At 39.7% G+C, this 60,948-nt stretch overlaps 4 protein-coding genes and 2 long non-coding RNA genes across 15 annotated transcripts; 4 read left to right on the forward strand and 2 right to left on the reverse strand.

Moving 5' to 3' along the window:
* The first annotated feature begins 11,974 nt into the window (after window positions 1-11,974).
* On the forward strand, window positions 11,975-12,947 carry LOC115751622. Its single transcript, XR_004016654.2, has 2 exons — window positions 11,975-12,317; window positions 12,878-12,947. It is a non-coding gene; the product is annotated as an uncharacterized LOC115751622 (long non-coding RNA).
* A 1,760-nt stretch (window positions 12,948-14,707) lies between these two features.
* On the forward strand, window positions 14,708-22,995 carry LOC115751615 (probable methyltransferase PMT28). Its single transcript, XM_030689547.2, has 8 exons — window positions 14,708-16,043; window positions 16,125-16,274; window positions 17,370-17,640; window positions 17,748-17,840; window positions 18,265-18,439; window positions 19,839-20,081; window positions 20,253-20,447; window positions 22,466-22,995. The coding sequence occupies exons 1-8, from the start codon at window positions 15,138-15,140 to the stop codon at window positions 22,662-22,664; spliced, it is 2,232 nt and encodes a 743-aa protein (XP_030545407.1). The 5' UTR covers window positions 14,708-15,137; the 3' UTR covers window positions 22,665-22,995.
* LOC125313863 lies at window positions 21,205-22,845 on the reverse strand. Its single transcript, XR_007197542.1, has 2 exons — window positions 22,725-22,845; window positions 21,205-22,633 (listed from the first exon to the last, which is right to left on the reverse strand). It is a non-coding gene; the product is annotated as an uncharacterized LOC125313863 (long non-coding RNA).
* A 1,330-nt stretch (window positions 22,996-24,325) lies between the features above and the next one.
* Window positions 24,326-28,859, forward strand: LOC115751617 (uncharacterized protein At1g01500). 5 transcript variants are annotated; one of them, XM_048274669.1, is made up of 3 exons: window positions 24,326-24,503; window positions 25,316-26,125; window positions 28,467-28,859. In XM_048274669.1, exons 2-3 carry the CDS (start codon window positions 25,418-25,420, stop codon window positions 28,695-28,697), a joined length of 939 nt encoding a protein of 312 aa, XP_048130626.1. In that variant the 5' UTR covers window positions 24,326-24,503; window positions 25,316-25,417; the 3' UTR covers window positions 28,698-28,859. The 5 variants fall into 5 exon arrangements, with proteins under 5 accessions (XP_048130626.1, XP_048130628.1, XP_030545414.1 ...); XM_048274671.1 differs by lacking the exons at window positions 24,326-24,503; window positions 28,467-28,859 and adding exons at window positions 24,581-24,751; window positions 26,288-26,359 and having other exon boundaries at window positions 25,316-26,173; XM_030689554.2 differs by lacking the exon at window positions 24,326-24,503 and adding an exon at window positions 24,584-24,751.
* A 665-nt stretch (window positions 28,860-29,524) lies between these two features.
* LOC115751618 (CRAL-TRIO domain-containing protein C23B6.04c) lies at window positions 29,525-54,083 on the reverse strand. Of its 6 annotated transcripts, none has more exons than XM_048274673.1 (6): window positions 54,069-54,083; window positions 32,102-32,175; window positions 31,606-31,782; window positions 31,021-31,119; window positions 30,695-30,940; window positions 29,525-30,135 (listed from the first exon to the last, which is right to left on the reverse strand). In XM_048274673.1, exons 2-6 carry the CDS (start codon window positions 32,165-32,167, stop codon window positions 29,827-29,829), a joined length of 897 nt encoding a protein of 298 aa, XP_048130630.1. In that variant the 5' UTR covers window positions 32,168-32,175; window positions 54,069-54,083; the 3' UTR covers window positions 29,525-29,826. The 6 variants fall into 6 exon arrangements, with proteins under 6 accessions (XP_048130630.1, XP_030545420.1, XP_048130631.1 ...); XM_030689560.2 differs by lacking the exon at window positions 54,069-54,083 and adding an exon at window positions 43,637-43,642 and having other exon boundaries at window positions 32,102-32,172; XM_048274674.1 differs by lacking the exon at window positions 54,069-54,083 and adding an exon at window positions 33,718-33,732.
* On the forward strand, window positions 53,805-58,944 carry LOC115751614. Its single transcript, XM_030689546.2, has 5 exons — window positions 53,805-54,544; window positions 55,217-55,269; window positions 55,345-57,579; window positions 57,820-57,928; window positions 58,041-58,944. Exons 1-5 carry the CDS (start codon window positions 54,436-54,438, stop codon window positions 58,649-58,651), a joined length of 3,117 nt encoding a protein of 1,038 aa, XP_030545406.1. The 5' UTR covers window positions 53,805-54,435; the 3' UTR covers window positions 58,652-58,944.
* The last annotated feature ends 2,004 nt before the right edge of the window (window positions 58,945-60,948 follow it).

A 60,948-nucleotide genomic window follows, 5' to 3' on the forward strand; every position in this document is an offset into this window, starting at 1 on the left:
CTTATTCGAGTTGGTAAATTAAACATGGAATGTCATGCAAACTATGCAATGTATAAGTGTTTTTGAGCATGTAAATGCTTTTTTTGTATACATAAGAAATTCTTGGGCGTGGTGTGAGGTGCCCTGCTCATGCAAATAAGTTGCAAACTTCATTATCGGTTCGAGACATGAGATTGTCAAGGGCTCGGGAATTTCTCATTTCATTAATTTTAGGGAGAAGGGATTTCCTATCGGAAAGGTGACCACCCGTAAAAATCAAAGGAAAGCATCAATGTACGTTCTCATGTTCTAAACGAGTTGAAGCGTTACCCTTGTGCGTATTCCTTGTGAACTTTGAATTGAAAGGATCAACTCATCTTGATCGGATTGTATGTCCGGGATGTTATCTCTCGGTTTTGTAATCATGTGAGCTTCAGCCGATCTTGGTCGAAGCAAAAAATTTGGAGTCAACGTAAACCTCAATTCGAGACCGAACGGCATCAGAATTCTCCATGCCTTGTTTTTGCTATCATGTCATCAACGTAAACCTCAATCTCATTATGCATCATGTCGTGGAAAGGGCAACCATGGCTCGTTGGTAGTAGCTCCGGATTTCGAGACCGAGCGGCATACGGTAATGAAACTTCCATGGTGTGGTGAAAGTGGTTTTACTTGTATTGACATTCTGGATCGATTGTGGAGAAACCATCAATCACAACGAGATGTCAATATGTGGGGGGGGAAAATCATCTTTAGGTGGCCTTATTCAAATCTTATCGAATACGTCCATCCTTCTTCATGTTGGGACTATATTGGCAACCAATCGGAATTTCTCTGGTTCAAGCGCTTCTGACTTCCTCTTTGATCTTGGACCAATTCGGTCGGCCCTCCTTGACTTTTGACGTGGCTTAGCCGAGGATCGATCGGCAAACAATATTCGACAATAGAACGGTCAAGGCCGGGCATATTTGATAGGCGAAAATGTCTGTAATCTTGAGTTAATCAAGCGCGTCATCTCTTTGGCAGGTTTGCCGATCTTAACTTCTTTGGGGTTTTCATCGCCTGGGTTGGCCGAGATAGTTTGTTCATTGAGGGCTTGATCTCTCATGTCGTCGAAATCCCGACGAATTTCCTCATAATTGGACTCATCTGGGTCGTATACTTCTAAATCCACTAGGTTTCCCTCCTCATGTTTCCCTAAAACATAAAGTAACAAAATCGGAAAAACAAACAAGGTTTAATTGCGGTGTGATTTTTTTTTTTTGGAACTTTATTTATTTATTTTGTTATTTTTTTTTCAAAACCGTGGGACATGAATTCTTGAAGAAGCTCAACCTCGGTTCTTACCATGTGACAAACTTGTTGGTCGTTGGTTATCGTCATCGGGTTGGTTTGGGATACTTCAACAAAATTCGAAAAATGGTGCAATTTTATTGATATGAAATTACATCTTCTAGGAAAGAAAATCCAAGAGTGCAAGACATAATAGAAATCCAAATGCAATCCAAAATCTAAAGGAAACGGAAAATGTCCCACGTAGGGGATTGCATAAACATAATGATGTTACTCGAATCTAAACCCTCCGGTGGATCATCACATATGGCATTAATGAATGATTTGGAAGGTTTAGGCGTCGGGTAGGTTCCTCCTTATGCGCTCGTCTTGATATAGGGCAATGGTTACATCATCAAAACAAGGCGATATCGAAGACTCTTTCATCCTTACTAGACCAACTGTCGATTCCCAGCCCATACAGATTAATTTTACGGATGATCGGCAAGGATTGTTGCATATTTGGTTGTTTGTTGTCTTGGAACGAGAATGCCTTAGAATCGAGAAGATCTTGAATCCGATGCTTGGTATGAAACGGCCGTCGAGTGTCATGTCGAGCTCCCGATGGTAATCACATTTTTTGATGGATCATATCTCGGCGAGCTCGTGTCTGGGTGTAGAGGCTCGGAATTTGAGAACCGCAAGTACTGCGACGGGGTTCTGGTAGGGGAGATCGTTGATTCCCTCTTTGTCGTTGCATGCCGAAATTAGCATTTGCTGATTAGGAATTGTACGTGGCGTGCGGGTCGTGGGTTTTTGGTGTAGGTCATGTTGATGTGGGGGCCGGCTCCTTGTCTTTCCTTACCACAAACCTCTTAGTTGTCGTAGCGACATCACCGTACCATCCTTTCTTCATGCGTTTTAATTTTTAGCCATTGCGATGGAGATGGTTGAATGACGTGGCGGCAGATCCCAAAATTGAGTTCTCATAGGCGGGGTGGAAACAAACAATTTCATGAGTTCCCTTTCGGGAGGGCTGGTTTCAGGTGAGATGCCGTTCTCCACTGGTGGCATATTGCTTGTTGTTTCTTCCTTTTCATCTCAGCTGCTCAGGTCCTCTCGGTGTTGAGCACGTCCAAGTTAAAGTGAAATGTTTGATGAAAGCATTAGCTGCCTTCTCCCAATCATCCATCGGTAGATCTGTGGGTGTATACCATCTCATGGCGGCTTCTTTTAAACTAGCTGGAGGTGAACCATTAAGGGGCCGTTGGTCGCATGTTATTCATTCTTGCTGGTACATCGGCGTGCTGGATCGGGTTGGAAGTTCCATCATACTTCTCAAAGTCGGGCATCTTGAACTTCTCTGGCACCGTGACCTTTGAAAACAGACGGTCAATCGGGGTATGTTGTGAGTCCTTCACCTCTCGGATCCTTGTTCCATTTGGGCCAATAGTTTGGCCGTATCACATTCAATCCGAGGGCCACGGGGCTGGCTTGAGGGATTGGGACTACGGGCGGCGTGCTCGAGCTCATGCGTGATGATCACATCCTCTAGCGGCATTGTCGGATAGGGAGTAGCTTCAGGCTTTACCGAAGTTGTCGTAGGAGGAACTAGAGCAGGCGGGGGCGACGGCGGATGATTGAGTTTGGCGGTGAGGTGGCCATTTTCTTCCATCTTTCGGGACATCATCCCTTCAAGCGCTCGGTCAGAAGCCAAGTTTTCGTCAGGGCAGCACTAACGGCGGCGTTAATGTCGGCCATCCTCTTTGCGGCGATCGAGTAATATGTGGAGGATCCGTGATAAATTACCGTGCGCGGTAACAAACCCAAAATGAGTAGGGAGCAAGAATAGCGAGCCGGCCCATGACATCCTCTAGACTCAAATGAACAAAGTGATTATGACCAAAGGATTGAAACATGTAATTTTCAGTTTGTCCGCTTTACGAAAAAATTCGTATTAATTCGTGCGTTGATTAAAACATGTCCAAATTTTACGAGCTTGTAGTTGAGAAGGTGATGAACAACTTTTATGTTGGCCAATCAGACTAGAAATACACGGATCAAATCAGTTTAATGTGTCTTTCCAAAAAATCACGTTCAGAAACTGTTATAACCGCATGTTGTTGAAAAACGAAGGGCCATCTTAAATTATGAATTTAATTCTGAAATTTTGCAAGATATTAGTTGAAACATAGGTCTACAACTTTCGTGTTTGGCACTTACTCAAAGCTCGATCGTAGAATTTAGTAAAAATCGCACAACAGGAATAAGCCAAATCGATGAGGACAACGATGAAATTGTAAAAGCTACGGAAGCAAAGTGCGAAATTGGAAATAAGACAATGAAACTTCTAAACAATCAACCTAAACCATGGACCGGCCCAAAATAAAAATGAGATAACGGGGTACAGAGACAAGAAATTACCTCTCATACGAAGAAATGCCAATCACAAAGACATGCGCATGATTGTGAGTTTAAATCTTATTCTATCTATCAAAGGCTTTTGCAAGTGAAATGATGAACGAAATGACATGTCGCGCCTCGCGCAATCATCATGACTAGTCGCACCTCGCGTACAATAGTCATGACTAGTGGGTCAATCACTTGGCGTTGGTGCAAGGGCATTCTCATGCATCGTGGCCTCACGTGTATGGAACGACCTTGGCCATTTTTTGAAAAATTTTCGGGATCAAATGGGATAACCTTTAGCGAAACCTTACCGCAAGGTTAAAGAACCATCTAAATACCATCTTAAAACTATTAGTGTGACCGGGTCCGGTACGGGTTGTGTGCGGTGTAGTGCAAATACGATAAATCATGCACAACAATTAGAGGCAAAACCGCTTCATGATTCAAAGTTAAATCACAATTCCAATTCCCAAGCCGCAAACAAAGGGTTGGTCACTCCTCCTTATAACTCCCAATTGCAAAACATTTAACACCTAAGAATGAGATTCACCAAAGTTTCCAAATCAGTGATTTCTTTTCATGAATTATCGGCCTAGTCCTCTTTGGGTCCCCGATGAGTGCTGTCGCGACCTAAAAAATAGACAGTTAATTTTCGGGCTAATGGATTATCGGGTTAATTAATTAACTAACCTAACTCGGACTCTCCCAAGTCCATACCAAATCGCAACATAAGGTTCAAATAATTAACATGCAATGTGATTTGAATTTGGGTCGCCACTAATCATTTTGGTGGGTTGATTAGAAACCTAAATAAAATAGCGGGAGAAAACTATCTTATTTCGAGATTTTATTGGGGATTTGGTTGCGGTTTTCTACGCCCTTTGGTACCATTTTATGAAAATATTTGATTTGGCAATTTTGATGGATTTTACTTGAAATTCAAGATGATTTTTTGTTTTTTTTTTTTATGGGGATGTAAAACATTGAACTTTGTCGATATACACCATGGGTGATTTAGAAAGAAAGAAATGCAGAGTATTTATAAAAATAAATTAACATGTAATAATGCTAAATTTGAAACACGTGGCATGTCTAAAATAAACAAACAAATATTCAAACCAACGATTACTTTTGTAGATCGAGATGGAAAGATTACCTTCTATTACCAAATCTTACTCTCCGTTTAGTTCCTTCAAGATTGTCGTCGAAAATGGCAGCAATGGCCTGTTGGGTTGGGGGCGAAATATGTGTCGGGACTCGTCGAAGATGATGCTCGACTAAAACACTTTCTTCACTCTCGAATTTTCTCTTGATTTTTTCAAGAACTCTCTTTTTCTAAAATTCCTCTCAAAACTCTCTCAAACTCTCTCAATTCTCTTCCATCTTCTAAAATCATTCTCTTTACTCTTCTTATTCTTTCCTTCCCTTTTATAGCCAAATTTCTCCATCATCTTCCTCTTTTTTTTCTCATCTTTCTTCATACCTTCCTTCATCATATTCTTTTTTATTTCTTCATCTTCTTTATTATCTTCTCTTTTTTTTTTTCCTTCCCTTCATCATCTTCATATCTCCTTCTTATTTTTGGTTTTGATGTCAGTTTCAGTATTTGCTCTCGTTTAGTATTTGATCGTTGTTTCAAATCTTCTCGGTTTTTTTCATCCGTGCCTAGTCTAGCGCATGCTAAATTAAGTGTTCGCTTGCCATTATATGCATGCAATGTCGCTAAAAATAAATATATGAGATGATTTTTATAATTTTTATGAAAAATGTTATAAATTGCGGATCATAGTTGTGCTAATTATGTAAATTAGTTTCATGAATTTTTTGTAATATTATAATGTCATTATTGGATTGATATTTATAAAGTTCATTTTTCCCGGGTTTTCACATTACATATATGAATTTTTTTTAATGTTATAATATCACAATTGCATGATATTTATTCGGTTCATCCGTTCCATGTAGTCCATACATATGAGAATTTGTTGTATTGTTATAATATCACAATTGTGTAGATATGGCACAGAGTACTTACATTCAGCCGGGCCTAGAGGACGGTTCACTACTTACTGGGCAAGCCCGACATAGATCTCAAGCTATAAAGTAATCGAAGAATTTTTAGTTGATCTGTCTTTTGTAACTGCATTATCAAAATTGCAACTAACTATTCATGTTACATTTTACTTATACATCTAACGTAAGCCCTTAGATGTCGATGAGCGATGCTACACATAGGTGAACTTGATCCGCGCATAGTCTCATATCTACAAGCTTCGGGATTTTATGGCTTTTATTTGATGGGATTCGTGCAACTTGATTAGTATTTAATTACTGGATTGGTTTAGCGGGGGGGGCCTGAGACCCACATCTTCCATATGCTGGAAGGTGAATGCACTATCACTGGAGATTATTCGGAGCTTCTTACAGATGGATGTGCGATTCTTGGCCCTACTATTGTGAATTTGGTCACTCTCTGTGATGATCTACTTGGTGCTCACCCGACCTAGTTGTGTGACACATAGATAAGTATGAGCTGGTTGAGACAACGCTTTAAAAATCTTCCGGCAAAAGCCGATGACGTCATCATAGTGCAGTATGCTAGGGCTTTCATTCTCCATCTGCTAGAAGGATCTATTTTCGCGGACAAATCGGATGTCCGAGTTAGTTTATTGTTTCTTCCACTACTGGCGAACCTCAATGTTCTTACGCAGTATAGTTGGAGTTCAAAAAAGACTTACATGGTTGTATCGGCGGTTCGCGTAGACAGTAAATGGGTGATGCCTTACATGTACTGCAGATTTGGGCGTGGGAGCGCTTCAAATGTGTCTTCCTATATCCGACGGTTGATGTTCCTTTAGTACATGTACCTTTCGATAGTCGGTATGTGATCTATTGCATTTTCGGTTCGTGCATTATTAATTCTTTCCCGTGCGTATAATATTTGAAAATTGAATATTTTTTGTTTATGCAGTTGGAGTTAAGGTCGAAACACAACAGAGGTCTCCACGCATATTTGGTATATCTACTCTACCAACTTGATAGATTGGCATCCAAAGATGTAAATAATGATAGCAACGAATGAGTTTAATATAATATTAGCTTTTAAATTAATTTTTCATTTAATTTGATATGTTTTAGTACGATAAAAGATTACTTAAGAGCTCTACGGCGGCGATATTCCGGAGCCTCTTCCGTATTATTGCCTGCGGGGACAAGATGTTTGGAGGGGTCGTGTCCCACTCATCCTTTTTCGGATAGTTGAGTGGCATTATCCAAATCGAGTATTTCGCCGGTTTGGTATGCAGCAGCCAATACCTACTCCTCCCGGCAATTACAAAGTCTTGCATGATATTGGCAATATGCCACTTGGGAAGGATTGGGCAGCTAAGCACATACGATGGATCACAATGTGGGCTGGGAGTACCGAATATATAGTCCATGCCGATCCCGCAATGGAGGAACTTCACTTTCATTCAGAATATATGGAGTGGTTCCGTAGACATACACGGAAGTGGATTTCTATTACGGGAGCTACAATGAGTTCAACGGTTCGTGCAAATACTTTCAATTTAATTCATTAATTATATTTTAGTAACATAAGTTATTGGCATTTGATAACATTTATTACTTGTAATATCATTACCAAGCTGATGGCGTCGAACAAATCTTACATATAACAAATTCACGTCCATCTCGTCAAGCTTAGGCGGATGTGGGGAGGATAGCTAGAGCAATGCTATACGCCCGTAATGAGAAGAGGCGGCTAACAATGATGCCAGTACCCCAACCAGCAACTACTGAAGCACATGTTGGCCCTCACGATGACGACCAACCCGAGCTTGTTCAACCGACCCGGAGGACTCCTCGAGCTCATGTAGTTGGCGATGTCGTTCCTTACCCATTAGAGTATCATACAACAGATTTTGCTTCGGGTTTTGCTCCGGGGTTAGGCTAGACGGGTTTCGATGCGGGATTCGCCCATTTTGCCACCCCATTTCTCGAGGGATCTACTTTTGCATTTCTTAACAATCCATTGCCGCAGACTCCAACTCATTCTCCCGCTTCTTATGGATCCAATTTCCCTCCTTTTTATCCACGCTTTTCTATAGTAGAATATGTACCGTTTGGGCATGACATATTTTCACAAGATATGCCTTTATTATCTACATATCCTCCTCGGCCGGATCCTCCTCCTCGGCCTCGTCCTCGTCGGTACAATGCTAGACCTGCTAAACACCGAAGAGAACCCGATTACGAAACAGAAGGTCATGTAGGAAGACGACATTGTTAGTAGATGTAATTACGATTAACGATTGTTATCTATTATGAAAATTACATGTTTTTTATATATCTCAGCACTTTCATTTTAAAAATATTCTTAATTAATTACATTAATAAAATAAGCTTCAAAATAAAAAAAATTATAAATAAAATAATTATTACTAAAAACGTAAAAAAAATTACGGTTTTTGTTTTTCAAAAAAGGCCGAGCGGAACAAAAAGGCTGGGCTTTGGTCAGCTGGGTGGCTCGGTAAATATGTTTTTTTTTTATACCTATTTTGGTATTTTTTGTGTAATTTGGAAAAAAGCCCTCAATATCATCGTTTAGTCAGGGGGTGGGGTTGGTGATGCCAAGGTTTGCCTCGCCCTTCAACTATACTGCCAAGGTCGAGGGGACACACTACTTCACATGACCTTGGTTTTACCAAGTTCAATGAGTTGCTAGTCACTTCTACTCCTTTCGGACAGCCGATGCCACCGGATGCGGAAACATCACCCAACTTCTTTGTCACCGTGAAAATGGGTTCTTGCGTACGAGAATTTGCGGACAAGCAAACCGATCCGTGAGAAGAAGAGTATGGGGGAAGACGGGAGAGAATGAGAAACTTTACGTAGCTAAAGTTATACAGCTCATACAAAGAAATTAACTCAATACTAGAAATTTGCGAATTTCAAAAATATGATTAGAGGCCGTGTGTTTATGAGAATGGAGCTGATCATAACCATATTCAACGGTAGAGAAATTCGTATTATCCCTATTAAAAAATCCATTAGTTGTGGTCTTTTTCCGCTCCCTTGGGGCGGGCGGTGTGACTAACCTAACGGGGTGGGTAAATTGCTATTATTCTACTTTTAACCTCAAATTATCACTAAAATAGAAAATATTTTCTAAATAGAAAATATATCCTAAATAATAATAATAATAATAATAATTATTATTATTATTATTATTATTATTATTATTATAAATAACTCCTAAGAGCACCAAATAAAATCCCGAACTTCAAAAAATATAATTAACAATATAACCTCCAAACGGTAGAAGATAATTAGCCTATAAAAATCCCTACTTCTAAAATAACCTATTCCTTTAGAAAAAAAAACTCTAAACAGGAAACAAACCCTAAATAATTTCAAAATGATCTCAAATAATCTCGATCATTATGATCCCTATACCGTTAATAACTCTTGAACATCATATGGCCCTCGTCGGAACCCTTACATAATCTCAATATCATAGGAAGTACACCTTGATTAATCTCTTAACCTCTAATTGACCCCAAAATCCAAATATTTTGAAGAAATCCTACACTGGAAATAATCCTTATATCCAAAACAGTACTTCAATGCTTCGTTTGATCGTCCGGATAGGACTAGAAAGAATAGGAAAAGAAATCCAATGATTTTGTCATATCCTATCTACTATTGAGACATCCTGAATTTTTCCCAATTAATTTAATGAACGGAATAGTCAATTTCGGGTGTGGATAAGTAAAGGGAAATCTAATGATTATTTATTGTCCATCTGTGATATTTCTTATCCAGAGTCGGCAAGGCATATATACATACATACAATTAAATTCAGGCACGGTGTATATACATACAGATTTGTCGTCAATTAAATCGAACAACGACTTTTCAGTGAATGATATTTCTTTGCGGAGTCCAGTTTGCGCGGGATAAAATCGTCCTGTCTTACGATAGATATACTCTTTGTGGTTGTTGTATTGTGAGTGATTCAGCCTATTACACGCATTAACGGTGACTAAAGGGCATGTAACTGAATAAATATTTAAAAGAAGCCACTGGCCACAAATTCAACGCTTTCCAGCTGTGCCAATGACAAAACCAAACCTTTTTTTTTTCTACTATACTTTCTCCCACTCCACTCCTCTAAGCTTTTTTTTTGTTAATGTCCAGGATTGCTACTTGTGCTAACATCAAGATCACGTCCTCTTTCAAAGCAAGTACTTTTGCTATGGATTAAAAAGAAACCTATTGATAAGATTAAGTTTGACAAACACTCGCATTTTAGAAGAAAATCTCACAAAAGATGGCAACTTATTTTCACTTTTTATTGGACCACGAAATTTGGCAAGAAATAGAAATTCCCATCAACAGCTAAATTTCCATATAGTTCGACTAGATGATAAGTGAAGCACGACATCCTTTGATGATAAGGATAATCTCTCTCCTCTTCTTACCTGTATAGTCATCAACTCATTCAGCGAATATTTGAGTACATAGAGGTGTCACAAAGCTGGCATAACTCATAGAGAGAGAGAGAGAGAGAAGAAAATCTCACAAAAGATGGCAACTTATTGTTACCTTTTATTGGACCATGAAACTTGGTAAGAAAAAGAAATTCTCATCAATATCTAAATTTCCATATAGTTCGACTATATGATCGGTGGAGCATATTATCCTTTGACGATAAGGAGAATCTTTCTCCTCTTCTTATCTGTCTAGTCATCAACTCGCTCAGCAACTTCAAATGAATATCTGATTATATAAAGGCTTCACAAAGATGTCCAAACTCATCGAGAGAGAGAGAGAGAGAACGAGGGGCTAAGAACAGATTAGGTGTGAATTGCCATGGAGGTAACATCATCCAAGACAATGGGGTCGTTGATGTTTGTGGCGGCTCTGATCCTGTGGTCGTCCATTGGTGCCAATGCTATAAGCAAAGCTACGAAGTGTGGGTTAGAGTGCGGAGCACTTTGTCTCTTCGACCCATTCCAATTTACATGCGTTGCGGAATGCATCAATCGTTGCCTTGGAAATTCCTTTTCGACCCCGGAATTGGGGCACTGCAATGTAGGATGTATCTTGTCTACTTGCCTAGACCACAATCCAGGTAATAATCTTCGCATCGATATTGAAGATAGAACATAGCTTCCTCTCAAATTCATAAAATCAAGAAAGTCGACGCATAATTTTGTCTCTTTATCGATATTTCATTGTTATATATTAATTATGAGAGGATAATTGCCTACTAAACCACTTTATTTCGTTGGGCTTCCATGTATGCTCTTGTGAAAAAAAAAAAATCAAAGTCAATCTTTACATAGTTGACTTTTTTAATTTGTTGCTTCATGTTTCAAAGACACCAAGATAGTTCAAGCGGACGTGAAGAAGGTTGGAGCTTGTGCTGATTCATGCTCTCAAGGCTGCGAGAAGAACTTATTATTGCACTAAAGTTTGGAAATTTTCCTTTTTGTTAATTAAACAAAGGTAATTGGGCTATGTAATACCTTTGTGGTTTCTCCATGAATAATAAATGATGCCTTTTTAATTATCCGTTTGACCTCGAGTGAAGTACATTTCTATGAAATTTCCATTGTGATGAAATGAGTGTGCTCTTTACTATCCGAATTTAGATTATGAGGTATAAGTACAAAAGCGAAGCGGACTCTGACTCCGATTCAAAAAATCGAACACAATGGAAATCATGGCTCTAGAAATTCAGGCTTCGCCTTGCTTATAGACGAGCTTCCGGCAGATTCGCAGCCCCAACTTGCCGCAAATTGGTGATGCCCAGCACAAGGCAGATGGAGTCTAGACAAGAATGTTGGATTGGATTTGCCGAAGTTGTTCAGCCCGGTATGACCTTGAACTTGAAATAAGGGTCGAAACACGGGACGATGGTCCGAGCCGCATAGGATTTGAAACCCTCCACACAGATTTCCTTGATTGTGCAGGATAAAAATAGAGAGAGAAAATAAGAACACATTTTTCCTTTTTCTTTTTGACTTTGGAAAATTACTCGCAATTATAAAAGGGTGCTAACATACGTGTTTATAAATGGAACATGTATCAAAGATCTACGGTAAAACTTGTCAAATCGGTTAAATACTTCCATTAGCTACGTTTGATTCTACCTATGATAAAGACCCGAAGTCAAATACGGCCTGTCCTTTCGCGGATCCAAGCATGTATACCGGTATCACTTGTGCACACCTGAGCCATTTAGACTAGTTTCGTCTTATTTGAGTTACAAAAAATGTTGATATCACATTTTTAAATAATTCCAATGATCTTCTTGTTCCCTCTTGTTGTGCTGATCCGGTGCATTGAACTTTTACGCGCAAAATATGACAAGAAGAGCAAAATGGAGGAGCCAGGCGACATGGAAACGGAACAAAATAAATTTTTAGGCTAGATGAAGCAGTTATTGGTTTTGAATTTGTAACTCGATATTGCCTCCATATTATTATTCCTTATGCCATTCTATGCCTTTTGGATGGACATGGATGTTCGTGCGGTGCATGCTTGGAGATTAACTATCTGACTTGGCAAAACTAGCTACTTACATCTTGCAGCGATTTCAGGTGGAGAGTCCGGGGACAATTCTTGCCTGTCGAGGCGATTCCTAGGTTTGCACTTCCAATAACTCGTTCTCACAGTGTTGAGTACCGTGTGTGAGACGTGTGTGAGACTTGTTAAATGGAAAGCGACTTGTCAATGTTAGAAATATATAGGTTATTGTTGCTATAAAGCTTTGTGCATGCTTGTAGATACTTTTCTTCAATCCGAACCGTAGTTCCATATCAAAGAATCTCAAGGGTAGCTCAAGCTGTGCAATGTAGCTGTCTCATGTCAACCGATTCCCCATCACACTTGAGTTCTTTATCATTAAACTCATCATGTATTGGGGCACAACAGATTCATGGATAGATTTTCACTCGTAATACGATCCTACCATTGGCAACATGAAATTCATCAATAGCCCACAGAGTGTTGCAACATGAAAGTTGATGGTTGAGACTAGTTTAGTAAGGACATCCGTGTAAGATTGTATCGTGGAAATCGTTGCTAACAGATGATGGAAAAATATGAGCCTCACATGAACGATCATCAATTATCCAGTGTATTGCTTTGTAAACTTCACGAGCTAACAGATGACGTAACTTATGATTATTTCGGCTGAATGCAGGCTCAAGTCGGAAACTTGGCTGGGGTAGTGGTATGCAAACCTTTTGATCGGCATCAGGCAATACGCAGGTCAATAAACGCACGGAACTGATTTTGCTTTTTGCTCTTCTACTGCTGCTGCTGCTTGATGGTGTTGAAATTGTGAATGGGGAATTCGGATCTGACCTGATCAGCAGGTGGGAGTTTCAGCAACCATTCTTTTCTACATCCTATTGTTGATCAATGATCATGCAATATCTTTGACGCCATGAACAAAGCTACAGGAGCTAAAAGTCGGTGTTTGTTGGGCTTTTTCTACGTATCCATGATGCAGAAGAAGCTGGCTGACTCTGAAAATTCATACTGTAGAACAAAATGACCTGCAAATCAGCTGCACGTCATTGATACGGTCATAGGCATGGAAATCGAGACTGAAGATTTTGCTAACATGGTGCGCGAACGACGGGGTAAAACATAAGTAACTCGAAGGATATCCGACTTGAGAACGAGGGAGTGAAGTGGCAATGCTTTGTGTTCGGGATCAACCTACTCTGAAGGCGAGTGAATGCCTGCGGCGATTATCGACCCAAAGAGTATATACATAACTTGACGGAATTCCAAAATGGTTGCGACTCCCACTTTTCGATGCGGACTTGCCTCAAAACTCCCGGTTTAGGAATCATGTAGTATCCAGAAAGATGCTTTGCAAACCGGAAGCAGAAGCAAGACTCCGGGGAGGAAAAAATAAAAAACTGGGAGGCCAAACCAAGCACAGATCAAACTAATATTTGAGGGCTCATATGTGAAAGCACGAGCTGGGAATTGCTTGATGTATCTATGTAAGAACTAGAAATCACAAAGAGAACGAGAAACATGAAGAGGAAGCTGATTCGAGTATTGTCAGATTCGATTTCTCATCCACTAAGTGCAAATAAGTCTTCACACACTCAAATTATCAATCGTCTTGAGGTCCCTCGCATAAAGATCATTCGATCAAATTTTGGTAGTAATCTAGTCGATAAGGTGTTTTATTCATGACCCAATATCGACACTTATTTCGTGCAAAGTAAATGATCTGAAAATTTTCAAAGAATAATCGCATGTATCGCTAGAAATACTTAGCCGATGAAAATGTTCTCATTTTTTTTATTAATGTCTACACATTTTCAGGGAGGATGAAAATATTGTTTGTTTATTTATTTTATTATTTTTAAGAAATTATTTTACAAATAATTTATTTTAGGGACTCTGTCAGAGTATGGAGAAAGAAAGACAAACAAGTTTCTGGCCCACTTTCATCGTCGCGCCCTCGAGCAGGCCTGAGACGCGATTTGCTTGCGCCTCCCCTTTTCTCTCTCTTGTTGCAATCATCTGAGCCGCCGTGCCTCACCCCCTTGGAGGCCCAACTTTTCAATTTCCTCAATCCTTAACTTACCTAATTAACATCTTAAGACCAAAAAAAAAAAATCTAACATCCACTTTTTCAAAACCGCGAATTAACCAATTAAATCCAACAATCTATCATTTTATGTTTTTTCGTTTTCTTTTTTTGCGTTTTAATTTACGACTTATTTCGATATACGAGACCAAATTGAATATATAAGAAGAGAACTAGAGAGATTATAATAGGAAAAAAAAATTACATATATTAAATTTATGAGAAAATTCTTGAGATCTAAAAAAATTAAGAAAAAGTTAGAATTTTTGTAAAAACGAACGGGATAATTTACATAAAATTTAATCAAGCGACGGTTACTGAAATTAATCCCAGGCACATAAGATAACACTAAACTTGATTTTCGTAAAAGACGGCGCAAAGAATTAGGAAGGCTCTTCCTTTCCTCGGAGTCTCGGACAACGCTGTTTCAACGTTCTCTCTCTAGAGTCCACACACCAATGTTTTTGGTCCGGCGAGCTCGTTCTTCATTCTTTCTGCATCAGATCGATAATGGCGGATCACTAGAGCTCCACCTCCAAGCTCGATTTCAGCTCGCTTTCGCTTCTCGCTTCCTCGTGATCCCCTCATTCCCGCCACCTGTTTTGTGTTTGACGTTTTGATGCTCGTCTCATTCGTATGGTCGATTGTCTGTTCTCTGCTTCGTGATCTCGGTGCCTGTACTTTCTGTTTTACTTCAGTAGACGATATGGATGGATCTCACTTCGTGGGTTCTAGATTGAGTTCTCCCTCTTTTAGCAGCTCCCATTCTTCTGTATAATGCACTCTCTGTAGTTGTCTTCTTTTTTTTCTCGAACAGCATCATTGATCGGGGTTTTAAGTAGAAATGGCTTTAGCTCGGTTCGGTCGCCAAGCCAAAAAGCCTTACGGTCTATGTGTAAAGATGACGGCAGTGGCCGTTCTAGGGCTGTGTTTCATATTCATATGGTCCATGTTCTCGTCGTCTTCCTCTTCCGTGACCACTCGGAGAGAGAGCTTCGACGACATAAACGAGCCCATGCCTGATGCGGGGGCTGGTAGCAAGTCCGGGACTCAATCGGAGAAGATAGAGCCGAAAAGGGAGGAAAGTAAAGAGGACGATAACGTGAAAACCACGTCTAATTTGGAAAATAGGGACCATAAGGTAGTGGACGACAAGCATCCTTCGTCTAATGATGTTCACGGATCACAAGAGAGAAATGGAAAGCAGGTGGTTAACAAAAGGAAGGAGAAGGCTGATTCGAAGTCACCCAAGGGAAAGAGGAAAGAGGAACAGGCGGTTGATGTATCTGAGGATGGAGAGTTACAGGATGAGAAGGATGATGAGAATGGAGAAGAAGAAGAAGAAGAAGAAGAAGAACTAGTGATGGATGGCAAGGAAGATCAAGAAGGTGTAAATCAAGAAGGTGAGTCCAGTGAAGAAACAGAAGCAGGTGCAGATGTTGTTGAATCAGCGGATCAGGATGCTATGGAGAAAGTGGAAGAAGAGAATGGTGGGTCAAAAAGTATGGGGAAGAAGAGGAAGATTAAGGGTCCTGTATTTGATCCGAAAGCACACTATAGTTGGAAATTATGTAGCACGAGAAGCAAGCATAATTACCTTCCTTGTATCGATAATGAGGGTGGTTTGGGAAGGCTCCAGAGTTATCGGCATACGGAGAGAAGCTGCCCAAGAGTGCCTCCAGTGTGTTTAGTTCCTCTTCCTCGTGGGGGTTACGAGACTCCAGTCAGGTGGTCTGAGAGCAAATTGAAGGTGAGAACCATGATCTGATGGAGCTTTTTAGTCCTTCTGAGCCAAAATCTCTCTTCAGTGCTAATGTGCAATCTCTTGCAGATATTCCACAAGAACGTGGCACATCCAAAACTTGCTGAATTCATAAAGAAACACAATTGGGTGAAAGAATCAGGAGAATATCTTATCTTTCATTCAAACCAGTCTGAATTCAGAGGGGGTGTTCTTCACTACCTTGAATTTATTGAAGAGGTATAAATTGAGGACTTTAATTCTACTTATATTAGTGTACTGCTTTATTTGTTTTTCTGCCTTTAGCTTAGTTTGTAAATATAGCCAATGCGATAACTTGTGCAAACCAATTTTCCTTTCTTACGTATGATTCTTTCCTACCATCCTGAAGAACGTATTTTTGCTTTTATTGCCTTTATTCTGGGTGCACGTGATCAGGCATCTCATTTTCTACTTATATAAAGCAGCTATGCGTTCTGTGTTCTTCTTTTTATTTTTATTTTTCCATGGCACAAACACATTCTTCAAAAGGCCTAGTCGAATTGGGAGTGTTGAAACTAGGGTGGATTGCATAATTTTGCTCGGAAGCATCTCTGGGGCACACATGCTAACTACAGGCTTCCCTGCCTTTCAAATAACCTATTGGGGTCAGAATATCACTTGTAGTCCCAATTTTCTCCACCTTAAGTAAAATCCTGTGGTTTGAAATCATCTTTAGGTTGGACTAAGTCTAGTTTTCAAATGTGAATGAGGGCACTCACAAGTAAATTTCACAAAAGGCCACAAAATTTTCTATGGTGATGCTGTTATTCATTTGTTCCATTGTTGATGTTAACCTTTTTCTGTCCTAATAATCAGCAGCAGTAGCATCTAAATGAGGTTTTACTAGTACCCTTGCAAGGGGTCTCTACCTCATCGCCACTGCATATCTGCATCTCCAGTACTTTATGGTTATGGGTCTTACACCTTTGCCACTTATTAAATAATCGATATCCTACCTTGACACTTTACATCTGGTGTGATGGATTTCCTCAGGAGTGTATTCTGTGATCCTATCTAGCAGCTAATCAAATGTCAACCATTAAAAGTTCTTCATAATGCTGTTATCCTTCCGCATAAACACAATATGGAAAACCCTGATGTTTAGGCAAGACAAAATCTATCCTGCAGCAGTCATACTGCTTTGCATGCAAGTTTAATTCCTAATGCTGGCAATAATTACAAGTGTCAATATGCATAAATCTATCTGATTTGCAATCATGATGCTTTATACACTATATGTTTGCAAGCTATTGGTGCTATTAATCGCCTTTCGAATTTGATCGGCATTTATAGATGGTACCGGATATTGAATGGGGAAAGAACATACGTGTTGTATTGGACACTGGATGCACCGATTCAAGCTTTGTTGCTTCTCTACTTGACAAGGACGTGATGGTTTTATCCCTAGGCTTGAAAGATGACCTTGTAGATTTAGCTCAAGTTGCTCTGGAACGTGGTTTTCCTGCAGTAGTTAGCCCTTTTGGAACTAGAAGGCTTCCTTTTCCTAGTATGGTTTTTGATGCTATACACTGTGGAAGCTGCAGTATACCATGGCATCATAATGGTTTGTTATGCTTCTCTCTGTCTCTCTTTCTATTTTGCTTCTTTTTATGTTTCATGTAGTTTGTTGCTATTGTCATCAAAGTAAATTTTCTCTTGTTATGACTGCAGGGGGCAAGCTTCTACTGGAGATGAACAGGATTTTGAGGCCCAATGGGTATTTTATTTTGTCGAGTCAGCATGAGAGTGTCGAAGAAGAAGAAGGTTGGTCATTGTTTGTTTAGTGATTTATGAGCAGGGCAACTTTAGGTTTTCGTGGTCCTATTTGCTGATTCAACCTCTGTCCACTGTCTAAATTGTATAAGGAACTGTGTGGATAATTATATTCATTCTTTGATGCTTAAATAGTTGAAGTGATAAGCTAGGTCCATCATACTCTGCCTCTTCCATTTATTTAGATACTTGAAGGGGGTGTTATGATATTTATTGACATATAATGAAAACGACTGACTTCCCCCCAACCCCACCCCATGTAAATGCTCAACTCACTATTTGAATCCCTATTTCTTCTGTCTGAAATGTTTGTCGAGCCTTTAGAAATGAGGCTAGCTATTCCAGTTTTTGTCGTGCTGCGTCACAGATTGCAAGAATTCTCATTTTGATTCATTGATATATAAACTTCTTTCAGCCATGTCCTCATTGACCGCATCTATCTGTTGGAATATACTGGCTCATAAAACTGATGAAGACAGTGAAGTGGGTGTCAAGATATATCAGAAGCCTGAGTCAAATGATATATATGATTTGAGAAGGAAGAAAAATCCTCCTCTGTGCAAAGAAAATGAAAATCCAGATGCTGTCTGGTAAGCTGGGATGATTCATTGATGTATACATAGCTTCCAGTACTTATATATTTATTTTCCCTCCTATCGTTTGCTGTTGAGTAATTATGCACTCAAAAGATATGAGGGGTGAATATAACTCAGAAGCAGCTGAAAACACCACTGTTTTTCCTTTAAATGTGTAGTTGAAATTAAGCACTTTTTTGTCAGGGACTCTATCCACTGGTATCTTGAAGAATTTGAGCTTCTATAACGTAGGAATGTTCTTGTCCTTTAAGCTTGCAAGTCACGACCAGAACAAACACAATTGATATTGGGTCGAACTATATAATTTGTTGGGAGGTTCGTATTTAAAGTAGTGCATATTTTTAAGTTTACAACTTTAGTAAATATGCATGAGGCCTGCAACAAGCAATTTTAGTAACAGCAGGCCCATGTCAAAACAAAGGACCAGATGGAAACTATACTGTTGCTTAGAATCCAGTGGGAAAAGGTTAAGGAAGAGGTAATAGATGAAATAATATGCTCAATATGGTCCTGCACCTACAGTGATGATGGAATTTGTACAATCAAATTTTCATCAAGCAACGGGTCGTTTCAACTTCTGTCCTTACTATGGTGTGTGATTATTATAAGGGCAGAAGTTCAAACAACCCCTTGGTGAAATTTGAGATAAGGAAGTTCAAGGAGTGAACATCTTTCATATCTCGGATCCATTCTACAAAAAGATAAGAAAATAAATGGAGATTTCACCGATAGAGTAAGGTGGGATCAATGAAGTGGAGAAGTGCGTTTGGTGCCGCCTAGGCTCAAGGAGAAATTCTAGAAGATGGCAGTAAAGCCAGGAATGCTTATGGCACGGAGTGCTGGGCGGTTAGGCGACAGCATATGCACACACTGAGTATAGCGGAGATGAGGATGCTTCGTGATGCGTGAGCCATGAGAATAGATAAGATTGAAAGTGAATATGTTAGGGAATAAGTAAGTGTTGTTCCAATTAAGGATAAGATGAGAAAAGGCAGTCCGAGATGAATTGGCCATGTTGAATGAAGGCGTCCAAATGTCTCAGCAGGAAAAGAAGTGGGTACATAGGTTAAAAGGCGTAGACGAAGGTCTATAAGGACGCGGAAGGAGGCAATAAAAATATATATGGAACATCTACAGCTCACAGAATATTTAACAAATGATTGAGTGGGCGTAATAAGATTTATATAGCCAACCCAGCTTAGTGGGATGAGGCTTGGTTGTTGTTGTTGTTGTTGTTGTTGTTGTTGTTTTGTGTTATAAGAGATCCCAACGCCAATTGCCATTGGAAAGAGAAGACAATTATTTTGAGAGCAATTTAGTAGCTCATCAGCCTATTATTATGTTGCAATTGTTTTTCAGCTGCTGAAAGGTAAATTGCTACATTAATTGACAGGTATGTTCCTATTAAAACTTGCTTGCACACCATTCCAGCTGCAATTGAACAACGTGGAACAGAATGGCCTGAAGAGTGGCCCAAGAGGCTTGAAACTTTTCCTGACTGGATGACTAATAAGGATGGACTGGTTGCTGACACTAACCACTGGAAAGCTATTGTTGAGAAGTCTTATCTCACAGGAATGGGCATAGACTGGTCCAATGTCCGGAATGTAATGGACATGAAAGCGATTTATGGAGGGTACGCAAGTCCTATTATTCATTGTATCTGTGCATAGGAGATTAAAGATGATGCAGAATTTTTTTATGCACCTCAACGTCCACTTCTTTTTTCGGAACAAAAATGCACGTGCTCGTATGTGTTCCCAATGTGTGACTTGCAATTTTGACGTTAAGAATATGCCATCTACAGATTTGCAGCAGCTCTCTCCCAGCAAAAGGTGTGGGTGATGAATGTGGTCCCTGTGCACGCTCCAGATACACTACCTTTTATATATGAACGGGGTCTTGTTGGTACTTATCATGATTGGTGTGAGTCATTCGGTACTTATCCAAGATCATATGATCTTTTGCATGTTGATCATCTCTTCTCAAGGCTTAAAAACAGGTTAGAATGAACCTTTCTCTCATATGGCTTTTAGCATCCTTTCTGGAATACTATAGCGATAGTTTGAGCCATGATTGGTGTGAGGCATTCGGTACTTATCCAAGATCATATGATCTTTTGCATGTGGATCATCTCCTCTCTAGGTTCAAAAACAGGTTATAATAAACTTTTCTCGAATGGCTAAATCTTTTCTGGAATACTCATGTGCGATGGTGTTGCGCTTCATGTAGAGACTTTTTTTTTTTTTTTGGCTGAAATCATGTAGAGACTTCAGTTTCTACCTTGGCACCTTAAAATAATTTTCCAATAGTGCACACTGAATCCTGCTTTGGTCCTTGGTCAAATGGAATGGTCAAGAAAGTGGTTAACTATAATAGTACTCAGGTTCTGAAATTCCAGACTGTTATTTTACCAGACTCTGGCCCTTGCTTTGCGCTGGATTTCTTGGTGTTATGGATTTATAAACATAAGATGCATATTTTCGTACAAACAATACAAAACTTACAACAAACATTGCGTTTATACGTATGAAAATACTTCATGCAAAGATTATGACATAGGATTTTTGTACTTTTATAGAGTTGAATGCTTCTTTACTGGCCATCTTTTCCAAACATTGATTGGCCTTGATTTGACAATACAATTAGTTGAATTAATCCATTCGTATGGCAGACCTTCCTTTTAGACAGAAACTGTAATGGTAGTACTGGAAAAATCATATCTTGCCTAAGTTTGTTGAACAGTCCATGGTATTTTAAGGTCAAAACAACAAGGCGCATGACTAAAAAATAACCAACAGATAGAGAAAGAAACGTGATCTGAAAGAAAAAAATATCATCGGTTTATATTGTAGCTTGTTTTGGATGTAAAGGAGTAAATGGCGAAAGCAAATACCTAGTAATGAAAATCTCCAATACTAAACTATGTAACTCTTTTTTTCATGTTAGCATTGTACCACCACTCTCTTCTAAGTGGTGTTTCGGCACACAATGAGTCAATTTGGTTGATTTATATTCTCAATGAATAGAAACTCACAAGAGGGCGCCAGTCAAAATGAAGTTCGTAAAATCTAAGCATGAGAATAACATTGTGTTAATGTATCATTTGCTGATAAGAATTATACACGTGATTAGACAATTAATCTTTGGGGCAACTAAAAAGTAAAAATAATTCAAATGAATTATCATATTTCATACCTATATGTCATAAGTTTAATAAGAAAATTTTGTATTCGAGATATCCTTTAAGTTATGTTTTTATGTTAGAAGCAAATAAGAGGAGCTGCAAAAGAAAGATGATACTTATGCAATTTACTCTAATAAAAGGTAAGTCACCAAGGTGAAAAGATGATAACAAATGCTGCATAATGAGTGGTATCCATGGCGCTTAGGTGGAGTATTTTTTTGTGGAAAATGCAGCATATAGAATGTCTGTAACAAGGACGAGGCCTTTCAGCTAGCTAAAATCCTACGTGGTCATCGTTAGAGATGATTCTTCGGAAGCACTCTGTTATAGTATATTCATATGTACAAATATAGATAGATGCTCAATTAAGAAGTGAATCCCATGCAAATTTTATGCAAGACCAAATGATTTTGGTTTTTTTCCCTTGCTGCTTTGAAGCATGGATGCCCCCTTTTGTGATGTGAACCATTTCTCAGCAAAGAGGGCCCGATGAATGTTATGCACATGATAGGTCGCAATTCTATCTATCCTGTACTTGTCGTCTCATATTTTTATAGCGTGGACTACCATCATGCCATTACGCAAAACCAATTTGAGATGTTAATTTATGTAGCAGATTCTGTCCTGCTGAATAACACGCTAATGTTTCTCATCTCCTGTTTCATGTTATTTTGAGGTGGCAATAGCTCTTCTGCAATTATGAATCCATTTTGCTGAACCCTGATGTGTGGACAATCGGCTTTTCTCTGTATTACCTTTTATAGGTCGAACCCATTGAATCCAATACCTCTGTGTGGTTATTTAGCTTCCTTTTTGGTTCTCGTTCTATACAGGTGTAAGCAGCCGGTGGCTATTGTTGTTGAGATGGATCGAGTCTTGAGGCCTGGAGGTTGGGCGATTATACGTGACAAGGTTGAGATACTTGATCCGCTGGAAGGTATATTGAAAAGCCTGCACTGGGAGATTCGGATGACTTTCGCTCAGGATAAGGAGGGTATCATCTGTGCGCAGAAAACCACATGGCGACCATGAGGGCACGATTGAACACTCAACATTCACTTTAGGACAGTAGAAACACAGATTGCACCATACCATAAATCCCTGACCATACTCTTCATGACAAAGATCGCTATCGAAAGCGAATTTTGCTCCCACTGTATAGAAGAGAAAAGCCATGCTCCTGCGATTTGTCACGGCGTGGCATCACTTCTTCTTGTTAACACGATCTCATGCATATGTTTCCATATTTGGTTTTGTTTTCCTTTTGGGTCTCGCATCTTCTTCTGGATTTTCATGGTAATGATAATTGAGTTCACTGCCATTGACCGTATATTAGAAAAACTCCAGGAGATCCTTACCTGGATAGCTGGACACATTTTGCTTCTAAACGACGTTCCTCGGCGACTCTTGAAGCAAAGTCACTGCTTCATAACATTGCGCCTCTCTCTCTCTCTCTCTCTCTCTCTCTCTCTCTCTCTTATATATAATTTTCAAGCAGAACGCAAATTCTGGATCGTTAGACCGACGCATTAAATAAGGGCGGTTTCAACTGTCAGCCTCCAAAACTACTTAAAGTTGTCTTAATCTGACAGTTTATTATTATAATTAGTGTAAACAGTAATTTGATACTAAACAACATAATGGTTTTTCAATTGGATGCACTAAAATTACATGAAGGTCCAATCTGCAACTCATCTTATTTTGTCCTTTTTCATTTATTTCTTTTTTGGGTCGAAGTCCTTTTTCATGTTGAGTATCAGAACATTACGACCACTTCCTCGTTTGCAGGCAGATACGTCCTCCTGACAAAGCACTTCAACTTCTTCTTTATGTAATCTCCCCAGTTTTTGTCCAGAATGGAATACAAAGAAGACCTTCATCACTTTGTAATAATTTTTTCCTTTTTTTTTCCTTTTCTAATCCGTTCGGGAATCACTCAATCGTGTGAAAATTAATAAAAGTCGAGGACTTCCTCGTCTTTCAAAGCAATTCATCATCAAACATGTTGCGAATTCGACCAGGAGTGAAGAGACGTTGTTTGGTAGCCAAGCACCCGACGGCCTCTTTCAAGAACTTGGCAAGACTAAAGGCACCGTCCAACCTCGTGAACACAAAATGTCGTCTCCGGATAAGATCAAGACGACGACGACAACGCACGTGATGGTCAAATCCAAAGCCCAAATTACATTACATCCTCTCAACATTAAAAATAATGTTAAAAAACTATCAAATGTCACTGTCTCGACACAAGTTGAGGGGTTTGTAAGATTTTGCAAACCCTACGATAAAAAGAAAAAAAAGAAAAGAGAGAGAGAAACTTTCTTGGACACTCGTTAAACACTCGAATCAGTATAAAGAAATCAGAAGAGGCCACGTTCGTGACAATATCTATTTTTCTTTTTGCTTTTTTTTTTTATGTTAAAAATTGAAATTTGTGGCGCTTATAATTCGGGAAAGTTGGCTATGTACAGTGTAGATACTTAACGGGTGTTCGAGTCAACAAGGAAAAGATGGATTTTTTATTGTGTTGGTAATCAGAGGAATCTTGGGGGCACAAATTCATGGCTGAGGAATCAAAGGGTCCCAATCTGGTGATTGAAAGCGAGTGGTAGTCGCTCGAACTGCCGGGTTTAAAGATTTAAACTGGAGAGAGAAGGTTTATAGGGTAAGTTGATTGACATTGCAAAAAATACGTGATTTTGAGGAACACCCAGAAAAGAAAAGAAGAAAGATTTATGTGATTGACGAGCGTCTCCGACTCAGCATCAAGCGAAAGCGAGAGAGAGACAGAGACAGAGACAGAGACAGCAGAGTCTGAGCGTCCTGGCATGGTGAATACGTGGGTGTCTCTTGTGAAGAGCCGGCAGTTTTGTAAGCATATATGTGGCATTTCAATTTTTCTCTTTTCAATTTGATTTCTCCCAATATTTTACCCCCAGAGAGGAAGAGAGAGAGAGAGAGAGAAAGAGAGAGGATAGTTTGAAGTGACATGAATATTGCTTCTCCATGAGACTCTTGTCTGATTGAGTTTGAGATGGACAAGTGAATTCTTCTCCGCTTCGCTGTAGATTTCGCTGTCTTCTGCTGCTTTCTTGTTTGCTCTTGATTCATTCGCCATCGTAAGCCTCTAATTTTCTCTGTTCTTGCATTTTCTTTGCATTTCAAGTGCAGAATAGTTCCTTCATAAGCTCAATTCCCGGTAAAATTGAATGAGGGAACTAATTCTCTCTCTCTCTCTCTCTCTCTCTCATCTTGTTTCCGAGCTCGGTTGTGAATGGTTTCTTGTTAGTTTCTTCTCTCTTCTTGTTCTGTTTCGTATGCATGAGAAAAAGATGAAAAAGATGCATATCTTTTTGGTCCTCTGGCTTATCTGGTTTATGTTCCTACAAATGAGGCTGCATACTAGGATGCTCATAGCATGTGATCTGTTCTTTGCTGTCCCTTGTTATCAGGGCTTTTAATTGCTAATTACAGGGTTCTTTTTCGTCTTTTTTTTTTTAACCCTTCTTCTCACACATCTATACCTGGCAAAACCTCTTTCTGTCTCTCCTCTGATTTTTCTAGCTGTGCCTCTGACCATTCGAGATAATTTCGCTTTTCTGTTTAGTTATCGACTCGGTTTTTTCGCGTCACGCTGGTTTCAATGTTTCTCAAGTTTCATTGGAGTGTTGCTTCTGGAACAGGCTTTATCATCCAGGTGATTCCAGCTTGTGTGATCCATTCCATCCCCATGTCACTCTCTTGATCCACATCGCAGGTTTTCGGTGAGATTTGACTCCTGAAGCATGGAGGTCTGCTATGGAACTCCGAACGGAGAAGCAGTAGATAATAATGGCCTCCATCTGATCAGATACTCTGCTTACCAACCCTGCACCAAGTTGTCGTTGGTTTGGTTCGACTTGAGAGTGTTCTATGTTCGGATCAGTAATTTTCAGGTTAATGACTTGACCCCCGAATTGCTCACTCTCAATCACACGCCTTTAGATCCTGAGACTTTACTCGAAGTGAATGGCACTAGAAGTAGCATATATTCGGATGGAGTCTCGTGCCTTCTCAGGAGGGACAGGATCGATAAGAAATCAGAAGAGGCCACGTTCGTGAGCACTGATGCTATAAGGTTGACAGGGAGTGTGAAAATCGAGGTTTTTGATAGAGATGATCGAATTCTCTCAGGGGTTTTGGAGATGTGTTCTAGTAATGGCTCCACAGGTGAATCAAAAGTTAATAGGAAGAGATGGAGCATGAAATGTCAATCCGAGATGGCAGTCGGCAATGGCTTCTTGAAGGGTGAACACAACATGGGACTGGAGTCAAGGCCTCCAACTATTGAGGTTTATGTCACGGGATGCTTTGCAGGAAATCCAATAATTTTGATGAATACATTGCAGATTAGCTTGCGGAAGAAGCACACAAGGAAAGGCATGCTGGATGCGATTCCTGAGGACGAAACTAGTGTATTCCATAAAGATGAGTCGCCAGGACTGGACTTACAGGTAAGATGTGATAACCATAATGCACTGTGCTCCCAAATGCTGTTAATCTCTTCTTCTTCTGCTTCTTCTTCTTCTTCTTCCTCTTCCTCTTCCTCTTCGTCTTCTTCCTCTTCCTCTTCCTCTTCCTCTTCTTCGTCCTCTTCTTCCTCTTCCTCTTCCTCTTCCTCTTCTTCTTCTTCTTCTTTTTTGCCTTTAGATTTTCCTTAACATCAAAAAAATGAATGCAGTCCATCGTCTTTTCGTAAAATCTTTGGAGCACGCTTCATTCCACAACTTTAGAGTAATATGGGTCCTATGTTCAGTTCGTCATGTTTCCATTTGTATTCTTCATTTGTTTTTGAGGGCCTTTTGTCATTCTCATTGCCCTCGCTTATTTTGTGCTTTATGTGTCAGGCTTTCTTTGCCCAATCAGCTTGCACCTGAACAGGAAAGTTAATAAGGCGCAACTGTTGACTCTCAAAATTTTAGTGGTTAGAAATTAGCAGAACACTTCACTTCCTTGCTAATTCTTGTTTGTTTTTTTCAACCATCTATTCATTTACATTATTCTGGTGGGGTGGCGTGGGGTGGCGTGGGGGATAGCGGGAGGGAATGGATGCTATCCTTTTCACAGTTTCTATCCTTAATCATAGAGGTACAGGAACAATATCTCTAGGTCTCATGCTGTTACAGCTGCCAACATGCTTCCAATCCTTAGACATTTCTTTTAACAGAAGCCCCATGTCTGTTAGATCACTGACGCTTGACAGAGTACTGGATCTTATCCTATATGTATCATGGGGTATGGGAAGACACGAGATACTATATGTTTTAAGGAAATTATATCCTTTCTGGTTTGTCACGTTATTTTAATATCCTTCTCTCCAGGAAGTATGTCATATGGGGGCCCCAATTGACCCACAACATGGCCAACTTTATCCACATCTGGGACTATGTCTATGTAATATAAGAATTGACAACAATACCCAATGTATGACACTTACTGCCATGATGTTATGGGTTTCAAATCCTGTGTCGCTGCCCATCCCGTTCCTCTGATTTCTCGGCATGTGTTGTTGTTGTCCTTGATAATCTACAAGCTTTCAGGAGACGTACTTACATAAAAACATTAAACAGTTTCATACCCAAATGTTCAAAGGAATCATATAACTGTGTGGAGTGAGTTTGTAAAGAATTTGTAACATTTGTAATTGGATTGATGAGCAGTCTGAAGTTCACGACTAGGCTAGGGTGTCATGAAAACTACGCTCCAGTGTCGCACAGTATGGCATCGGACTTTCAAACCCCTGTGGTGTTCGGTTACCTAATAGATGTGAAGTTATATGTCATTAGGTAGGTGCCTTCACCTTCTGAGAATACTAAGGAATGTCTCTACACCCAAGTGCAGGGCAGTTCTCTCTCCTCTCACTTAGATTATCTGGCCCCTACTTGCGGATAATAGACTTTCTCTGGTGTTTGCAATTTTGTACTTTGTCTCCTCAAAGGATGATATGCTGGTTGAAAAAACCTTTTTTGCATCTTTGTTTCTCTTTCTTAGTAGTACCGTGTTCTTACTTTGGTCGACGCATGCTTATTTTGTAAAGGCTTGTTCCTTCTTGGTTTCGTCATTCAAGAACAATGTGCTGTTTGTAAGTCTATCAGGTATATCTATACCTTTCTCGAGCTGCTTCATACTTTGTTTCCCTTGTTGTGAAATATTTTCCCCTACAATCTGAACGAACTTGCTCAATGACCTGTCCTTTTCGAGTTGTGTTTGCTTCTAATGAGTCTCAGCAGGTGCAGATGACACTTAAGTTAATTTCTATACGTTCGTGGTTCTGTGAAATTAGTTTGATCATGTAAATGTGTGTGTATGATAAAGTTCCTCCATGGTCTTCTTTGTAGAGAGTACTAAATATATTTCTTGGCTATGCACGCGAAGGTGTCCAATGAGCATTACCAAATCAAAGAAATGACGGAACATATGGGCAGTTCTTAGACAGGCAATCTTACACCTTTTGGGTGGTGTATCAAGTGATTAGTGTGTTCACTTGTCAAAGCTGGACCCTGAACTTCGGACCTCTTTCGTTATCTGTTACGTCACAATACATTGGATATATAAGGGAAACTATGCAAGGTTATGTTTGTGCATTTGCATGGTCTATCGGTGCACAGTAGATTCTGATGCATCAACCAATCAGCCGCTCATGTGTTAACCTTTCAGTTCAATTTTTGCAAAAGAACGAGCTTTATGAAGCTCCTAGCGCGTCTGGGAGTAGCAAAGCATTTGTGGCAACATGATCCCTCATCTGGACGTAGCAAAGTATTCGCAGTCGAAATGACCCCTGATTCATTATTGCAGGTTGCAGAATACAGAAACTACAAGCCAGAAATTGACGAGGACTACAGCATGTACTGGAGGAGGTCAGAACTCATGGAATATGAAGATGGCGAGCTCTCATGGTTCAATGCCGGAGTGAGAGTTGGAGTTGGAATTGGGCTCGGCATTTGTGTCGGGGTCGGCATAGGGGTAGGGTTGCTGGTTCGTACTTACCAAGCAACTACTGGGAACTTTAAAAGGCGGCTCATGTAGGTCATCGCGGCTTTAAGTTCTATACTACAATCTGCGATCTGCAGAGACCTCCTAGATTGTGCCCTACTGGCTTTCCAGTCCAATGTTCTTCATCTGACTGAACATTTTGGCTTCGAATGTTTCATTTCCGTGGCCGTGGCCAAGCGCGAGCGATTCTCCGTGTGCTTTATGGTGGTATCTTCTCTGTTTAGAGGGAAGGAAATGGCTGTGTAGATCCAGTGAATCGAGGGAGGGCAAGTCTAACTTGAGTTGATCACTGGGGTGGTGCATGTATGTTCATGTACTTTCTTTTTTGGTCCAATATGTTCATGTACTTTTTTTTTTTTTTTTTTTTGGTCCAATGTTCATGTACTTGAGTGGCTAGTTGACGTGTAAAAAAGGTTTCTTTCCTGGAAGTTGGTAATGTTCGGCGATAAAAATCGCTTTTTTGTGCATTGCCAAGAGTATATAGAGTTTGCTGTTGTCACGATCGAACTTGGCCGGGAATAACGGAAACTGTACCCATAACAGTAAATCAAAGGAATGGTGAAATATATCCTTAAAATTTGGTGCAATCTTCAGTTTAATCAAAGGAATTTCAGCGTCCGTATCTCATTTGCTTTCAATGTGATCCGCTAGAGATGGCAAACAGCCGCTGCACTTGACAAACGGCGTCTAGTCAACTCCAACTTGGCAAAGCCTGTCAATCACAGACATAAAGCCCATACCGAACATGGTAAAGAAGCTTGGGGTGACATTGAACTCTGACCTGTTGACCCCGGCTGAGCGATTCTGACAGAAAGCCAAGATTGAACAGCAAAAGAGAGATTGGGAGAAGACAAACCCAATGAAAATATAGGGTCGAATTTAGATGTCGCATTGAAGTTTTAACTACAGAAGTTTATGCGTGCAAATCCTTTTTCCAATATGGAAACCGAGACAGTAGTCCCCCAGACAGAGGTAAGTTATACCAACAGAATGCTAGTTATATCAGTTGTAGGTACTCTGTGTGCATATATAAGTTCGCGTATAGCCGGAGATAGTTAGCAGCTAACCCATAATGACTAGCCAGGTTCACGACCATCACATTCCTTCATTCGGGTGCGCACGTTAGCCCTGCTTATTTACCTACCGAATGCAGTGTAGATGCTCAGCTTGCTGAAGGTGCAACCCCGACGGGCTCAGGAACCACCTCAGCTCCATAATGCTTGCTGCCGAGGTGAAAGACCTTCTCCGGTTGCCGATCAAATCCCCAAGAATTGGCTGCCTTAATATCATCCTGAGCCATTAGCCTAGAGAACTCTTCATGGTCGTACTTCAGCTTTGCCCTTCCTCCGAACTCAGTAGGAAGGTTCTCCTCATCGAAGAATGACCTCATGAGCTCAACACTGTCTTTGTTCTTCGGGTACACAAACTTAACCTTTTGGAAAGTCTTAGCATCCAAGAAGTACTTCACAACCTGCGCCAATAAATGCGAAGCATGTCAGTTAAGAGAGATCTCAGGATATTAGCCTTCAAAATGAGGGATGCAAAGCATTTCTATAATTGCAACAGCATCCAGGATCTCATGCACAGATGGATGATGTACCTACCCAAAGATGAAACAAGAGCCAAGAGCAATGGAAAAAGAGACAGGCATGGCATGAGACAGCAGGCAAACTAAAGGATGGGACTAATATATATTGTTCCTTTTTCTGTTGGCCCCCGGACTAACATATAAGTTGAGTAGGGCCTCCTGGTGGTGCACTAAAACAGTAATGGCTGCTGTTGTATATCCATCAGGAATTGGAGCAACTAACGACTGACTCAGCAGCGTTTGATAAAATCTCGAATTCATATCAACACGGTTGTTGACTCTTGGCGCTAGAGAATCTAGCAGCACCTTTCAAAGGTGTATGCAGAAGCTCTCCAGAGTTTGATGTAAATTTGACAGAACTTGAATGTGATGCTTTTATGACACTACACTAATCATCTGGAAATAAAAAGCGGAGAAGAAATGGTAGTCTTGGATGTTAAACCTTCCAGAATGCTTCAAAAATGCGAGGAGGGTTGTATAGGAATGCTACAGCAAGCCTCTCAGGGTAATGGTTTTGCAGAATATTAATAGTCTCTCTTGCAGATTTGATGGGCACATTGGTACTCAAGGACCACCCTGTGAAGTCTATCAACCATGCCATCTGTTCCTGACCCTCCGGGAGATTAAAGATGGCATTTTCTATCAAATAGACTAGATGTCGCATCTGGTTGTCAAGCGATTGTGTATTCTGCGAGATTCATTGTCGAGTTAATAGGTATGAGCAAATAAAAGCTACAGAAATTAGTAAACAACGGGTTGGATAAGTACCTGCATTCCAGGTCTCAATATAAGAACACTCCTTCCATGACGATCGTGAAAACTTGCTCTGTATACTTTTCCAGTTTCACCTTCAATAGCAACTTCTTCCTGTTTTAGTAAGCATCACATTTTCAAATGGAAGCGTTATTCAGTGTCCCAATAGGTACTATTGCATGCGTAACACAACCTGCTCACTAGCCATATTGTCAACTAGAAGAGTCTAAATGATGATTTTGGAAACAGCATGAGTGCAAATATATATTGGGACACTTAGTGTCCATTGAACACAAATTCTCCCACACCTAATACATTATATTACTGTGTCACGGCAGTCTGAAAGAAGACATAAAAGAGTAAGTGCCACTCAACTATTCTCCAGTAAAACCAATCCTGCAGTCGCATTCGTTCACAAAATCAGCTCTCGTACTAGGAACTAAATCTACGAAATATATTTAATTACCAGGTCAACGCAATAGTTGGGGTAACCAGCATCAGGCTTATACTGAAGTTTAACAGGCAACAGCCATTGGCATAAATTATCTATCACAATACTTGTGCGGGCATTCATTCCCCGGGACATTTCAGCCATCTTACCCAGCTAATTTCCTCAGGCTTAAAAGCTGATCTCCATTTGAGCGTCTCGTCTAACATTTTCTTTGCTTTGTCTATGTTCCAGTTTCGAGCTTCCAAGTATCTCCTCAAGCATGCATCATCACAATACTTCAAACTTCGCCCAGAGAGCGGTCCCATAGCAGTCTTAAGCTCGCTCACCTGCATGCAAATGGAGTTAAAATGTAACTGTATTTATCCTATATTCTGGGCAGGTAACATTAATTATTATTCTACGACTTCAGAAAATCTATGCATCGTGAGACATCAAATAAATAGATGAAGCCCTTGATAAGGAAAGGGGTACGGATACAGGAGATACGGGCAGTGAAGTATAATCTGCAACAAGGGCACCTTCATGGTTTCAGAAAAGCTACTGACTTAGATCAACCACATGGTCAGCCAGAGCAATCGATCAAGGTAATACACTCCATGAAATGTCCAGTCCTTACAAACGCTGTAATTTTGAATTCTTAATTACCTTGGACTCAGACTGCAGCGAGTCATCCTCCTCACTGTGGTGAGAGTTACTCCTTCGACGAAACATGGTGACTGAAGCCACAAAAATTTAAGGAATCAAACAAATATCTTGAAAGAACTATTGCTGGGCTATTACAGAAGTGACAATTCACACCATATACGAACATGTACAAACATTCAAGAGACGAGAAATGAGAATATAATTCCTACAAGTAAAACAGCCAGGGAAAATAAATCGCAGAGCAAAATGGAGCCTTTACTCTCTAGCCTCTAACAGGTAAAAAAAAAGGAGAAGGAAGGAAGGGCGAGAGAACTAAGCCCTTAAGTTCAAGGAAAGAACGATCGAATAATGGAGCAATGTAGATGTATTGCAATTCAAACACACGGATATTATAGTGCAAAAAGTACAGCCCACGTATAGCATAGGCGACTCTGCAAAATCAAGCACATGAGGACAATCAAAACCCATTGCCATAGTGTCGCTCTGCCTGAAGTTGTAAAAGAAATTCCAGCTCCCTCCAAGAAAAGAAAAAAATAAACTAACAAAATAAATACATTGCGCTTAGAAATGTAAACCCATGGACTTAGTGCCACTGTGCCTGAAGTGGTAAAACAATTCCAGCTCCCTCCAGAGAATAAAAAACAAAATAAATAAGTGCATCGTGTGACTCAGCCACGAGCCAAGTAAACCTTCAATGCCAAGCGCCTTTAAAGAGTCTCCATGTTCTAATGGCGCTGCAAACTGAAGGTGTACTACTACTAGCTAGGTAGAATTTGCCAGAAAATCAAAATAAAATTGGAACCGAAAAAGAAAAGAAAATCTTCCTTCAGAAGAAAGTGAACAATGGAGCCAAACAGCATTGATTTTGATAGTCCGAAAAAGCCTCCCCTTTTATTTTGTTTCGATACAAGAAGGGAAGAAGCGATCTGCTAACCGTTTAGAACCAGTCTTGACAGTCACACAGTAAAAACTAACAACACTAGACCAACAAATAATTAGCAAGCGGCTATAACACAAACTTGTACAAGATTGACAGAATTTCCTGTTCTGTTGGTTCGGGGGGGTGGAAGAATGGAAAAAGGTCAAAGCTTGACGTTCATTAACACTGAGTCACAGTTTTCTTTTTTCAACTGAGACTTTGCGACGACAACGGATTAGAGATTTCACGACAAGAAAAAAGACAGAAATTTAGGATCACCAGATCCATCCCAATCAGGACTGTTCCATCATCGACGCGTGAGCTGAAATCTCTTTCCTCGGCACATCATCGCGAGCCATCTCGCGAGTTAAACAAGCAAACGACAGGGACGAAAAGGCAAAGACGTTAAAAAAACACCATTCAGCGACGGAAAAACCGCGCAGAGAGAAGGGTAACGAAGGAAAGAAGCGAAAAGACCAAAGCCCACAAACAGCAACGCACGAGAGAGAGAAAGAGTCAGAGTCGGGAATCATACGAGGAGGTGTCGGAGCGATTCGGCGGTGGGGCGGCGAGGGGAAGGAGGGAGATGGCCTCGGGTTGTCTAATATTCTTCACGGAAATGCCATGATGCGTTTCTACTTTCTGCACAGGACAGCGACCAGCAAGGGGAGCAAAATGGAGTTTAGAGAGAGAGAGAGAGAGAGAGAGAGAGAGAGAAGGCTCACTTGGAGTTGGAGTTTCTGTTTGTATATATTACTACCTTTTTTTTTTCCTTTTTACTTTTAGTTCCAGACAAATAAAATAAATACAATAAAATGCAGGGGGGAAAAGAAAATATGCAGATATTTCTTCTTCTGCTCTGCTCTGCTCTGCTCTGCTCTGCTCAGTCCAGTCCCGTACGGCGGCGCGTATGCAATGGAGAGCGCGCGTGACACCCGTTTTGAACACCACATTATCGCATGAACAAAAAGAAGTAGACAAAATTTGGGAGAGAGAAGTAAAGTTTTGTCTGCCTAATTCCCGTTTATTTTATTATTATTATTATTATCATTATCATTATCATTATCAATATTATCAACATTGACTGGGTATCGGTCGAATTCGCTGACTAACTAGGGAGAAACGAAACGACACACGTGGCTGGGGGGCTGTTCTACTCTTCTAGATGATGGATTTTTCCCCCCCTCATTTACTTCTCATTTTCAATTATCATCGTCCCACACGAGTGATTTCTCAACTTTTAACTCACTCTGTAATTTAGTCCATGAATTTTAATCCCCGATAATAATGTAACGTATAAACTTTTAATTCGTTCAATATGATTCCTAATTTTTTTTTTATTATGCATATTTAATATAATCTACCAACTCACGTTACTTATTGAGTCAAAGTTCAAAAACTATTTAGCAAGATTTAATATTTAAGTATTTTGTCAATGCCATTTTCTTTTTTTCTTTTCAATGTATGGTGAAATGATGCAAAAAGAAAAAATGATTGCATGGTGAGGAAACTTCCCCGTCCATTTTTAGATTTGTGGACAGAAAGGGCGTTTAGAAGGAGGCCGCACGGTAGCGTTTGGCTTAAAAACGTTTAGTATAAGATTAGAGATTCTATATTTGGGTTAATGCTAATTAAAAAAATTCCAAAACTGGTATAGATAAGAAACATGTGGAACAGAAAAATTGTGGAATTTATGTGGATTGGATGTCTAAGCATATTTATGGACTTTATTAGATGACTCTAAATGACCAAATCAAGTACGATCAATCCAAACATGGATAATTGGTGATGCGGAGAATCTCCTAGATAGATGCACAATCACAAGAAAAATGGAAGATATCATAAATTCCTCTAACATCCCTTCAAACTCAAAATGCATAATAGTCAATTTGAGTTTGGATTAAAAAAAAAATCCGAAAAAGCCCAAAGTGGTTCAATGTGTTGAAAAAAAAAAAAAAGAACTTGTTGATACTAAATGTGTCGTTTTCTTTTGTGGTAGTTGCCTACATGGCATGATTCTACCATCGGAGCGATTGAAATCGATTATTCAAACAGCCTTAATTCGCGGCCGATGAGAGTTCTAAAAGGGCAAGATTGTATGGTACCGACAAGAAAATCTAGATTCCGGCGATGGTGTTCGTCTGTGGACTAGCGAAGAAACAAGATCGATACAACTGACCATGGAAAAACACAGCCGCATCAATCGTCAAAACAGCCTCGATGGGCGCTCCTTTAGGTGGCAGTGCTTTGCGAACTAGGTGACGATAGAACAGGCCAACGTTGGCTAATCGCGGGAGAGAGACAATGTTGAGGATGGGCATTGAGAGAGGGATATTAGTAGTTATTGCAAAGGAATTGCACAAGTACACGAGAATTGCACTTGGGAGTGTACGGTGCAGCTCAAAATCAACTAACACTAAATATGTCTTCAAGGTGGTAGCACACGCAATACCTAATTTTCGCTTTACAGAAAATTCAAACCTGCATCCCACGGAACATATAATCGAACTCGTTTTCGTCTTATGAAAAATGCCAATCTAGAAGAAAGAAGAGTGTACAAATAATATATCTCATGGGAAATTTGTTAGGTCGTGTTCCCATTGAAAAAAATTAATGGCCTCTCCCCCCACTCCTCCTCCTCTTTTTAAATTTTTTCTGTCCAAAATTGCGCCCGCTAGAGCGACGTTGGTTTTGTCAAGGAAGACGACAAAAGAATAAAGACATGGAGAAAGACACAAAATCGATGGAGACAAACGACATAAAACCACGCCAAAGCCAAACCATGTAGTCGATATCATTTCAGTAGTACAACCTAATTTATTTCGATTAGTACAGAACATGGACGATTTTTCCCTTTTTTCTCCCATTTTTCATATATATATATATATATATATAGAGAAAGAGCTAGTTGACGCTTAGCGTCAAGTTAAACACGTCCCCCACACTTTAAAAAGATATTATGTTCAGTATCTTTCCTTTATCAAGTTGCCAATTTCAAGAAGTTGCTGCGAAAGAATAGATCCTTCTTTCGACAACCCACAAGTACCAACGCAGAGGTTAGATTACTAGGATGGTCACAGAACTTCTCGTAAAATCATCTCACGCAGATACCCCGACGAGGAGCTACGGTAGATAGAATCAACGGTACGACAGACGGCGCTGCCTACACGCGAAGCTGTTAGCACGCGATTGAAGGATTCGGAAACTCCGGCCGGTCATGATCTATCTCGTGCGATTTCCGGGGGAGAAAGAGAATCTCGACTTTAAAAAGAAAAAGGAAAGGTCGTTATTGTTGACAAATACGCATGGTATTATAATCCCGCAATGTCGGTAAATATATTTCTGGAACATGGGAATAGTCGGACCCACTGGCACTGGGGATCAAAAGAAGGGTGGAGGACCACGCACGAAAGAAAGGGCATCTCGCCCCGCCCGCCTCACAAGTCAATTTCGGACAACTACCCCTCCCCTTCCCTCTCCTCGTCTTCTTCCCACTCGTTCTTTTCTCTCCGTTTTCAAAAAGACTTTGGTAGAAAAACTAAAACCCCAAAATTTGACTTAGATGTTGCATCCTCCCCGCCTATGTCTAGGACAACCACCCCCCAACAAAATCCACCCATACACACCTCACCAAAACGGTTCATGTGTATTCAGAGTGATCCGAGACAGAGAGGTCCTAGAAGGGTACTCTCTCTTTTTTTTCTTTTTTTTTTGAATACTTCTAATGTATATGTAAAACATTTTTCTTAAAAATGATCGATCGGATCGCTTGTAAAACCATTTCTATCGCTTCTGAAAAAGTTTAGACATAGACTGTTGTCCATAATAAATAAATAAAAAATATTATTCGTTGACTAATTATATTAAGTGATACACGTGATCGTTTTTAGAAATATACTTTCCAAATTAATTATTTCATTTTATTTTCCAAATGGAGCGTAAGTCCACCTCTAATTGGTCCCATGATCACGTGGTAGACAACTCATGTTGAACCTACAATATCAATTTTGGAAATTCATCGAATTTGGTCTAGGCATGAGACCTTCCGAACAAATCCTATCAGTGCACTTGCAGCGTCTCTTTGCCACTATGCTTGGCAAAAGATATTGCATAGAAATGGAGTTTATCGTACTTTCCTCTCTCTTTTTCCATTTTATTTTTGGAACATATTCAACTTAGTCTATAAACTATAAGAAAATGTCTAATATCGCCCTTGAATTTAAATTAATAAAAAGACAACATTGAACATTTTCATATAGTTTAGAGATTAAGTTGAACATATTTCAAAAATTCAAAAATCACATTACATATTAAGCTAAAGTTCATGAACTATATTGATCAAATTAAAAGTTCGGAGATCACATTGCACATTAGGTTAAAGTGCGGAAGCCATTTGTGTTATTATCTCTAAAAAAAAAAGCTTCAAAAGTGAAAAGAGGCAAACATTTTCCCTCTGTTTCTGCTCTCCATTCCCTACACATTTCTTTTCCTTTCAACTACTTAAAAAAATCAATTTTTTTCAAATAACTTTTTATATTTGAAAAATAAATTTTCTTTTTTTATTTTTTTTCTTTTGTTCCTTCTTCCGCAGTGCCGGCCACATGCGAGGCTCCAACTCACCCGTACTTGGCGAGGAGAGGCCTAGCCTCGCCAACCTAACGACTAATTGCGACCTATCCACAAATAGGGAGGAAACGGAAACAAGCCCGAACTTAAAACAGATATGCTATTCCAATACCGGGCTCTTGGCCAATTTCGTGGAACCGCCTTTTAGCTTCCAGGTTCAATCTTGAAACTCAATTCTCAAGGTATCAGAAATTTTTTATTCACATTCCACTAATGTGGCAAGTGAATAGCATACCGAACCACGTCGTACTACCAAATTAACAAAATGATTTTAGAAGTCTAGGAACCATGCTTGAATGAGAAGAGAATAGGAGAATTTAGAAAACTCATCGTAGAGAAAACTTCACCCCGATATTCATAGGGAGGCTAAGTCTGCCTGATTACATGATACAAAGGGCCTTATATAGGCGAGAGAAACACAACTGGACAAACACACATTGGATACGCAGATCCACCGATACTACTAGACAATGACCGAACACGACCAGACAACTTTTGACCACCAAGGGGCACATTATTGAAGGAAAAATACACATATACACGTATAGCCGACGGACCTTACAACTTATAATTGAACTCTTCTTCGGTGTTGTGTTTTGAGCTGTTCGAGTTGTTTGGGCCATGCTTTTGCCTTTGATAGGCACGCCAAAGCCGCTTTTGTTCTTTTTCTTCTTCTTTTTTCTCCAGATAGGATGTCCTCTTGTGTAATTAGATCCTAGGGATTTGGTGGCAGTACACTGAGGCGATAATTTGGTGGAGTGGTGGAGCTAAAAGGAATATCTATATATGGGATGAAATTATTATCTTAAGAGCTACGTGTATAAAGGTCCCGAGAAAGTAGTCCTCCCCACGGATCTTGGAAATCCGTGTCCATCGAGGATTGGCATTGTTGGTTTTGATGAAAAATTTCTAGAGCTTCTTGGGTGGCTTTACTTATATGGCTCCAGGTCCATGAGACATCATTAGCATCTAATGGTCATATCTTTGGAGGAATAGTGTGATGCTTAGCATAGGATTCTCCGGAGTTCTCTGTATTCACGAGGAATAGATGAAATACAACTTGAAAAAGTTACGTAAACATGAGCAACTTCCCAATTGTGTTGAGACTTGTAAGTGGTCATTCCAAGCAAACTTGGTTCAAAACTCCCGTCTCTAGAAAAATGTCCATGGTCTATGAAAAAGCATGACAGTGTGTCTTTCGGGTTTCGGTCTTCCCACACATTTTTGAAACCTGGATAATTCTCTGTAAGCACCGAGTGTTTGAAACCTAGTAACATATCAATCATGTTCTTCTAGTAGGAGTAATCTCCCACAAGTGCTCTAGATAATACTCTAACAATCTTATCAGTAGGGAACTCAATGAATACAGTGTACAAATTGAACATGTACCAAAACATCCATTTCAATTCTTCGGGGAACTCTTAATCGGGTGACCACCGCAAGGGATGAATGAATGGATACTCAAGACGAAGACCACTAGGTTTCAATATCAAACCTTCATAATCTCTAAAGACTCGATAATGGTACTGTTAGAGGTAATGTTTGAGACTAGGGGTGAGTTGATTAATTCGAATTAGGTTTGGAATATCTAGAGGATATTTGTGGGTGTTCCATTAGGTTTTTCTAATATTAACGACACGAAATGTGTCAAGCATGGGTTATTTTTGTACAAACATATTGATAGAGGAAACTAGTTGCTTGGGTCCGGACAAAAAATCAGTAAGGACATTTTTACTTCCCGCAAGATGCTTAGTGTCAAAAGAATATTTTTAAAGCTGAGGATGAGGGATTTGTTTCTGTTTGAATTTTAGCATATGGGAAAAGAGAACATGTCTATTTCTACCAGAAAATGGTGCCTAATAAGATGGAACTCAAACTTCTTGATTCCATATTTAACTGTTTGGATCTCCTTGAAAAGGGAATGGTAATGGATTTCTACATGAGTAAATCGTCTACTTTTGTAAGAACAAATATGGCGCTTACCATCAATTTCTTCAAGGAGAATGGCTACCCAATACTTGTCACTAATATCTGTCTGCAATATTCTCTTGCCGGTAGATGGAATTTGCAACTGAAGAAGGTGTTGCAACTTTTCTTTCAAATAGGCAACCGCTTCAGTATGCTTTGGTCCTCACGGAGGTGCATTTTTTTCACATCCGTTGAAGTGAATAGAGTGTCTTGGAAATCTTTGGGACAAAATATCGAAAATAATTAATTGCCTACTCAACCGTCGGGTCTTTTGAGGGGAATTTACGTAATTCATCTACAATATGGGGGCTTGGACAATAAGTTCCTTCTTTTAAGTGCATTCCAAGGAACTCTATTTCTTTTTTAACAATGATCATATTCTTCTGGGAAAGCATGATGCCATGCTTTTGAACAATTTCAGCGAATTGAGAAAGGAGCTTACATTGAGATTCTTCATCAACATTGTAAAGAAGAATATCATCAATATAAATATGGGCAATTTTTAGAATTGACTGAAAGATTTTGTACATGGCTTTTTGAAAAAGGAAAGGAGTAGTTTTAAGCTCAAAAGGAACAATTATCCACCGAAAGTGCGGGTTAAGGATATAGAATCCAGTTTTCAAACAATCTTCAAGGTGGATGCCTAATTGCCAAATTCTCACTTTAAGATCAAATTTGGAATAGATCTTAGCCTAGGCAAGGCTTAGGAAAAGGGAATTTTATGGGGCAAAGAGAATTTATCATCCTAGAGAAACTGGTTCAAAGGCTAATAATTAATCACCAACCTGAGCTTGCTACGGTTTTGCTCTACTTGTTTGTTGACATAAAAGGCTTCACAAGCTCATTGAGAATTAAAGGGTTCTATGAGACCATGGGCGAGCAATTCAGCACATTCTTGTTGAGCAAGGGCAAGATGTTCTGGATTCATGCCAAAATGACAGCCCTTTGTAGGATTGGTATCTTTTTTTTTTTTTTTTAATGAAAGTCTCACAAAAAAATTTGAATTTTTTCAGAGAGGGTGAGGATAGGTTTGGGAGAATTGTGAGTGAGACTCAAAACAACGGGATAAAAGACTTTGAGTGAGGAAGTTAAGAATCTCTAGCTGGATGATGAAAAGTTTTTGGATATCCATAAAATTTCAAAATTGGTCTTTGAATAGTAAGCCGGTAGGCACAATCCTGAGTTGTGGAAGTTGGGCAAGGATATCCCACCAAATGATAAGATCCTAGTCGGGGAAATTGCATCCAAAGATTTTTGTGGTGATAGAATATTGGGAAAAGATCTGAAGTGTAACTAGTTTACTGCGAAATTTGGTTATGAAAGTATCACCAGGAGCATAATTGAAATACCTTGTGTAAGGTGTCCAGAATTCTTCTAGGAGTACTTTAACATCCATAAGAGATGCCACTACTCCAGTATCTATTAGGGCTATCACCTAAATGGGCTCATCATACTTGGAAGTGAATATTTGGATAGGAACAAAGGGAGAATGAAAAACATAGTGTCAAATATGGAAAGAATTGGAGAGAGAGTTGAGAAAGAAGGCAAAGATGTCTCCTGGAGATTGATCATCCGAATCGGAAGAATAGGCTTTTATGACACAAAGGGTCTCTGGTAATGGTTCATCATCAATGGAAAATATTGACTCAATATCATAATCGTCAAGAGAAATCCCCGTGCTTTGTGCTATCTTTCGGATCATATAATTGCCTTGACGTTTTGCTTGGGGACAGGCTTTAGCAAAGTGTCCTTTCTTATTACATATATAACATCTGTCTAATTTGGCTTTCCTTCGGGATGGATGAGAAGAATGCTTTCTTTTTCGAAGGAATTTTCATTTGCCTTTGCCACGCCTCTTCTTACCAAAAGAGAATTTCTTGAAGTACATTTTCTTCTTATGAACCGAGCAAGAAGGGTCATTACAATATTTGGAACACTTGATCTTTAGATCAGATTTAGTGCATGCTCTATCAAGATCTCGATTTTCTTGAAGATAACTTTTGAAAAGTTCTTTTATGAGGCATAATTCTTCGAGTACAATATAAACTTATTTTTGCTGGATTTCTCCAAGCATGGCTTCTACTAGAGGCCTCTATCTCGCTTGTAAAATCTTTTCAATAACTTAGTCGGCTTCTTTAGGAATGGAAGATAGGTTTGAGATTTGGATCAGCACCCAATAGGTAAAATAGCTTGATCATCTCCTTAAAGTGCTGATCAAGGTCTTTTCTGGCTATAGAACAACATTTTCGTTCAAAGAACTCTTTTCATTTGAGTTCTTTAGTATTATCAAGTTGGCCGATGAAGAACAGATGAATAAGTTGGATAGCCTCATCAAGGGTCATTGTAAGGAACATCATCTGGTCTTGTTCTGGTGCTACTTTCCACCAATCATTTAAGGCTCCTATGAATCTCTTGGTGAACTCAAAGGAGTACTTCATAAGTGTTGTGTTCTGTAAGGTGCTTAGTAGTCAACCGGGCATGAAATTTTTAGAGACGCTCGGGCCACTCATGATATAGAAGATCATCTAAGGTAATATACGCCTTGGATAATGAAGAGGTGGACAATCCATCAAGATAAGTGTTTAGTGGGTAAACCACTTCTGGTTCTCAAGTCATTTCTTCTTCTTTTGGGACTAGATCCGCCATCATAATGTCGGCATCGGTACATTGGGAGGAGTCGTCAAATGAGTTGGACTCAAATGAATCAGAAGCGGAAGATTCATCTTGAAGAGGTTCTTCTTCTTTCCAAAAAATTTGACACCATGTATGAGCGAGATGGACGAGATGGAGAGTGAGGCGAAGAAGGTGCGGGAGGGGTCGAAGGGGTTAAAGGTGATGCATTCCCTTTGCTTCAAGATTCTTTATCTTGTTCCCACTTTTTTAATCGCTCTCTAAGAGACAAAACATTAGATTTGGGAGGCGGTACAGCGATGCTGAGAACATTTGCAAATGAGGTGGAAGAAGATCCCGTAAAGGGTTCTATTCTTGAAGTTGGGGTCATAGAAGGAAATAGAAGAGATTCAATAGAAAAGAGAGACCTTTGGTTCTGGAGGATATGGATCCAGCATTTGAGCTTTTCAATCTCAAGGGTTTGATCTTCCAAATAATGGCCGAGAAGAATTTGCTTTGTTTCGTGTAAATAAAATCTCTTCCGAAAATTTTCTAACATCTTCTTAAACACAGTAGTTATCTCATCCACTCGTTCAAGGCGGGTAGCAACTATGTTAAGAGCCACATTCTGAGCAAGTGCATTTTCTTCTTGCCAGTTTAAAACAATCTCAAAGGGAGTGGGTCCCTTGCATCCTCTAAGCATATCCACATAATTAGGAGCAGGTATCTTTAGCACATGATAATACTTCTGATGTGGATCGGAGAACTTTTCTAATAGAGGGAATTAGTGGTACTGGGACTGGGACCGGGTTCGGGATTTGAAGTCTGCAATGGGGGAAGTCTTCGGGCTAGAACATACAAATGCTGAGTAACACTAGAGGTGGTTTTGACTTGGGAGCGCATGTATAAGGCTTAGGAAGTTCAATGAGGTAAGAATTTTTCCCGACCTATTTCCGGATTAGCTTGTAAAAAGAAGTTACTAACTTTTTTGGTGACGGTGGTGAAGGTGGTGATGGTTTAGGTTCATCTATACAATGAGGTGGTGGCGGAGTAATTTTAGGAGGCTTAGGTGAGTCATACTCAACCATGTATTGCCATCTTTCACTATCTTCGCCGAGTGATCCCATCATAGAGTTACCATCAAGGTATCTCCGGTAAAAGAATTCTTTTTCTTTTTCTTCTTCTTCTTCTTAGAAGTTGATCTGTCATCTTTTTCTTCTCATCAGGGAACATGACGAACAAGCACAATCAAAGTCCCAAAAACAATGTCATGTAGGATCCTTGAAAAAATGGACGGGTTTTCCATCCGCATTAAAAGACTAAACAAAATTTTTAGGATCAGTACACTCTATCTTGATTGGATCAATTGGACATGGAGTAAAACACGGAATGGTAGGAAAAGAAGGGAAGACAGAAGAGGAATCTCCATTTTCCTTGATGAACTTAATGGTAACAGTACCATTTTTATTTTTGGTAAACTGGAGTTCAAAGGATTGGACTAGTCTAATGTTCTAGTAAAAATTTTCATAGTTGGTTACCTAACTATCAAGAAGGAGTTTAACAAGTTGGTCTCCGAAAATTTGTCTAGGCACATGGATACACGAAGTATGGTCATGATCAACAAAGATAAATAGAGCATCTTCAGAATTGGGAATGTTGAGATCAATGGCATGATTTTGAACCCCATAATTCATTTGATAATGAATAGTAGCAGCTATAGATCCGAAAATCTGAAGTGCTCCAATGATCAGTAATCGTACTTTTAGGGCTGAAAGAAGATTGGGATCACCAATGGCCATATCGAAGTTTGGAAAAAGGGTAACAAAAACAATACTAGTATTTAGAGTAGTCCGAATGGTGCCAATACAAGCATGCTGGTAGTCGATAAAATGGGCATCAAGCAAAGTAACTTTTCCCACAATAGGCAACCCTTTGCGTCCATGGAAGAAAGAGCAAGACGAATTGCTCCAAACTAGAGATGCGTGTAACCCTATTGAGCCCATTGAAAAGGGAATTTTTGGGGAATCTGCAGAGTGATAAACTGCTATTGCTGGGTGAACAGTATAGGGTGCTGATTGAATTTGGAGAACTTGACATATTCCTTAATAGTGCGAGGAGTATGCCTTATAAGATGTTTGATGAACCTGATGGGTGAAAAGGATGAGGTTTCTGAGAAGGTGGAATAAGGATTCATCAAAAGAAGCTGGATTTTTGAGATCTTACTTTCCTCAGCAAAATAGGCTACATTATAAAGATAGTCCATCTTAGAAGCTGTAGATTTTCGAAGTTTAGGAGGAGAGGTAAAAAAAAACGGGAGATTCAAGGTGAACAGGTGAAGTATTTGAAAGAGTTTCCATGAGAGAGGAATACGTCTTACCATGCAGGTCCTAACTTAGAATTTTAATCTTAACTTGGTTTCAATGATGAGTGGCTCTGATACTAGGAAGGAAGGGGACAATTAGCTGATTTCTTATTATTGTCTCTTATCTAAACTTGAACTTGTAATGAAAGATCCATTTCTTTTGCCCTTGATAGAAAGGAGAAGAGAATGGAATATGAATAAACTTTTTTAGTCATCCTAACCTTCCATTCCCCTAACCAATTTTTTTTTTATCACTCCTTATGTACTGCTTGACCCCGCCTCGCCTCCCTCGCTAGTCGACGGAGAAAAAAACTAAAGAAAAAAAATGACAGACAAAAAAATAAAGAATACAAAATATATAAAAATACAAAATTAAGAAACAAAAAGATATTTAAAGAAATAAAATTAGGACCAGCCAATTTCACATAGCAATTTTCGATAAAATCATCAAGAGAAAAATCTTATGAGATTTTCTATACCAAACAGCGAAAAATATTATTCAGTTCATTTTCAAATTTCAACAAAATATTGAAGAATATCATCATTCTCCTAAAAAAATATTTTTAAAAACCCTATATTTTTCGCGAAACAAACAGATAATTATTATGAATTTGTTATGGGTTTAGAAAATTGCCTTGGCTGCATCATTTCTCTTTTCTTGGCGGTCCAACTCCACAGGTTGTATTTGACCAAAAAACAAAAATCCATATGTTGTAATACTCCACAAACTCATTTTAACCTCTTATCCCAACATTCGTAAATTGTCACATGTCCCAAGGACAAGCATAATCATTACTCGCTACCACAAAATCTATAGTTGCTTTCACATTACCCCACTTGCATTACGATTCATTTAAAATGATAGAAAGGATAAATCAACAAAATAGTATTTATACCTGGATATAAAAGTTTAGGATAAATTTCACTTGATATGAACTAGAAGGCCGAAGATTTCCAAACTATTTCAAATCTGATCAGTTTTGCAACTGGGGTATTTATCACTATTAATCAGGTAAGTTTTGAAACTTGGCTAATCCTCACTATTAATCACGTACAACATTTTAGCAAAGGTGGAAAATCGATATATTTTGGTAACAAAAAAGAGTGTTTTAATATTATTTACTTCACAAAAAATAAATAATTTTAAATATATTTTTAAATTAATAATTTATTATAATTACTAACCAATAAAAAATAACGATGGTTTATATATATATATATATATAACATAATATATGTGAAAATCAATTAAATTTTTCTGCTCATTTATTTTATAGGCAATATAATTTTTTTTTCGAAACATTCATTTTCCAAAAAGTTTATTTAATTTTTTTTTTTTTGTTTACTAAGGAAAAGGACTTCAGAAAAATTGCAATTATTTTTGTTGAAATAATTTCTATAGAAAGCATTTTCCTTAACAGTAGTAGAGACAATGAAATGGGGGAATCCAGGTGGAATCGAACCACCGGTAACCCAAACCCTCGAGTTCAAAGGGGTCTGGGAGCTCCGCCATTTTTGGAGCATTTGGATCCATAAGCAAAGCAGAGTCACCCTCATAGAACCAACAACACGATTTCACTTCAACTAATTTCTAACAAACATGTAAATATTTATATTATTCAATTTATTCATCTATGGGGGACAAAGAAATATATCCATCTATGAAAAAAAATACGATACAAAACCTGACGTGAAGAAAGTACCCAACTTTCGACCCCACCACCAACCCCCAAAAAAAAAAAAAAAAACCTAACTATAAAAGAAATAGAACAAAGAAAAAGAAAATATCCAAACTTACCGCGTGAAGAAAATACCCATCCTCTTATCATCTAAATCCCTAAAAAAATAACCGTAACATTAATTGTCCCAATGGGGAACAGGTTGAAGAATTATTTTGACACAACAGAAAATTAGTATATCGCCTGCGCAATTAATCCGAAAACTAGTCCGTAGTATTTAACCTTACATGATAAATGGTGACAATTAACCAAATGTTAACACCATCGACATTTCAAAGAGCACAGAAATCTGGGCTTTTTCCAGAAATATAGTAGAAAAATTACAAATTTACGTAATTCTTCAAAATATCTACGCATTTATGGCATATGAGGCTGTCATGCAGCCGCACATCTTTATTTTTTTAGTTTCTTTTTCTTTTTATACAGCCACACATCTTTTTTATTTTTCTTTCTTTTTATATTTACAATAATGTTTACATTTATACAACTTTATAAATATAATATATTTTTCTTTTTTAAACCTTCTTTTTATAACGTAATTATTAATAATTAATTTAAAATTAATGAAAATATGTAATTAATAAATAATTTAATATTTATATTATTTATTATGTAAATAATTAATAGATACATATAAAATAATACATAATATTGCTATTAAATAAAAAAGCTAAATGCATAATAACCACATATACCATAAATGTGTAAATATTTTTAAAAAACATGTAAATTCATAAAATTTTTTAACCATATTTTTTTAAAAAGCACCAGAAATCTTTGCAAGATTGGCTAATAAAAATGCAATAATCTTCTCATTCATATTTCTTGAAGGCCCTATCGGACAGAATCGATGCCTCGAGATGGGCGCGTTAGAAGTCTAGAGGGACATTACCTCGACTTTCAAACTGTCCCTCATTTTCACAGTAAATTTCACTGCAAAACCAAAGGCACGAAAAACAGGGACTTTTGACCCTGCGGTAGGCGTTTTACTGGAAAAGACCAACCACATCTTACAAAAAAAATCGATTCACAAAGGAAAAATAAACCCTTCTCAGGAATCATACATCAGAACAGATTAAACAAGGAACATATTCTTTGAAAGAAGACCCATGTTTGAAAAATTGAGATTTTAATTTTCATGTGTATACCCAACGTTTACGAAACTAAATGTTTAAAGCAAAAGATTAGTTATTGTCATTTTCCTTTATTGCTAAACCTGAAAAGAAAAACTGGCTGTGTGAATTTCATTAGTCGACAACCCCACGTCTCTGAGCAGAAACTTTCTTACCTCAAGCAACTTGGGCAACACCATAAAATAATCGGAGAGGATGCTAATTATATTGCCATAAGTGAACATACAATGCAACTTCAAGGCAGATAACATTCAAAACAACACTGACCAGCAATTTGCACTCCAAAACGTAATCCAGCAGAAAATTCCCCATGACCTGGACAGTAATGGATTTTCATATTTTGTTCCCGGAACTCAGCTTCAATGCAACCGAAGCAAGGAAATATCGCCAGGCGTCAAAACAAAATGCTAGCATAGAGAATGCATCACCCAGTGAGCTCCATCATGCAGGTGCTTTACTCCATGCGGCCACAGAGAAAAGACCATATAGACAGATTTTCACCAACGTGGTTTCCGTTGGATAGCCATATGCAAAGTACCATCTCCACTACTGGAGGAATTCTTCCAATTAAGGCAAAGGAATGATCAACTTCAAATGGATAGGGCTGAGGCTCAGCACACTTGGACCGTCAGACTACCTCAGCTCTGTAAACCAGTAAGGATAAGGAGAGGTTTAGCCCCAAGAGGAAAAAGCAGAATCTCACAATAAGCCCGAGAATATAACTAACATTGTAGGAAATTTTACACGACCTATATTCTAATCACAAGTACCAAACCCATAAGCTTTGATTTAGTTTCAGGAGTTAATTTCCCTTCACAATATCCAAGTCCAGGCCACACCTACATCTCAACAAATGGACGAAGAGCCTCCTGCAGTAACCAGTTTCACAACCTGTGAATGCTTTCTGGGAAATCATATCAAATCATCTCTTAGCCCTAGACAAAAATAGCTCCATAGATATTAATATGGTCAATCCAACTTCACAATATCTCCAAGCCAAAACAAGAACTAGACCACAAACCTTGTAATAGAAACACAAGACACAGAATATTTGACGACTATCACACAGAAGCAAAGAAAGCAAAGAAAGAACCGATAAGAATTTCACCTTATCATCGAACAAATTCAAGCAAGCATCAAAGCCATCCTAGTCAATTTGGCATCCCAAAGCACCACACCACTTGAGTCAGAACAATCAGGTGGATCTGGAACTTGACTTCCATTGGTTTCCTGGATCCAGGTACTTGAAGAGTCTGATACCGCTTTGCAACCAGCAGGGCAGCGAACCACGCTCAACAAACCGTATATCTCTACAGCACGTATCTCAAATACACAATATCTTTAACCTGGAATTAACTTCCAAATGCTTTGACATTCCAACATTAGGAATTGTCTTGATGCAAACAAAAAGAGAAAATATAACACATGACGTGCGAATTTGCTAAGAGAGAGAAAATGCAAAGGATATCGGAACTTATTTGTTTCAGGAACAGACAATGCGTAGGAGCTCCTATATATATCATTAATATCCGATTATCGCCAATAAATCTTGATCAAATGGACTTCCAACTTCCTGGGGAAGCATACTACTTGAAAGTGTGAGAATCGTGGTTACTGCATTTCTTGAGCGTAAATGAGGATATCGCCAGGATATCACATCATGTTGGTACAAATGCAAACTCAAGAAACTTACAAGAATAATGAGTGTGATATCTTGATCCGTCGTCAGTGCATTTAATCAATTATTTGAGAATCCATACCGTCATCGTGAAATATGCTCAAGTAGGACCAATGGCCGCAACCAAGAACAAGTACTCTTTGGAAGGAATCAACTCATCAGTCAGGCAAATAATTCGCACGCTGTTAAACTTCTCATATAGCAAAAACTGCCGCCAAAGGCAAGATAAGCACAATGAAAGACGCAAATTCAAGGAATACCTTCTGGTGGAACTTGAATACAGTAGAGGACTCTTCTGCATTGGGGTCGCTACCGTCATGCCATTGAACACGAAGGTGTACCACAACCAACTAGAATTACTAGTTTTTTTACCTCCTTTAAAGCTAACATCACGGCTTTAGATTCCCTGCATTCTACTGATGTGTTCGTACTCGAATGCAATTTGCATACGATCATTTCCGACCGGTGTATGCAGGCGAGACGAAAAACGAGCGAAAGGAGACGAAAGGAAAAATAGGAAGTCAAGACACGAGACACGGGAAGGGGGAGAGCCGGGTAAAAGATACAAAAACCCCGTGCCATCTCCCCCTTCAAACACCAAGAAAGGAATACTTTTATTTGGTTTTTGTGACCCGCCATGCAAGCGCACCTGTCATGGCAAAGGTCGGACACATCCACTCTTCTTTTTTCTCCCCCTGGCATCTAACATAATCTCTCCCCGAATTTTTTCTCCTCACACACCATTTCTATCTTTTAAGACATGCTAACGCAAAATATGTACAGTGATGTCGTACAGCTTCACTAAATAACAACAAAATATACTCAGCAAACCCCTTTGGCTGTCAATAGACATCAATCCAGCCCTTCTTTGCCAAGAAATTAACCCGCTCATCGAGAGATGGCCAAACCAGGTTGGCTGCTTCCATCACACAAGAGCGAGACAACAGACCACTGCAAGAAAGAAAGAAACCGAATCGTCCGATTAATACCCGTCAGAAATCAAAGAGAAAAAGATACAACTCATGGAGAAATCTTATTAAGAAGCCATACCTCCTTCAGCGCCATCAGTTCAACATCTAGTCCAAAGTACTAGAGATCAGGAGGCGCAAGAAGACTCAAGCTTCACCAGTCAACGCTGATCCGGGGAAACTCCACCGGGAAGAAAACTCAGAACTCACCGATTAGCGAGGAAATCCACCTTAAGCCTCGAATTTCAATCCTACCATGTCGCAGAGAACCAGATGGACGGCGAAGACGTCTATTCGACGAGCATGGGCACACCGTGCCTCGAAACTGGACGATCGATGCAACGGACGAAACCATACTCGAACGATAGATCGCAGCGCGATCTGTCAGGATCTGAAGAGAACGGTAGCCAAGAACACGCGTGGAGCCCTAGATCTGAGAAGGAAATGGATCGAGAAAGAGACGAACGTTGACCACCGCCAAGCGACGGAAATGAAGATAAGATATATGCGTGAGGATGAAGGAGAGACGTAACTTATACCGGGACCTTTGTTGATCGGACGGCTGTAGGTGAGTGGGGGGTCAGTTAGATGGACGGTGGATTTGGTGGTTAGTTGGATATTTTTGCCGGGAAGGTTCTCGATGGGAGATTTTCCTCCCACGCGCTAATATGGTGGCGTTATCTCACGCGCCTAAAAGTCCAAGCCGGGAATTAGCAAACCTAGCTCCTTGGGCCAGACATTTTGCCCGCGAAGGCGTAAATGGGTCGTTAAGCCCATCCCGCTATTAAAATATCTCACATGAGTATATTTGCTTTTCGAAAAAAATGAATAATTTAAAAAATATTTTTTAAATAATTATTAATATTGCTTGATATAATTATTTAATAATTTTTTTATTATTTATAATATTTTTGTGAACGATGAAATGCTTTTTGCTCATTTATTTTTATAGGCAATACAAGCGATCATGAAAATGTTTAACCATTCATTTTTCGCGAAACCAACGGAATAACATCAAAAATGATTTTTCTCGAATTCATTGTCCGTTAGTGATTTATGGAATGAACAGAGGTGACACATATGTGCAAAATGCGGAACATGGCTTTCAATACGGAATTTCCACCATATAGGTCAGCAATTTTCACAACTTGATTGATCCCAATTTTTTTTTTTTTTTTTTGTTTGGGTCCAAAATTGATCCCAATTGAACTTTACATATATATCATTAGAAATTCGTTCATGTCTACATCCAAAAAAAAAAAAAATTTCCTTTCATGAAAAAAAAAATGTCTTCGATTGAATGAAGTCGTCGCCTTTGGGTTTCTCTTGTATGCGCTCGTGCAACTTTCCTTAATAATTGGAGAATCTACATGTCAGGCGCATGCCTGAGAAATTGACATTTGAAAGATGAAACAAAATCGATTTGTTATGAAATATTTAAACCCTTAAATAATAGAATGGAACTGTTGATGAAAGTACGCAATTCAAGGACTACACATATGTATCCGATTGCGATCACTTCAAAAGTAGAAGACTCTGTTGCTTTATTTAGTAGTATACAGACAAAGCCATTTGACATTACTTACTCACCGTTGCGAACTCGAGTGATCCGCTGCCTTGGATTGCCAAATTCACACACCCTCAGGTGCTTTGCAACGTTCTATACTAGCTCCACGAGGAAAACATTGACCCAAAGAGAGATCAAGGCTCCTTTTGTGCTACGAAAAATAAACAATTTGTAAACAAAATTTGGATCACGCTTTTTCCATTTTTTTTTTTTTGGCTAAAATACTTTTTTTTTTTTTTGTGTTTTGATCATATTATTCCTTGAATGGCTCACCACTCTAAAAAGTGACTATGAAGTTTTTGGCCACTTGAATTTCCTCAATGGAGCAAAACATAGATTTTAGAAAGGAATAGATTAAGTAACATTGTAATTGCGAAAACACCTAGAGGTTTTGTTTGTTTTTTTTTTATAGATTTGCATCGACTTGTGGTTAAATCACATAAAACACATTTATCCTCAATTTCCGTCCTCTTTGCGGGAGTTAAAATGGTTTAAAGTGTGTTTTTCGATTTTTGCTCTCAAAAGAAAATTATTTTTGTATTTTCTAGAAAATAAGAATTCTTAGAGAGACTAAATAAAAGAGTTGCATTTCTCACTCCCCTCTAGCCACAGAGGCGTCACTATTAGGACTGTGTAGAAAGAAGAGAATGGCTTGCAAGAGAGAAAACAAAGAGACATTTACAAGAGCTTAGAATTGAGACGTCAAAGGCGTGCAAAGAAAGAAGAAAGAAGAGGAACTCGCAAGGACAAAAAAAGAAAAGAAACAAAATAAGAAGAGATTTCTTTTGTCAAAAAGATAGGAAGAGGTTTTTTTTTAACGAAAAAAAAAGAATATTTAACTAAATGAAAAAGGATCACTTTTGTAGAGTAGTGGACCGCACAAGGGATATTATGGTAAAACACAAGAAAAAGGAAGTGTTTTAGCCAAAAGAGGAGTAAAAAAAACGCTACCCAATTTTTTTAGGTTCGATTTATTTCATGAAAAATAAATAATATAGAGAACTTTTTTGAAAGGTTATAGCTTGTATCGATTACAAAAATGAAGGAAAATTTTCAAATAAGGATATAAAGTGCCCCCATTTTCTCAAATAAAGACTTGAAGCGAACATTATTTCAAATCTTGGAATGACTTCATTGTCTCAAATAAGGACTTGAATTGACCATCCCAATCTCAAATAAGGAGTTGATCTTTAGGGTGATCAAAGGCATTTTTATCCTTTACTTTTTTTATTTTCCTTGTTTTTTTTTCCTTTTTATGTTTTTCTTTCCTTTTCGCTCATGACCGGTGATGACCGGAGAGGACCGAGCAAGGCTAATGAGCGAGGCCGTGCTTGGGCGAGGCTAGGCTGTCCCTCACTAGACTCGCTTGTGGCTAGTGAGGGTGGCCCTCACTTAGCCCTTTTCGGGCATTGCCGGTGGTTGGCCACAGTTGAAAAAGAAAGAAGAAAAAAAAAAAAAAAAAAGGAAAGAAAAAAGAAAAGAAAGGGAAAAATTCAAAAAAGAAAATGACAAAAATGTCCTTGACCAATCTAATGATCGGACATTTATTTGATACTATCATGGTCACTTTATGTCCTTATTTAAAATAGTGAAAACACTTCGTGCTCATCTTTGAGATAATGTCCACTTATTTGAGAAAACGATGGAACTGCAGGTATTTTTAATATATACCAAAATGTTTAAATATAATATGTTGTTGATAATGACAAGTTTTCTAATTGGCAAATATTTCTAAGCCATATAACCAAATATTTTTCGAAGCTTAAATTTTCCGGGAAGCAAATGCAAAGGTAGGGCAGTCACCTTCGGAAGTCGGCACTTATTCGAGATTTCGAATGAATCAAATCACAACCCTCTCTCTGTCTCTGTCGGAGCTTTCGCAGAGGGTGAATTGAGAATGGAGTGCATGTCACGGATGCCCGGTGGTGGGGGGGCCCCTCCTGATTTTGCCTCGAGATCTCTTTCTTCCTACTTTCACCTCCCCCGCCTCGCCTCACGTGTGAACAGACTCTGATTGAGTTGAAACACTCACGCATCGCTTATCTTTTATCTACAACGTTTGTAATAGCTGAAGCTTTGCTGGGTCGATGTACTTTGCATGTGGTTTTAGCTCTTCGTTCGCAAGTTTGCACGTAAGAACGGGTGTTATCGTTTGGTTGGAATTCGAACGGGTTCTGCGATGAATCCAAACCCGTCCCACTCACCAATCCGGTCAGCTTTTTCATCATTTCAGTTGCCGAAGAAGCAGAGGTTGATGAACATGGGAACCGGAGGACAAAGAACAGCGGGTTTGGTGGTGGAAAGAGAAAGCTTTGAAGAGAAGCCCTTTGGGAATCCTCTCTGTGCTCATTGCTTGAATTGGAATCAAAGTACACTCAAAAGGTTTCCAAGAACTGAGAGAGAGAGAGAGAGAGAGAGCTAGCTTTCACGTCAACATTGTGGCCAACGAAAATTCAAGCTCACATTTTGATTGCTCTGAACTGGACTTCACACCACACCCAACTCTGAAAGAGCCCTCTCAACCAGAAACAATGTAAGCCCTCGTTTTGCTTTCCCTAACTCTATGCCACTCGCTTTGTGACATTGTTGAAGGAGGGAACTGTCCGTCACAACCAAAATGTCCAAGACATTCCATCGTTTTGTACCCGAAAAGTGTCGTTGCAACCGAATTTACATTCCATAGCCGTTTGATGTTTTTTAACCCCCAGACAAAGGGGAGGAAAGAAAGGAAGTGCAGAAAGTCAGTTGCAGATTACAGCCCGGAATGGCAAAGCGGTCCGATTTCGCTCAGAAGCTGTTGGACGACCTCAGGCTGCGGAAAGAACGCCTGGCCACATCTCAGAGCTCGAGCCGATCGCATTACAAGACAGGAGGCAAGTTTTTCTGTTGTGTTTGTGCATTGTGCAGGAGGCAAGTTTTTCGATTGTGTTTGTGCATTGTGTGATGAATAGGGCTTGAGTCGGTGGATATTCACGTACAATTAACTAGTAGGAGTAAGAGGCAGTGCATCTGAAATCAAGTTTTGCATTATCGGCATGCTCGTTGTTCCGACAACGAATCAAACGGGCTTAACATGAAAGCTGTGAAAAAGTAATGTCATGTTGCTCAATCTTATGGAAACTGCTCTGCAGTAGTAGGAGGGACCAGATAAAAGAGTGCGATTGAGTGATGAGACTATTCTTGTCTGGGGGCTGCAAATGAGGTAATCTCTTCATTCTCACGCATGCCTCCTGGACTCCAAACCGGGAGCACGAGAAATTCCAGCTCATCAGGCTTCTCAACTAGATCAGTTCAACTAAGTCATCCAGAAGTTGGATTATAACGAATCAGGTCTCTGCGGTCTCTCGAGCATTAGCAAAGTTAGGACAACATCGTATCTTGTAAGTTAAATTCAGATACATGGAATATGGAAAGGAAAAGGTCACTAAATTCAAGAATTAGCAAAGTTACTCTCGAGCGTTAGCAAAGTTACGATGTTGGCCATATCTTAGGTGTGCAAAGAGATTTCACTTTGTGTTCTCATATCGTCATATAATGTGCTGCAGATGCATATGGCTACTCAAGGCAAACATACCAAGGATCAACACAGAATAGGACGGTAAGCTCCCATGAACAATATAGAGTAGATGGGCTAAAGCAAAGTCCGTTAAACTAAATATCTGGCACTTCGCAGGGTGCTCTGAGAAGTGCAAACACTCAAAGTAGGTCGGGTGGAGGCCAGAAATTACTTTACAGCGGAGAAGCTTCAAACCAGATAGTCGCGTTCCGCAGAGGCCAGAGTTCACAGCAAATAGGAGACCTGTCCATGGCTCTCGCTCTCGCCTTCGAAAATGGAGGAAAGCTCCGAAGGATGGATTCGTCGGGCAATGCTTCGATGCTAACTTTCCTGCAGCAAATAGGCCGAGGCTCTATGGAACTCAACCAGATGGAAAGGATAAACAGCATGGATCGGCGTCATTCGTCGACCATCCGAGTCCCGAACCTCTCTCAATTCCACATCAAAGAGATATCGAAGGGCGCGCAGAAATTGAATCAGATCCTAAGGGCTTGGTCGAACGGAGCAAACTTGGATAGGTATTCGATGGAAATCGGAAAAGAGCTATTGAAAGGGGCCATGGATTTGGAAGAGTCGCTGCGGATGCTAGTGAACTTGGAGGATGCTTCAGAGTTCATGACCGAGCCACAGAGGAAGAACCGCTTAGTCCTGCTGGACGATGACGACGACGACAACGAAGGAGACGTAATAAAGAGTACTGACCAGAAGCAGCTTGTCCTGCCACCAAGGTTCTCCTTTGATGATCCGGCCAGACGCTCTCGCGGCAATCAACAATTTAAGGCCATTCAAAGGCCTGGATTGCCGGCTTTGACTTATCCTGCAGAAGCCAAAAGTTTTCTCCGCAAAGAGCAAACTCAATCTCACGTCAGAACAGCTTCTCACAAGCGGTCAACTAGCTTTAGCAATAATACCCAAAACCTCTCCCCGCTCCAGGAACAGGCGAATCTCTCCAATTCACCGCAAGCGAAACCGGAAAAGGGAAAAATCTCCAATGTTATCGCTAAACTTATGGGGCTTGAAGAACTTCCAGAAAATCCCGATACAAGATATATCCTGGAGAAGGATAAGAGCTCCAATCAGACATCAGACAGGAAGCTCCCAAAGACACAAGGGAGCACTGGGAATGTCGAACCGAAGACCAGAGATGCTCTCAATCTTTCCGTGCCACGCATCCGAATGACAAAGCCAGGAAAGAATCTATCGACTCAGGACATCCCCAGTATAGCTCTGGGAGGGGAAAAGAGACATGCTGCTAACAGCTTTAGATTGGAGTTGGTCAGCTCGACTGAAAAACTGGCCCGGAAGGAAACTCAAGAAGTCAACAGTGAAACAAAGAAGGAGCGAACAAACACCGACCCGTTCAATCCAAACAGCGGAGACCAAAAGCGTAAGCAGGAAGCAGATAGGAGGAAAGATGTCAAAACGACGAGAGAAGAGAGAAGTGCAGAGGTTCCGGACAACAAGGGAAAGGCCTACAATGACGAGCTGTATCATATGGCACCAAGAACACCAAGAAAAAAAGATTTCAGACCGACCCTGCAAGAAAAGCTGGGGTACAAGGAAAGGAAATTACAGGCGGAAAAGCGAAACGCTGACGTGTTGTTCCCATTTCATCCGCAAAAGCCTCAAAGAGATAATGGTTTTGAGCAATCTTTTGTGCTGCAGAGACCAGAGCCACCTGAAGAAAAGCGAATGCGAGTAGAGATGAAGAGCCAGGACGTGAAATCTAAAGGAAGCGAAATCGTCCACAAGACTTCACCAAAGCCTGTGCAAGAGGAAGTATTAAGCTTCCAAAGAAAGAATTTGCATCTGGACCAACCAAAACCTCAAAAGTTTGGTCCGGCAGATTCTATTTGTTACACGCAGGCCGACAAGCTTCCCGACCAAAGTCGACCCCAAAACCGTGTTCCGAGAAGGGTAAAATCTGAACCAGGTAAAAGCAGGAATAGTACCGTGCCGGTGGTCGAGGAGAAACGCATTCTCGAACCAGCTCCAAGAGCAAGAAAGGTCACGGAACCACTGAAAAACAAGATGCCTCGGAAGCTGAATGAAATGAAGAAAAAAGGTGGAGCCCTGGTGAAGCCACTCCCACAAGCTTCCTATAAAGAAGGAGCAAAGCAGATAAGGCGTGCAAGGCTGGATGGTCCAGCGGAAACTGAACAAGGCAAAACCAATAAATTGGCTCACAGAGAACACAACGTCAAATCTACAACAGCCGAAGCGAGCCTCCAGTGGCTGACTACTAATGCACATGAACACCAGAAAGAAGCTGAACAACTAGCTCCTGCTTATGCTTGCGATGTGGATGAAAGCCACGAGCTCGAGGAAGCACGAAGCTTCCCATATGACTTGGTAAGCCCATCTTGTTGCCGACACGGGAAAAAGCTATATTTTGACATTCAATACGATGAAATAGTTATCAAATCTAATAGGCGTGTCAAAAGACTATAGTACTTCTAATTATCACCACCATTTTTCACAAGCTAGTCTTCAAGATAAGTATAATTGCTTTCCCAAGGATTTTGAGAATGTTTAACATATAAGCTTATCTCCAATTTATCAGCCAGAACTCACCTTTGAGCTGTCTTGCAGAATCAAAATGTGTCCTCTGTAATCCTGAATGATCCACACTTCAACTCGGAAGAGTTAGGTCGAGATGAAGAACTAATTTCTGCAACAATTGTTTCAGAACCAGCGGATGGTGAGTTCGAAAAACATTCCTCTTCCTCATTCCAGGGCATAGAGAGTAAAAACACAGAGGATTGACAAATTAAGCGGCCTCTCTGATCAAGCTAATCATCTTGATGTTGCAGGAACCCCTGGAGAGACGACTCATACACATCGACCTGACAAATCAGAAGACTGGGACGATTCGAAGTATGGAGTTCAAGAGAAGTTGACGGAATGCGAGAAGCGACTCAAGCACATTCTGATGAGGAGTCAACTATTCCTGAACACAGCCGACGCACTTTTCAAGCTCGACAGCCCCGTGGCCCTCCTACCCATCAGCTACGAGAACTCGCGCGGAGACGACGACAAGCTCATATTGGACTGTGGGTACGAGATAATGAAGAGGAAGGGGAGGAAGCAAGAGCTTGCCGCCCACCCCTTCATGAAGATCTCTGTCGCTTTTGTGAGGGTGAGGACGCTTGACGATCTCGTCAAGCAGTTGATCCGAAACTTCAACCAACTGAAACGGCACGGAAGGGATGGGAATCCCGAATGCGAACCAGAGTACTATGTCCCTAAGATGCTCGAGGTGGATGTGGATGTCGGAGATCCCGACACAAACTGCATGTGGGACTTCGGATGGAATGACGCCATGTCTGCCTTCCTGGAAAAGGACGACGTGGTGAGAGATGTGGAGAAGCAGGTGATCAGCGGACTCATCGACGAGATGACGAGAGATCTTTTAGATGCCTGAGCCATTTTCGCCCGCTGGCAGCTCAAGAATGCGATCCTTAAGGTCGCCATTTCCCATCTTTTCTCAATCAGTTTCGCTGCGGAATCGCGAAAATGTTGACCATCTTGATCTTGTTTTTTTGACTTAGACATCTTTAAAGAGCGGTCCCGCGTCCAGCCTTCATTTTTCCGATTACCACTTGAATTTCAGTGTTTGTTACTGTGGTCGAAATCGCCGTGTATCGAAATAATTTCGTGATCTTGTGTGATTCAAATGGCATGTACAGTTTTCTGATGCTCGAAGAATCAAACAAATCGATAGCTGCAGATGATTCCCATGTATATCACTTCTATTCTTACCTAGAAATCATGGTAAAAGGCAAGAATTGGCTGCCGCTTGCCAGGGGTCGCCCGTCTTATCGACGCAGGATCATATGTGCCCATTTCACGGCCGTTCCAAGGGCTTGTTCTTTTTTTTTTTTTTTTGGTAATTCGGGATCCGCCGGTCGTAATCGGGTCAACTCACTACCACCCGAAGGGCGGCGAAGACCCTTTCTGACGGCAACTATACCTGGAGGGAGGCTAGCCCCATGATCCACCAGCAAGGGCCCCCCACTTAAGCCCGAGAAACGCGTTGGGAGGGTTTTGAACCTTGACCAGCCTTGCGCCTTAGGGCCAAAGAGCTCAAAGCTCACCAAACGCGCCATACCCGTGGTGGGTTCCAAGGGCTTGTTCTTCTTGGTTGGAAAATATGAAACTCGGCTCGAACGCACATGTGCATTCCATTCGAAGTCCCTAATTTCGATTTCAAGTCCTCGGTTAGCCTCCAACCTCTCTCGTTTCTCTTTAACTTTGAGAAATCCTAAGTTAGGAAACCTTAAACTGAAATTATTTACGTAGTTGTCGAACGCAAGAGAGCACCTTGTCGAGTCTGCTGCATCAATCCGTACGGTTCTTCTTTGCAGTCCTCCCTCCTTCCACAACTTGCATGCATTGATTTTTCCTCTTCAAATTCCCCTTTTCCCTCTTTAAGGCACGTGACTCGCACATGCATGTGGGTCAAATCTCCCAATATTTGGACCAACAAAGTCTCAGAGTGGGCACGTGACTTGCACATGTTCTTCGTACGGTCAAAATAATTGGCCTCCGACGAGCAAAGGGAGTAAATTGATGCATGGCCGTCTAATTATTTGAGACAACGCCCAATATGAAGGTTATTTTGTGAAAACGATTCTACGAAAATATTCAATTCAATGCTACCCTTTTACTAATTCGAATTAACTAAATTTATTGATTTGGCTTCAGTTAAAAAAAAAAAACTTTACACGAGAATTATTTAGGTAATATATTCAACTCAAATTAGAATAAACATCTCAAGTGGACAATCAACATGTAACGTTATTTTTTTTTCATATATTAACATCGAATATTTTCATATAGTGTAGGGATTGGACTGAACATTTACCAAAAGATTAGGGATTACATTGAATGAACTAAAAGTTCAGCGACGATATTGCATATTGGGTTAAAGGTCAATGACCACATTGAATAAATAAAAATTTCAAGAATGACATTACACATTGCAACAAAATTGATGGACAATTTGTGTAACTACTCCCTTTTTTATTAGTATTTTTTTTTTACATTTAATAGCTTTTTCAGAATTCAACGCGCATGGAAACAATTTGATTTTTTTTTTTTGTTATCAAAACATATTTTCCTTGAACAATTCGAACAGGAAAGGAACATAGCTCTCAAAACAAAGATTCTTATGTCCCTTAAAGACGCTCTAAACAACCGTCTTACATTTGACTCCATTTGTTTAACAAAAAATGGATGATTTCACAAATATTTTCCTAAAAATAGTCGTGTCAATAGAAAATGTATTTTTTATCGACAATGATTTAATCAAAATATTTTCGTATTTATTTTTGTAAGCAATACAAGCGATCATTTTTTATAAATCATTTATTATCCGTGAAACAAATTGAGCATTTATTTCACGTCTTCTCCAAGAAGGTTCGTGTTCTCGACTATGAATGTACATCATCACCAAGATCGCGACGATCTTAAATTTAAAAAAACTTGCTTACCACGTGCTGGTGGGCATAACTTGAGTGCCAAGTTATATCCTATCTTACTTGAAAGTCGGTCCACCTTTGTTCTTTTGTACTCTCTTTTCAACTTTAGATTAAACAACATGTTCCTTCAATTTTTATTTTTTAATCATCATTGCGCGAGAAGCTCTTTTCGATCCCTCACCTTGGGCTCGTCACGTGAACTGCTGCAACTTTCTTCCTTCACTTTATTCTGGGAATG

Source organism: Rhodamnia argentea, chromosome 2 (assembly GCF_020921035.1).
Source record: "Rhodamnia argentea isolate NSW1041297 chromosome 2, ASM2092103v1, whole genome shotgun sequence".
Taxonomy (NCBI): Eukaryota; Viridiplantae; Streptophyta; class Magnoliopsida; order Myrtales; family Myrtaceae; genus Rhodamnia; species Rhodamnia argentea.

Coding starts and splice junctions, on each gene's coding strand:
- LOC115751617 (XM_048274669.1), top strand. CDS start 25,418: ATGGAGGTCTGCTATGGAACTCCGAACGGAGAAGCAGTAGATAATAAT. Junction 26,126..28,466: donor CGCCAGGACTGGACTTACAG/GTAAGATGTGAT, acceptor TCATTATTGCAG/GTTGCAGAATACAGAAACTA.
- LOC115751614 (XM_030689546.2), top strand. CDS start 54,436: ATGGCAAAGCGGTCCGATTTCGCTCAGAAGCTGTTGGACGACCTCAGG. Junction 54,545..55,216: donor ATCGCATTACAAGACAGGAG/GCAAGTTTTTCT, acceptor AATGTGCTGCAG/ATGCATATGGCTACTCAAGG. Junction 55,270..55,344: donor GATCAACACAGAATAGGACG/GTAAGCTCCCAT, acceptor GGCACTTCGCAG/GGTGCTCTGAGAAGTGCAAA.
- LOC115751615 (XM_030689547.2), top strand. CDS start 15,138: ATGGCTTTAGCTCGGTTCGGTCGCCAAGCCAAAAAGCCTTACGGTCTA. Junction 16,275..17,369: donor ACCTTGAATTTATTGAAGAG/GTATAAATTGAG, acceptor CGGCATTTATAG/ATGGTACCGGATATTGAATG. Junction 18,440..19,838: donor GAAAATCCAGATGCTGTCTG/GTAAGCTGGGAT, acceptor ATTAATTGACAG/GTATGTTCCTATTAAAACTT.
- LOC115751618 (XM_048274672.1), bottom strand. CDS start 33,308: ATGGATCTGGTGATCCTAAATTTCT. Junction 31,783..32,101: donor CGCTGCAGTCTGAGTCCAAG/GTAATTAAGAAT, acceptor ATTTGCATGCAG/GTGAGCGAGCTTAAGACTGC. Junction 31,120..31,605: donor AGCCTGAGGAAATTAGCTGG/GTAAGATGGCTG, acceptor TTACTAAAACAG/GAAGAAGTTGCTATTGAAGG.